We start from the raw sequence: 72,089 nt of genomic DNA, 5'->3' as shown, positions 1-72,089 counted from the left end.
TTTCATAAAATTACTCCTTGTCATAGAATATCAACAAAATCTCTACACTTCCTTTGAAGATGCTCCACACTATCACACCAAATACATCTTTGTATATATCTTGGCTTTAATACAAATTTGCTCTCTTATAATCCTTCTTTTTCTTCTAGCTTTGCCAGTTTGATTTGTAAGTCCTTCATTCTTTTTACCAACTCATGAATTGTATCTTTCTGTGGTGTAACTATAGACATAGGAATTGGAATAGTACTTATTGGTATAGTAGGTTCTGGCAGTTACCTACAAGATGTTGTAGTTGGTGGAGGTCTAGTCTCTTGCCTTACTACCACCTTATCTCTCCGATACTCTCTTTTAGCAAGTATGTCCACAACTTCAGAGACTTCCTTTCAATCAGTAGTAAGTCCATTGTCTTCTATATTATCCTTCAATAATAATTCCAACTCCCTTTGTAAATCATTGCCAACTGATTGAAGAAATAACTCCACCTTATCATTTTCAAGTGTAAGTTTTTCCACTCGAGACAATTGAAGAAAGTGTCTTTCAAATTCTCAAAATAACTCTGTTGCAAACAATCCCTTGTTGGATTTATTGACCCATTCTATAAACGATTTTCTTATCATCTTTCCTGCATCTTCCAAAGAATACTCTTCTTTTAGCTGAAGGATAAAATCCTCCCATTTCTCTCCATGAGTTTTAATAATTTCCTTTATATGCTCATGAAGCTCTGGTATAACTACAAGCTCAAATGTTAGGATCATATCTTTCTCCAGCTCTTTATTGAGTTCTATCTCTTGAGAATAATATTTAAGATACTTAGAAATATTTCTTCCATCAAATTGATCCAATAAACCAATAATAGATTGAAAGGCTTTAATAGCCATTGCTTCCTTACATTCCACTGCTTGTTGTTGTTATATAAAAAGTATAAATGCTTGAAACATTTGAATTGTAGCAGGATCGAGTTGCAACAGAGATTCTGCAGTGTAATTCCTACTACCACTTCTTTGCCCCCCTTCCATAATAGAAAGCCAAAAATATTTCTTCAAAACTCTATACTCCAAAAAATTTCATATCGGGTTCACTAGGTCTATCATATGGCGTGATTTGCTATCTTGAAATACTTTGGATATCTAGCTGTAGAGATTCTAACTTAAACCTTTATATGAATCTTATCTTATTCATATAAAGGTTTAAGATCTCAAATGAAGCTTCCAAAACTCCTTTATTTTGCATAAAACTCAAAATATAACAACATCCCTTTGAAACATATTTTTTCCAAAAAAGTTTTTCTTTTTTTGAACTTTAGAAATTCATAACTCTTGATCTAACCATTCAGTTTGTCTAAAATTTATAGAGTAGGTAGAATTCACCTTTAAATTTATCACAAAAAAACCAACCGCAAATTTACTTCCAAACTTCTGAAATCTAAGAAACCCTAACAAACGCTCTAAACCCTAATTTACAAGCACTCGAGCACTATTTTCTTAATATCTCAATAATCCAATACTCAAATATCATCAAACTTATGTACAAAGTTTACTAACATGAATTTACACATTTCTTGAAATTATTAGCTAAAACCTTGTCAAATTGCTTTAGATATAGTTCAAGTCACAACCACTAGTAAATCGGGTCACTTACTACCCTTAGATTGCATGCACTAACTTCAAAATCCAATAACTCCTTCATTCCAACTTAGAATTCAGCAAGCAGTATACAAAAAGTGTAGCTACAAAAGTGTTCTCTCCAATCGCAGTCGTTGATCCTCAATTGCAGTCCGTTTGCCTGCGTTATGCTAAAAAGAATGACAATAGCTCTCAAATCAACACCTTAATTTTGAGCGCTTATATCTCCTTCATATAAATTCCAAATCATACAAAATTTGCACCAAAACCATAGCTAAAAACCTAAAATTGTTGACCTTAGCCTTCGAAGCTTGAATGGCCTGAAAAACTAACCATAATCTCTAATATGGCCTCAAGTAGCCTCCTCAAAGCCCATTGGTCATGATTTTTGACCAATAGGAATGGAGAGTTTCATCATCTATCTCCATTCATCTATATTGGTGCCCTAATTACTCCCTTTGCTACCAAAATCCTTCTTCAATCCTTTTTCTTATAAGATTTACAAAATTTATACTCTAAATACCAAATAAAAGAACCAAAATAAGTTTTCAAAGGTCAACAATGTTTAACAAAGGTGTCTCTTAATATTTAGAAGTTACTATCAACCAAAACCAAAATTAAAAGCCACTATCAAAAGAAAATAAAGTTATACAAATTTTATAGTAATTTTTTTAAACAACCTCTTCTCAAGGTAATAATCAAATTATATTCTAAAATCAACTAAATCTACTAACATGGCTCTCACCATGTTACTTAAATAAATTATATATTAAGAATATGATTACATTATTTTCATATAGTAGCCAAACTACAATATGATATCCACCTCCTCCAAACTTGTGCATCCTCTGGTATACACCAAGAAGAACCAAAGTTGTGGTCCACATCATATTACTTCGTCAATAATATCTTCTTAAAAATATAATTCTTCTTCTTCATACTTAGATAGATCAAATTCTTCTTTAACATCTTCAACATATTCAACATCATTTCATATAAGAGAAGATTGAAGATGGAATAATATGTATGAAGTATTCTACTACAAATGAAGTGTTTGCTGATGTGCTTACAAAGGCATTAGTGAAGGATAGACATCATGACTTGATTCAGAGATTAGGATTAAAAGCCTTTTGAATATTAGCAAAGTAGAAGTATTGAAGTTCAACAAGTACTTGCTTAGTTACAACCACATAGAGTTTAAGCATAGTATGTTGCTAATAGTAAAAAGGCAGCAAAGAATTAAAGTAAGTTATTGTGGTGGCACCAAAGATTTGTAGGTGGAGGCTAGGCGAAGAGAGAACGTAGGATTTAGATGGATGAAGTAGAAATGGATGTAATATCAAAAGGATGGAAGTTACCTCGTTGATGAACAAACCATCACCTATAAGTAAAGAATGTTGGAAGTAAGAATTATTCTTTTTCACACTTCTCTTAGACTACAATCCTTGCTGATGGTAAGTTTTTGTAGTTTTTAGACTTCTTTTCTTCAATACCTAGAATTGACTATCCAAAATGCTATTGAATAAAAAAAAATTATCTATAAAAGTGTTTTAACAACTATTCAATATGAAAATGAGTGCTTTACTTCTAATCTAAAAGAATTAAAGTAGTTTTTGTTCTATAGATCTATACAAGGAAGAGAAAAAAAATTAAATCTAATCTAAGATTAAATGATTATATATATAAAAGATATCAAAGCTAAGAAATAAAAAAGTGATCTTTTCATATTCCTCTTTAATATGAGAGGATTTTACTATCAATCTTCTAAGGTCTATATATCCGTCGGGTGTCAAAGTTGGTCTTTTCCTGTACTAACATTAGTTCATTGGGATAGTCTATTTTTTCCAATTAGATTCGAATCCAAAACATACACTTGATGATCTTTCACTTGATCAATCTTTCTATGTTTTTTGAATATTTATTAAGATATATTCTTTCAATTTTTAATAATATATATATATATATATATATATATATATAATTTTTTTTTTCATGAAAGTCTCAATAAGTACTTGTCTCTTTAAGTTAGAATATCTCTAATTTTTTGGTGAAAGAACTAAATTGAAAAGAAGACAAAACAAATGAATATGACTATTCTTTATCTTAATCTCCAATGGTTTAGCATGTAAATTCCACCTATTTTTGATAATTTTCTACTTAAGGAATTGAATAAAGGTGAATTTGAAGATGAACCATTTGACTTTGTGTATGATAAAAATCACACTCTATATTCTTTACATCTATTTTCAGATGTTCTGGTAGGAAAATCTTCTCTATTAAGTGTTTATAGCCAAATTGAGTCATTTGAAAATACTTCTTCAACTAAGTAGGGGCCTAATCATATGAAATCAATTTTTCTTGGAAAATCTAATCTCCTAGCATCTTGTAAGAGAATTAACATGCTAGGCTTAAAGATTTTAACTTTATGTCCCTTATCAGAGGTAATTTTTTTACTTCTTTGAATGGCCTCGATATATTGAGCACTCCATCTTCTAGTCTCATCTAAACCTTTTAATCACTCTAATCTATCAATTAAATATTATTTAGCTGACAATCTTTCTTTCAAGGCGATTTGAAGGAAAGAAATTTCAAATTCAATTGATAAAATAGCTTCTACGCTATAAACCAAAGAAAATGAAGTTGCTTAGGTTATCACTTTAAACGTTCTTCTATAAGCCCACAAGGCTGCAAAGAGCTTTGTATCCCAATTTCTTTTAGATATTGTGACAGTTTTTCTAAGGATATTTATCAAGATTTGATTTATCCTTTTTGTATGTCCATTAGTTTGAGGGTGATAAGGAATAATTTTTCTATGCTCAATTTTAATCAAAAGGTCAAATCTTCTATCACTTTTTTTAAGAAATGCTTGCCTCTATTACTAATTAGGATTTTTGGACATCCAAACCTAGTGATGATTTGTACATAGAAAAATTTGGCATCATTGGTATTCACTACCTTTGTCTCAGCCCACTTAGTCAAGTATTCAGTTGCTATAACTATATATTTCATATTATTAGTGGAATTAAGGTGAATCTCTCCAATTTAATCAATTATCCATTTTTCAAAGGGAACTAAAAGTAGGGACACATAGATAGGCAAACTCATCTTTAAGTCATTCCTAGCATACCATTGACATGCATCGCATGTCATAGTATATTTATGCACATCTTGAAATAATGTCGGCAATAATAACCAGCTCTAAGTATTTTTTCTCCTGTTAAGGTTCATAAAAAGAAATCCCGACATACACTATTTTGACATGCTGATAGAATGGTAGGAATTTCTTCTTTCATTATATACTTCTTTAAGATCCTCTCAACTCCACGTCTATATAATTTGCCACCAACTATGGTAAAGTATCTACTATTAATTCTTACCTTCTTACATTCTATTTTAGAAAGATGAGGAGGCAAGGCTTGAGTTGTCAGAAACTTGTTAATTAATTTATACTAAGTTGGCGAGGTTGAAACAATAAACAAGGTTTCATCTATTAATGTATCATCAATTGGGACTTCACCAATTTGGTTTGACAATCTAGATAAATGATCTACTTGCTTATGCATCCTTCTTAGCTTATATTCTACTGTATAATCAAATTTTTTTAGTAGAAGTATCCACCTTACAAGTTTATCATTTAAATTAGACTTATTCACAAAGTACTTAATTTCCATGTGATTCACAAAAAATACTACTGGATTAAAGAGAAGGTAGTGTCTAAACTACTTGATGGAAAAAACTATGGCAAGGCATTCCTGTTTCATGGTAGTATAATTTTTCTCCGCATGATTCAATTGCCTACTAGCAAAGGCTATGGGATAATCCTTGCCTTGCTCTCTACTTGTTTGACACAACGTACTTTTTATGGCTATAGATGAAGTATTACAAAGTACATGGAAGGGCAATGATTAATTGAGAGGTCTTAAGATAAGAAAGGTACTAAGTTTTTCTTTAAGGATATTAAATGCCTCTTGGGATTTGTCACCTCATTCAAATATCATCCTTTTTTATATTACTCAAGTTATAGGCATGGAAAGTGTAGCATAATCTTGTATGACTTTTCGATACCACCTTATGTATCTCAATGTCCTTTGTACCTCTTTCATTGTAGAAGGGATTTTTAATTCTACAATAACTTTGACCTTTTCTGGATCGGATTCCCTACTCTTTTTTGATACCACATATCCTAATAGAACTCTCTTTTGAACTCCTAGGAATATTTTGTTAGGGTTTAGTGTAATCCTGGCCTTTTGACAATGTTGAAGACTAGTCTTGATACATTTCAAATATTTTATCTTAGAAGACTGGGTGCTAAAAGCATCAATGAACATTGTCATTGACTTATATAGAAGGTTAGAGAAGGCAAAAGATATGGCCCTTTGAAATGCTACTGGAGCATTACAAAGTCTAAAAGGCATCACTACATAAATAAAAGTACTCCATGGCATAGTCAAAAGAGTTTTATGATGATCTTCTTGGACTATGGATATTTGATTATATCTCAAATATCCATCCATAAATATATAAAGTTCATGATGTGCAACTTCTTCTAAAATGGTATTAATAAAAAAGAGAGAAAAGTAATCTTTCTGAGTGCACTTATTAAGTTTACTGTACTCTATGCACACTTGAAGTTTTTTATTCTTTTTTTTTTACTAAAACCATAGGTGAAACCCAATCCGTTGTCATGTTGTAACATGATTATATGATAAAAGATGATAATATGGATCTTATTATAGAAGAGCCAAGTTAAAAGAAAAGGTAGAAAAATATAGATAAAAGATAAGAAGGTAGTAAAACTTTTAGTAGTGATGCTGCCCTTTTTTAAAAAAAATAGCTTCTACTTATTTTGTAGGGCCAAAAATAAGAAAAAATAAAATATATTGGAAAAATAAATGATACAAACATCTTAACAAGGAAGTTAAGAGTAAATTCTAATATAAATTACTTAAAAAAAACTAGATGCTAATACCCGGAGAGGGCTGGTCATGAACTAGGGTCGAAATCAGACCCTAAGGCACAAAACCGAGTCTCGACGATGACTCTGGGACTCTTTGGCAAATCATAGAGTAGGATTTGATAGAAGATTAGATAGGATTTCTATAGGCGTTGATTTTGGGTGATTTGGAGTTGATATGACTTTGTAAGAGCTTTGCAAAGTCAAGGTTTGATTCGGATGACTTGGGTTTTATGAAATAAAATAGGGTTTACTTTTTGGATGATTCCAAGAGTTTTGTAATAGATCTATGGGTGAAATTTTGTGGATTTATGGTTATAGTTGTGATTAATACGTGTTGTGAACTTGAGCTCGATCTAACGGTTGAATTGAGGAATATTGAGGTTTAAGTGGGTCAAGGTTTCAGAAAGTAGAATTTTAGGTCTAGTAGGGATTTTTAAGATTTCTTGCAATCTACTAATTAGATTGGAGTGAAACTTACGTGAGAGGATATAAGACTTATTTTTCTATGTGCATAAGAATTTTTAGATCAATCGAACAGTGCAAAGGAGAGATATCGGCTTTGGAAGATTGGCATCAAGTTTAGAGAAGGAGGTCGGCTAATACCCAAGCACATTTTTGAAGTTATGATCAATTTAGTAACTCCGATCCTTTTTAATTTTTTTGTGCTTGTTTTTGACTTATTTTTTTAGAAGTGTGCAAAATCTGAGTAAAGATCAACGGTTTATTCATTAGTTATTGAGGTTTAAATCTGTTATAGGAATTACTAGGATTTGGTTTAGGATTTAGGATTTAGATTAGGGTTTGATTTAGGGTTTAGGGTTTGATTTAGGATTTGGTTAGGATTTGGTTTAGGATTTGATTAGGATTTGATTAGAGTTTGATTAGGGTTTGATTTAGGATTTAAGATTTGGTTAAGATTTGGTTTAAGATTTAGGGTTTGGATTAGGATTTGATTAGGGTTTGATTTAGGATTTAGGGTTTGGATTAGAATTTGGTTAGAGTTTAATTTAGGGTTTAAGATTTGGATTAGTATTTGATTAATATTTGATTAAGTTTTGATTAGGATTTGATTTAGGATTTAGGATTTGGTTTAGGGTTTGGTTAGGATTTGGTTTAAGATTTGGTTAGGGTTTGATTTAAGGTTTGTTTGGGGTTTGATTCAGGGTTTAGGATTTTATTAGGATTTAAGATTCAATTAATTTTGGCCTAAAGTTTGAATGAAGTTCAATAGGATTTTAACTAGGATTAAATTAAGATTGAATTGAGATTTATTTGAGTGATATTTATGATCCTTCTAATATTTCTTTAAGAACTAAGTCATACTCATGAGAGTATTTTTAGAAAAATGGTTTCACATTTGGAGAGGATGGTTTTTATACCATTCATAAGTTCCATCCTTTAGGGTATTTGAAAACCATACAAGATAATAATCTAAATTAGTTATTAAACACATTGTGAAAAGTTCCATGAATCTCTCCATGTATGTTGATAGATCATTGTCTTTAGTCCCTTTAAATATAAGAAGGTTGTGGAGCATAGGAACAACTTGTAAATCCTTAGGGATTACTATTGGTAAGCCTCTTGGTTGAACCAAGGGATTCATAGGTATAGGGATTGGTGTAGACTCTCCTTTACGTTTTATTGGAGGAGAAAGAGGTGTTGACCCTTCTCTCTCTTGATTTATCTCTACAACTAAGTTAGGAGAGTTAAGATCCAATCCTTTCTCTTTTACTTCCTTGTTCAGACTTGATTCAATTGGATTTAAAATAAAAACATATTCTAATGTTGGAAGTGATGATTGCATGTCCAACTGTTGAATCTCTACTTGTTTGAGCTTTGGTTTGTTTTTTTGGCCAATAGATCCAAGGTTTTCTATAGTTGAAGATAAGTTAAGTTGCTTAGATCTAGTAGAACAATGTACCTATATGACTATAGATATACCATTCAACTTAGCATAATTTTTAATCTACCTAATTTTTGAATAATTTAAATGTTTGACTCTTCCACTTGTAACCCATTTAAGTACCTTCCGATAGGAAAGGCAAACAAAACAGAAATAACTAAAGGAGGAATGCTTGCTTAAGTATCATCCCAAGCAAGACTATTCCTAACTTTAATTGCTATACAAAAATTGCTATTATATAGAAGTGATCCTAAACAATCTTAGTTGTGAAAAAGAATTCTATATCGGGACAGCAAGGAGCCCAAGCTCTCCTTTTTTCTTGCTTTTTTACAATAAGATAGTTAAAAAATTACCTACTATAACAATTAACAACAAAGATTATGTTACAAAAATAATTCTTTACAAATAAATCATACCACATTGAAGAAGAACTCACCTAATTGCATTTCCAACCAACCTATCACTCATTAACGAACTTCCAAAATATGTGACTCCTTTTCTAGCCGATCTCAAATTAAATGTTCTAACTAAGGATTTAAGGCTTAAAAATAATGGATTAAAGGTTCTATCTATCTTTTCCCATCCACACCTATAAGAGAGATTGAAGACTTATCTTTCTTGCATCTTTTTTCTAGATTCTACCCTCCAATTCTTAGCTCTCACTCCTTATATTCAAATAATTTTCTAAAATTTCAAAGAAAGAATAATTGACAAGATTCAAGGACTTACTTGGTTGCAAGCTATTAATGCTTTCCTTCTTTCTTCTTGTACTCCTTCGCCTCAACTACAATCTGTGTTGGTGAAATAAATTTAAATTCAATGAAGTTTGTTCAAAAGATACTCACTTTAGATTATGATTTGAATTTGTTAGTTTTCTCTTTTCTTCTTTTCTTCTTTTTTCCTTGTTTTTTCCAAATTCCTTCTAGCTAATTTTTCTATCTATCTCTTCTTCTTTTGTTGATGAAGAATTCTCTTGAGGTTCTTATTGAGTTCTTTTTACATTACTTTTTGTGAATAGAAGGGATATGAGGGGTGGAGGGAGTGATTAAATCTCCCTACCACTAGAGAAAAGTCCTCAATTAGAAGTTCACAAGGGTGAAAAGAAATGATACAAGGAATAGAGGGAGTGATTAAATTCCCCTACCACTAGAGAAAGGCCATCAACTAGAAAAATTACAAGGAGGAAGAGAGATGAAACCTTGAAGGCGAGCTCTATCTTTTATGCTTGCAAGTAACAACCACCTAAAGAGAAAAACCAAATAATGCTAATAATAATATTTTAACTATTCAAATTCTATTTAGGATTAAAAATAACACTATTGCAAAGAAATAAATTAATGAATAAATAAAAAATATATTAACTTACTTCAATACATAAAATTATCATACATGTAAAAAAATAAAAAATAAAAATAAAATAATTAAAAAATAAAAAAATAAAAAATAAAAAAATAATAATATTAGTAAATAAAAAAATAATAATATTAATAAATAAAAATAAAAGTAAGAATTAAATAAAGAAAGAAAATATAAAAAGATAAATAAAAGTCAAAATAAAATTCAAAGTAAAATAAAATAGAAGTAAAAATAAAAATAAAAATAAAAACTAAAATTAAATTAAAATTAAAAAATAAAATTAAAATTAAGAGTTAAAAACAAAATAGTATTAACTAAAAATAAATGTGAAATTAAAAATTAAAAGTAAAATTTATATTAATAGAGTTTTATTTTTTATTAAAATAATTAATTTATTTTAATATTAATATTTCATTTTTAATTTTAATTTATTTTAATATTTTTATTTTTATTTTTATTATTTATTTCGTTTGTATTTTCAATTTAAGTTTAAATTTATTTTTATAATTTAATATAATTAAGAAAAAAATTTAAATCACAAAGTTTACAAGTTTGAGATAAAATCAATAATGTAAATGAGTGAAAAGATAGAAATCACTTACCTCAATTGTATTCCGCTTAAGGCAGCAACCTCTCTCTTCTCCAAAAATCTCCACAACTTTAATTTTGATTTAATAGCACTAAATTTTGTACCACTAAAATCTCAATTCAAAATTTTTTATAGTTAGAATTTTCCAATATTAAATTGTCACTAGTTACTAAGAAATACCTTTCTAAACATGAGGTACATGAAACTACCAAGGCAGTGAACCCCTTTCTAGTCTAATACTCACTATAAATTTGTGTCAATTCCAATTTGAATATGCAATAGCTTTTTGAAAAGCTAACATCAATATACACAACCTTAAAAATTTTCTCTATCAAATATGCAATACATAAAAACTGATTGATGAAAACTTGAGAGCAACTTGGAGTACATAAAACTACCTAGGCAGTGAACTTCCTTCTAATAAAAAATCCACTAAACATTCAATTTTAATCCAATTCAAATGTGTAATAGCTTTTTAGAAAGCTCACATCAAGATACACAACCTCAAAAAGTTTGAAGTTCAAACACGCAACATGTAAAAACTGATTGACAAAAATCCGAGAGTAAATCAACAATCAACTCAACAATGAAATTTTTACTATCTTATAAAGTAAGAAATAGAAATGCTCTGATTCTACTAATAAGGAAGAGATGTAGAATACTTACCAATGATGAAGAGCTACTTGAATTGCTCACTCAACAAAACCAAGAACAATCAATTACAACAAGCAACTTCACATCCACACACACCCATTAGAAGTACCATCTCCTGGCAAATGTACCAAAATGTGAGTGTAAATTTTCACTCCTCAACCCAAGTTACAAGATGGCCTCAATTAAGAGTTGCTTGTAATTGAAATTGTGAAGTGAAGTAAGCAAATAATAAGAAAAAAAGAAGAACAACCACAAAGCAATTGAAATAAATGACATAAAGCAATTACAACACCCAAAACTAAGTCACAGTCTGTTCATTTTATTTTCACCTAGTAAAAAGTTAAAAAGAAAAATAAAAGTATATTTTTAGATATTTAATTTTATTATCTTTTTAATGACATAAGAAACATATAAATCCAAATTACTATGAATACGTTATGAAGTTTTAAAGATATGAAGTAAATAATTAAAAAGTGAAGTGTAAATATTTTACCTCAAAAGTAACTTGCTTGTAGATCAAGGATTCGAGCCTCACCAAGGCTCACATATAGTATATAAGGGTGTTTAAGAGAGGCCACAAAGCCTTAGTCTTATCCTCCTAACTACCTTCAAGGTGCTACAACCCATGTGGGACTTGTGCATTTTCCTTCCTACAAGGATTACACTAGCTGCTGGTCCTCCTATTTTCTACTAGAAAGACCAACATTTTTGCAAATTTGACCTCACCATGGTATTCAAAAACACCCAATTAGCCTGGGAACTTTCTGTGGCCTTCAAATCTTACTCCATTTCTTCATAATGGCTTCCAAAGTGGTAAAACTCATTTTTACCAAGATCTTAAAAATTACTCTAAAAATTCCTAAAAAATTCTAAATGAAGTCTAAATAAATTCTGAAAAATTCTATAATATTTCTATAATTCTAGTATCCATCAAAGGCTATATTTTCCTATCTTGGAGATTTTTTATAATAATAAAAATAAATTTAAATCTACTATAAATCTAATTTTTTGTTTTTAAATCAATAACTAAAATGACATGAGGTTCTTTCTCATGCTTCTTCTAACTATTAACATTTATAGTTTTTATAAGTAGTACATATAGATAGAAGACCAATATAAATATTGGTCTTAATAAATAATTCTTATTATTAAACAATGAATAAAAATACTAAATCAATGTAGATAATTGTCTCTAAGACTTACTAAGACTCCATTTCTACCACTAACATTCTAATTTTCTATTTCTCTAAGGATTTCTATAATACTTACTATATATTGTAATTTAAAGCATTCTAAATGCATATTTTTATCCTAAAATAATAAGTGAGGTAATTTGATGACTCACATCAATCAACTACAAATATATGTAAAGTCAAAACAATATCTAAAAAGCTTCTATGAAGCTTTTGTAAAAGGTATTATAAAATTAATTTAATTTTATCTACTTCTACCTATTCATATTATTTAGATAATAGTTATAATAGATATGTATTTATGACATTATTCCTTCTTCTAGGAATGAAAAAATGAGGAGCAATAATCACATAATGCAAAAGTCTATGATGCAACAAATTATATTTGTCATGCACTCTGATCTTTATTTCCTTTAAAAGATATTTGATAGGTCTTCTTGGCCATTAGTAATGTTCTATTTTAGAAAAGGAAGACCACCTTCTTATTTGAACATTGTTGAAACCTTTATAACTTTGTTCAAACAAAAAAATTATAATACCATCAGGAATCATTCCTATGTCCAATAAAATTACCAAACATCAAAAGTCTCTTCTCAAGTTGTGATACCAAACATGTTGTATCTTGCCATTTATTCAAAAAAAGAATATATCATTCTTGAAGATCTTCATTCATATTATATCATCCTGAAGGCTATAATAATAGTAATATTTCATCCGATAAGTTAGCAAACAATGGTTCTTAAGTTGAATCCATTAGCTATTGGTTCTCTATTTTCTTAACACTATAATTATATAAAAATTACAAATAAGGATAAAAAATAGAATAGAATCTTTTTTAAATTATGTTTCTTTTATAATAAAGATTTTTTATTCTTCATCTTGATTTTGATGGATGTGATTGATGAAAAGCTTTAATCTTCTCTATTGTATTTGTAAGATTTTTTGTTGGCTTCCATATGTATTTTCTAATATTGTATCCATGCTAATAAATAAGATATTCCAACCTATGTCAATGCTGCCATCGTTCTAAAACTTCTTCTACTATGAATTCTTGATTATTATTCACTTCTATAGGAGGTAGTGGTATTTGTCTTCTTTCTAGGATATTGACTATCTTATATGAATCTAAAAGAGATATATGAAATATAAGATAAATTTTTATAAACTTTGATAGATGTAATCGATAAGCGACTAGATTGACTTATTTACAATAGAAAATAGTCCAAGTCTATAATAATTCAACTTCTTACAAAAGTAAATAGTTTTAATATTTTGACAAAGTAACTATACCTTATCATAATGTGGAAATGATGTTATTGTTTGCCAGAAGCATCTGCATTACTCTTTTGTTGTTCTTGAGTCTCTTTTAGTTGTATCTTCATTATTGTATGTAATTTAGATAAATGATTTGTTAAATCTCCTACCACAAAATTATCAACTTTTGAAAAGTCAATAGCATTAAATTGTAGATGATAATCATAATTAAAAATAAAATAAAATATATTTATTACGTAGAAGAATGTATTGTATTATTATAAGCAAACTCTGCCAATGGCAAAAGAGTTGTCCAATCATCTTATTGACAGTTGATGGTACACGTTAAATATCACTTCAAAACTTGATTTACATACTTAAATTATCCATTAGTTTGAAAATGGAAAGCTGAAGATAGTATTATGTCTACTTTTAGAATCTTAAAAAATATTCTTCAAAAATCTTCACACATACCAAGTTCTCCTATCTAATATAATATCCTTAGGTAATCCATGATAGCAATAGACATTATCAAGGAAAAACTTAATTGTTTCTTCACTTGTGATAGCTTTTGTACATGGTACAAAATGTGCTATTTTAGTGAAATAATCTACTATCATGAATATAGAGTCATAAGAACCTAAGACTGTAAGATTTGTGATAAAATCTATAGAAATAAAAGACCATGGTTGTTTTAAAATGAGTAATGATTAGAGAAATCTATAGGATCAATAACAAGAGATTTTTAACTTGAACAAACATCATTTAACTAGACAAAGTCTTTCTCTACCTTTTATATTTAAGGCCACTAAAATTTCTATATATAAGTTCTAAAGTCTTATTGTATTAAAAATATCTAGCCATTGTAAAGTCATGACATGCTTAAAAAATATATAAATATATTTTTATTTCTAGAATATATAAACATCCTTCGAAATAGAGTTAGATGTTTTTAAACTCAAACGTAGAAGAAAGATTCTTAATATCATGAATAAAGAGATCAAAGGACATATTTGATTGAATTTATTTGATAAGGATTGAATCATCAATCAATTTTTATTTTATTATTCAAAGATAAAAATACTTGAGCATCAAGAAAATCATTTTTTGTTGATTAAAAGATGCATATTATTCTTTTGGTGTAAGATAAGAATGTCTAGAAAGGGCATTTGACAAATCTTGTTGTTTTTCAAGTCAATAAGTAATCTTAAAATCGAATCTTAACAAAGACATGCTCCAACAAGCTTAGTGACAATTCAAAATATATATAAATATAAAGTATTTAAGATTCTTATGGTTAATATAAACATTAAATTAGACTTGTCTTTTAAATAATGATCCGTTCTTGAAACAAATCTACATTTATAAGAAGTTCTTTGTTGTGAATCTTATAATTGATCTTGGCTATTGAAAATTTTCTTGAATGAAAAACTATTAAATGAAGTTTATCATGTATTCTCATTTGCAATAATAGGACATCTAAAGCAAAATCTAATGCATTTGTTTCCATAAAAAATAGCTTAGAAAAATCAATACAATACAAGATTAGTACAAAAATAAAATTTTTTATTGAAGCTTCAAATATTACTTTTATTTCTTGATTTTATTGAAGTTTGACCTTATAAATCAAACTTGTAAGAGGAGCTGCAACTTGAGAAAAAAATTTATTGAAGATTTGATAGTAGTTGGCAAATTTCAAAAAACATTAGATATCTCTTATCATTTTTAGAATATTTTAATCTATAATAATTTAAACCTTCTTAGAATCGATCATAAGTCCATCATTTGAAATGATGTATCCTAAAAAATCGACCTAAGTAGTGTGGAATATACACTTTTCTATCTTGGCATAGAGTCTTGCATCTTTTAATTTTTGTAATACATGACAAATATGAAGTTCATATTCTTTTATTTTATTAGAATAGATTAAAATGTTGTCTAAATAATAGAAAACTAAGTGATCTAAAAATTCTCAAAAAACATTATTTATTAGATATTGGAAAGTTGTTGGTATATTTATAAGTCCAAAAGATATGGCATTGTATTCAAAATATCCATACTTCATTCAAAATGCTATCTTTTATTCATCTCTTATTTTGATGTATATCAAATTATATACTCTTTATAAATCTATTTTTGTATGGATCTTAACTTGATTCAATTAATCAAAAAGTCTAGATATCAAAGATAGCAAGTACTTATTCTTGATGGTGATTTTATTGAATCCTCAATAATTGACACCATCCACAATGTTCTATTTTTTTTTCTTTTCAAATAAAATTGGAGCTCATATTGGAGATTTGGAATGGCATATGAAGTTTTTAGTTAAATTTTTTTAACATACTCCTTGAGTTCAACCAACTCATTTTGTGATAAACTATAAATTGGTCTACATGGAAATTGGGCTCTTTTTTGAAGGTCAATTGATTAGTCATAAGAACAATGCTCTAGTAGAGTATCTGAATTTTTTTTCTTAAATATAACTTAAAAATCTTCGTATTGGCTTGAAATGCCACTTGAAGTTTTTCTATCATTAGAAACAAGTGTAGCATAAATGACATAAAGTAATCTTTCTTTTGTAACATGCAAAAAAGCTCTTACACCTAAAAATATAGGTTTATTTGTACTATACTTATGACTTTTTAATTGATCAACTACACTCTTAATTATACTTTTAAAAAAATTAAGACTACACGAAATCTAATCTATTTTTGGATTATATTTTTTTAGCTATGATAAACCTAAAATGATTGAATTAGAAGGAGATTTAATGATATTAAATAATACAAAGCTACTATGACCATTAGTTGTTACTTCTATAAGAAAGATTTCATGGTTAATATTTTTTGAAGACAATAGATGACCATCTATGATTTTTATATGAACTGATTTAGTTTTCTTCACTAAAAATATGCTATATCTTTTAGGAAATTCTTCATCTAAGAAACATGTTGAGGTGCTTGAAATTTAACAAAGTAGAGGATTTATGATATTTAGGTCCTAAAATAACATTTATTATAAAACAAGAAGAGGGTTTTGAAGAAAGAATTGGACCTTCACTAAGTATTGTATAAGGTTTCAGCTACATGGTTCCTATTATAGCTAGATAATTTTATTTTTTGATATATTATCTTACTTAATAGCTATATTTTTTGTTTTGTGGTTATATCACTTCTTTAAACAATATTGAGTAATATACTTAGGTTCTCCATAAAAAAAATATATTTTTTCTTCATGATGATGAGTCTTTTTTTATTCAATAAGTGATTTAAAATTTACCACAGTAATTTTTATATCCTCTACTTTTGAATGTGTGTGTTGAAAAGATTTTGGTTTATTATTGAATTATAATAAGGTTGAAATGTATTTTTACAACTTTGAAATAAAAATTTAAAATTTTAATTGTCATACTTTATAACAAAGTCAATTTCTTGACTCAATGTTTGAGGATCAAATAAGTTGAGCATCAGTTTTTTTACTTCATATTATAGTCTATAGAAAAATTGGCTGATAAGTGTAGCATTATTTTACTTTATATTAGCTGCAAGTTATCAAAATTATGAAGCATATAATATTATCAATCGATTGCCTTATTGTAAAATATAGATCTTATTGGTTGTAATACAAATTACATTATGTTTTCCATACATGGATTGAAATTCTATCGAAAAAAACCTCCAGATTATTTAATATTGGATCTTATTATTCAAAAAAAGATGAAAACCATGATAGCACTGAACCTGAAAAGAATATATTAATGAATCTAACTTGGGATTGTGAAATTAGATAGCTCTGGGTTGAAGTTGAATCATAAGTTATACTTGATTCATAAATCCTCAAAACTCAGATCTTATACCATTTAACTTCTTGAATAGTGTAATTCTTAGTTTTTTAATATTGAAAGAATATTCTATTATAAAAAAAGATACGTGATTTGGTGTAGATGTTGAAGCAACTCTTATCATCTCTATATCTTCACTTCCTACCATTTTTATTACTTCTTGTGGTAGTAAATTGAGTTGATGCATCACAATCATTAAATCCTTTAATTGCTCTTGCATTTATGCGATTGTGCTCTCTATTTTAAGAAGCTCTACTATGATAAAACTTAAAGAAAAAAAGATTTCTAATATTAATTAAGATAAATAAAAAAGAAGACTTAAAAACAATGAAAAAAATATTAGGAAAAATATTAGTTTAGAAGAAGATAATTTGTAACTCTTAATATGCTTAAGTCTTATTAATAGAAAGAAAGAATCTATTTTTAATCAAGAAAAGACAAAGCTTTAATATTGTAAGTCTACTCTTGTTAATTTGTTAAAGACAAGAACTAGATGAAAGCAAATAAACAAGTGAGACTCTTTTAAAGAAATATGAAAAAATAGAAATAAAAAAATATATATATTAAAAAAGAAAATGGAATGACTATTTCCAAAAGACAAAAAAACTAGAGACTCTTGAAACTAGATTAAAAGCAAGAAAGAAATTGATAAGATTGAAGAAAGATTTATTATTTCTTCTATTTATACTATCTACCTAGGATCTATGTGGCAATATTCTATAGGACCTCCAAAAACGTGTTGATTTTGCATAATATGTATCTTAACTTGTAAGGCAAATTTTTCATAGAAGCACTATATAGTTAGTTTGTTCCACAAGCTACTAACATATATGGCATGTAGTTAGCTTGTTGATCAAGTTTCTAACCTATCAATTAATTACAAATATATATAAAGTCAAAATAACATCTATAAGGTATTATAAAATTAATCAAATTTTATCTACTTCTATCTATTCATATTATTTAGGTAAGAATTATAGTACATATATATCCGTGACAATATACTCTTAACTAAGAATTACATGGCAATATCCTATAAGACCTCCAAAATATGTTGACTTTGTAAGACACATATCTTAACTTACAAGGCAAGTTTTTTATATATATGCCACATAGTTAACTTGTTCCACAAGCTACCAACACATTATTAAGTTATTGACCAAGTTTCTATCCTATTAATTAACTACAAATACATGTAAAATCAAAGCAGCATCTATAAAGCTTCTAAGAAGCTTCTTTAGAAGGTAATATAAAATTAATCTATTTTTATCTATTTTTATCTACTTCTACCTAATCTTATAGGTATTTACTAAAGTACATATATATATATATAAATATATATCCTTGACAATTCTTTATATAACAACTTCACCACCTTATCATAAACTAAACCAAAATCTCCAATTAAGATATCTTATATAAAAATAAAGATCTAATATTAAATTTTGTGATAGCTACTTAATAAATGTATAAATATGAAAAGAAATAGAATCAAAATACTTTGAACAAGCTATAGAATATGATGGCTTGAAAGAAGTAATTAAATAATAAATAAAATCAATCAAAAAAATTAAATATAAAAACTTATCAATTTATCAAAAGGAAAAACATCCATCTTAGCAAAGTAGTTTTTTAAGACCAAAATATTATCAAGTGGCAATATAGAGAAACTAAAAGCAAAAAAATTTGCTTGAGATTTTGAATAGGAAGATGGCATCAACTTCCTTAAAACCTTTGCATCAATTATTAGGTAGACCACTATTTGTAATATTGGCACCTTTATAGCAAGAAACTAATGGAAATCACAACATTTCAATGTCAAAATTTTATTTATAAATAATAAAATCAATAAAGAGGTACATATGATCATATTTCTAGGCTTTGAAGAATAAATAGCCAAGAAAAAATTAAAAAAATAGAAAATACAATCTTTAGACTAAAATAAGCTGTTAGAGCTTGATAAAATTGTATAAATAGTTACATAAAATAATAGGAATTACAAAAGAGTAGAAAAGATTATAATTTTTATTTTTTTAATAAAAGACAAGAAATATAAAATTATTTTAATGTATATAGATGACATCCTAATATCAAGGGATGAAAACAAAAATATTATGCAATTCTAAAGAAATGATCAATATCTTTGAAATATCAAATTTAGAAGTTGTAAAGATTTATTTAGGAATTGAATTTTGCTATAAATGACATGGAATTTACTTCTAATAGAGACACTATATAATAAAACTATTAAAAGATTTGGCATGACTTACAACCAACAAGTGTATTGATGAATCCCAAATACAAGTTGAAGAAAGAAATATGGACCTTTACAATTAATAAACTCACTTATTAGAGTCTTATTATAAGTCTACTTTATACACCATCAATAAATATAATATTTACTATGATAAGGATTGTATTTTTAGATATTTCAATAATTGACAAGAAGCTCATTTTATAGCAGCTAAAAACATCATACAATATTTGAAAAAAAGTTTCAATTATGCAATATTGTATCTATCACAAGATGAAGAAAACTTACTTCTATTTGTTGATGTAGATTGGATGAGAGAAATTAATAGTTACAAATCAATCTTGGATATTTTTTACAAGCTTGGATTATTATCCATTGTTTGATCAAGTGAATTACAACCAACTCTATCATTGTCTTTTATATTAGCAAAGAATAGGATGCTCTTTAAGGTCCCTAGAAATATAACCTATTTTTATAGATTTCTAGAAAAATTACAAATTAGTGAGATGATATCAATTTTACTATTGAGTGATAGCATAAGTAATATTAAATTAGTAAAAATCTAATAATGCATAACAAAATCAAACATATAGAGCTAGAAGATTTCCATATTAGAGAAAAATTTGAAAATGAAAGTATCATACTAACTTACAATCCCACCAAGTATTAGTAAGCAGATGTATTTACTAAACATCTTTTTAGTTCTTAATTCATTCTTAATTAAATATTGATTGGATTAATAAAAATATCAATTTAGAATTTTATTTTGTAAAAACTATAAATTAAAAATAAATAAATAAATAAATAAATAAATAAATAAATAAAAATCAAAGATTCTATTTACTAAATTAACTTGTTTAAATCAAAGAATGCTTTATCTCTTGCAAAATCTCAAAATTCTTGTATTTTATCCTAATAGAATCAACTATCTAATTGCAACAATCCAACTAAGATGCATAAAGCCTATAGATCTATATCAAAGAATACCAACAAAATTAGATATTTAGTATACAATTGGAAACTCAACAAATTGAACTAAGAATTGTAATCTACAATTAAAAGCTCCTGAACTAAATCCCTAAGATGCTCTATAATTTCAATTTGTGCTAATTGATGATGAACCATCAATAGTAGGATAACATGTTACACTATAGAAGAATATTGCCAAAACTCCCAAACACCTCATAGAAGTGATGTCACTCTAAATGCTCTACATCACTTCAATCACAACACTTATCCCATATCATTTTAGCTACAATACATTACTTTACACCATTGCATCATTACACCAATTAAATAAATCAAATATATATAGTTGGATTAAAATTAAGCCAGTAATACATACAACATACTACACTAGGCATAGTATCAGTACAATCGTAGCTGAGCTCTGCTCACAAAAGTGTATTAAATTCTGTTTTTCAATTTACAACCATGGCGGTTTGACGAGCAGTCAAGCTTTGTATTACCGTTGGAACGGGGATGACGCCCATGGAAGCCGGAGAATGACGCATTTCACGTCGATAGTGAAACAAATTTTGAGATGTATGGCAGAATGCTAGATGACTTCTTTCACTTGGTGTGTCTTGAAGGTAACATGAAGGAATTGATGTTTGAGAGCGGCGAGGCTTGGCTTGTAACATGCGGGGAGGTTAATCGAACGGTCACAGTCAGGTCGAGAACTTGTTTCAAGAACGACCGCTGTTTCGTCACCGCAAACAATGAGTTCCACGCTTGTTTGATGCAAATGTCGAGAGTCGCTAACATGAGGGAGCCGATTGTGAAACTCCTGAAAAGTTGTGGTTTAGGAAATCGCGTGAAACACATGCGACGCTTGCTGGATATTCGCATGGACGCAAATATCCGGCAAGGAGGTTGTGGCCATTGCTTCAACTTCGTTTAATAAACTCAATTCGCTCTCATTAACGACAAACATAACCTCTCTCTCTCTCTCTCTCTCTCTCTCTCTCTCGTTCATGTCCTCTTGTAGAAACTATGCCTGTTGAAAGAAAGTACTCTTCAAGTAGTTGCTAATGGTCAAATAGAATATATGTATTATTAGGGATATCCCATAATGTTAGTTGCTGGTCCATAGTACCTTAGAGTACAAGGGTAGGGCTGGTCCTAGGTGATATCCCATATGGGTTGTAGCACTTGGTACCTTGATACAAGAATATAAGCAAGAGGTTGGAATGAGAAGAATTATCTCATACCACACTTGATTTGTGAAGTGCAACCTTGCTGGTCCTAACTTGCTTGTGTGGAGTTTAATTTCTATGTTTCAATATGTTATGGGCCCACATTCTCTTACCAAGTAAGTTGTTCTTGCATTTTATTTTCTTTGTTGCTTTTTTGGTGATTGAGATCTTATGGTATAGTATTACTAGTGTTTTGTTGAAGTCATTACTCCTGGATTTGTGAGTATATGAGGTTAGTGCAAGACCTTGATAGTATCTTTGCTGAAGTATTACTAGTATTTGAGAGTTTTATGAGAAATTGAGTCATTTTGAGTGAGGTGATGTGAGGGAGATGTTTGAAAGCCATAGAATTACATGACATAGCATTTCCCACCATTTAGACGTGATTTGGACTCAAAGTATGCAAAAAGTTGCAAAACAGCGAATTCTGAGTTTGTAGTTCAGCAATCTTTGAGTAGTCATATCTTTTGCATTACAACTCCAAATCAAGAGATTTTTGGACCTACTTGTAGCTTGAGATGGCATCTTTTGAGAATAATAGCTTAAGAATGGTAGAAAAGTTTAGAGGTGACAACTTTCACCACTGGAAGGCTAAAATGGAGCTACTTTTGGCGTCATTGGATCTTTGGGAGATAGTATGTGAGGAGGAAGAGGCACCTGGATTAGAGGCAAGCATGAAGGAGCAAAAGGACTTCAAAAGACGAGAAAAGAAGGCTTTTGGCATAATTGCCACCAACTTAGATGAAACCAACTTTGCTCATGTCATTTCTTGCAAAGGAGCAGCAGATGCATGGAAGACTCTTTGCAATGTCTATGAGAGTAGGAATCTTTCCAATGTGCTATGGTCAAGGCAAAAGTTCTTCACCGTGAAGATGGAAGAAGGTGAAGATCTCATGGCTCATATAAATAAGGTAAAGGCACTTGCAAACCAACTTGCTGTTATTGACAAGCCTTTACATGAAGAGGATGTTATGATGACATTGCTCTCAAGCCCTCCAGACTCCTATTCCTCCCTCATTGTGGCATTGGAGTCCATTTCAAGGAAAGACCTTACTTTGGACTATGTAACGACAAGACTAGCTCATGAAGTGACCAAAAGAAAGCAAAAGGAGTCTATTGGAGAGCAATCAGCACTATTAACAAGACCAAGTAATGCAAGTGTCCCTTCTCAACGTAATCCATCTAAAACTTGTTATGTTTGTGGAAAATCAGGCCACTTTGCTAGAAATTATTTCAAGGCTAAGAGAGGAGAAAGAGAGAATGCCAACAATGCTTTTGATGACCATGGAGGTGAAGACTTTGCATTTATGGCAAAAGAAACTCCCTCCATGCTTGATATGAGCAAATGGATTGTGGATTCTAGATGTACCAAACACATGACTCCATACAAGTGTTCATTTAACACTTATCAACCAATTCCAGCCACCAAGGTTTGGTTAGGTGATAATGGTATGGTACAAGCCATTGGAATGGGTACTATTATAGTAGAGGTGGTAGTGAAGGGCACAAGCCAGAGGATCACACTCAAGGAAGTATTGCATGTGCCAAAGATGAAGAAGAACCTCCTTTCTGTGAGTAAACTTGTAACTCATGGATGTAGAGTGCAATTTGATATGAATGGGTGTTTTGTGAGAACCATGGAGGGCAAAGAAGTAGCAAAAGGAACTAGGGATGGAAATCTCTATATTATCAATTGCAAGAAGATCAATAGAGTGGAGGTTGTTGCATTTGCTGAATTTCCATCAAACATAGACAAGGTGGGCATTTGGCATCAAAGACTTGGGCATTTGAATGCCAAAAGCATGAAGGAGCTTCAATCTATGGTAAGTGGCTTAGACCTTGGCCATTCTACCATGAATTTTGCTTGTGAGGGATGCATTCAAGGTAAACAACATAGGACACCATTTCCTAGCAGAGTTGCATCAAGAGCAAACCAATTACTGGAGCTTGTGCATTCGGATGTTTGTGGACCTATGAGGACACCATCTATGAGTGGAGCAAGGTACTTTGTCACATTTATTGATGACTTCTCAAGGAAGATATGGATTTACATCATCAAGGCCAAGAGTGAGTGTTTTGCCAAATTTAAGGAGTGGAAAGTACTTGTGGAGAAGCAATGTGAGCACAAGATTAAGGTGCTCAGATCGGACAATGGAGGTGAGTATTTGTCTCATCACTTTAATGAATTATTGAAACATGAAGGCATTGCAAGACAAACCTCCACTCCCTACACCCCACAACAAAATGGAGTTGCTGAAAGAGCAAATCGCACCATTGTGGAGATGGCTAGGAGTATGCTTCATGCTCAAAAACTTGGGTATGAGTATTGGGCGGAAGCTGTGGTAAATGCCGTGTATACAAGAAATAGGTGTCCCACAAGTGCACTTGAAGGAATGACTCCCCAAGAAGCTTGGACTGGTAAGAAACCTTGCATATCTCACATGAGGATTTTTGGATGCATTGCATATGCCAAGGTTCCAGATAGTATGAGAGGCAAACTTGATGCAAAAGGCACAAGATGTATATTCTTTGGTTATTGTGAAGGCACCAAGGCATATAGGCTCATGTGTTTAGATACCAAAAAGATCATCAAAAGTCGTGATGTAGAGTTCTTGGAGCATAAGAGTGGTAGTGAAAAGTGGGAGATGTGTCCAAGTGGGAGTAGTGGTGTGTTTGTGGACACATCTTCAACTCCAACAAACAAACAAGAAGATGAAGAAGAACATTCTCAAAGTGAAGATATAGATGAAGAAGAGCCCAACACTATGAAGAGTTGTATTCCAGCAAGATACAACAAAGACAATGAAGAGAATGAAGATGAAGAATACCAACCAAGGAGTGAGAGAAGGAACTCCATGAGCCATACAAGGCAGCAAGAGGTGCATGAAGGCTCATCTTCTTTGCATGAAAGAAGATATCTAACACGTGAAAGAAGACCACAAGGTGAATGGTGGAAGAATCACATCTTTCCACAAGTAAGTGAAGACCATGCCAATGTTGCTCTTCTTGATGATCCATTGACTTTGTGTGATGCAATGAGGTGTGGTGATGCAATGAAGTGGGAGAGTGCCATGCAAGAAGAGTACAAATCTCTTATGGACAATGCAACATGGGAGTTGACTACACTTCCACCAAATCGTTCAACAATTGGATGTAAGTGGGTATTTAGAACCAAAAGAGATGCTATGGACAATATTGTGAGGTACAAGGCAAGATTGGTTGCCAAAGGCTACTCACAAGTTGCTGGAGTGGACTTTAATGAAGCATTTGCACCCGTGGCCAAGTTCACCACCATTAGAACTATTGTAGCAATTGGAGCAGCAATAGACCTTGAGATGCACCAAATGGACGTCAAGACAACATTCTTGAATGGAAAATTGGAAGAAGACATCTACATGGAGCAACCCCAAGGATTCATTGAACAAGACAAACACAACCTTGTTTGCAAGTTGAAGAAGTCATTGTATGGACTCAAACAATCACCAAGAGCATGGTACCAACGTATTGACTCATTCTTTGTGAATGAAGGTTTTGTAAGGAGTGAAGCTGACCATTTTTTGTATGTGTTGCAAGCCAAAGACTTCTTGCTGGTTGTGATTCTCTATGTAGATGATTTAATCATCTTAAGCAACACAATGGTAAGATTGGATTGGTTGAAGAAGAAATTAGAGAGAGAATTTGAGATGAGTGATTTGGAAGAGCTCCACTATTGTTTGGGTGTGGAATTCACAAGAAGTAGAGAATCAAAGACCATCACATTGAGCCAAAGCAAGTACATTGAAGAAGTGTTGAAACGATTCAACATGGGAGATTGCAAGCCATTTGGAACCCTTTTGGAGGCCAACTTGAAGTTGTTGAAGCTCACGGATGAGGAATATGCTGAAGTGGAGCATCAAATGCAAGGCATACCATACAAGACAGCAGTAGGCTCACTCATGTATGCAATGGTGGGCACAAGGATGGATCTTGCATTTGCAGTAAGTGTGGTAAGCCAACACATGGCAAAACCAGGTCCTATGCATTGGGCAACCATCAAGAGAATCATGAGGTACTTAAAAGGCTCTTTGAACCTCAAATTATGTCTTGGAGGAGATAGTATTGCATTACATGGATATTGTGATGCGGATTGGGCAAGAGATGCAAATGATAGAAGGTCAACAACGGGCTATGTATTCTTTGTTGGAGTGGGAGCCATATCTTGGAATTGTAAGACACAACCAACCATTGCAAGGTCCACAATGGAGGCGGAGTACATGGCAGCAAGTCATGGAGCAATGGAGGCAATTTGGTTGAAGTTGTTATTTGAAGATATTGGACTTGTGCAATTGGAGGCCACTCCATTCAGGTGTGACAATCAAGGATGTCTTGCTTTTGCAAAGAATCCAAAGCATCATGCAAGAACCAAGCACATTGATATTCAGCATCATTTCATAAGAGAGAAGATAGAGATGGGGGTTATTGATATGATGTATTGTGAAACCAAAGACATGTTGGCTGATTTGTTGACAAAAGCCTTGGTCAGAGAAAGACACAACATGTTGAGTAAGGCATTACGATTGATAGGTAATTGACCAATAGCAAAGTGGGAGTGTTGAAAGAAAGTACTCTTCAAGTAGTTGCTAATGGTCAAATAGAATATATGTATTGTTAGGGATATCCCATAATGTTAGTTGCTGGTCCATAGTACCTTAGAGTACAAGGGTAGGGCTGGTCCTAGGTGATATCCCATATGGGTTGTAGCACTTGGTACCTTGATACAAGAATATAAGCAAGAGGTTGGAATGAGAAGAATTATCTCATACCACACTTGATTTGTGAAGTGCAACCTTGCTGGTCCTAACTTGCTTGTGTGGAGTTTAATTTCTATGTTTCAATAATGCCTTCCATTAACAAGGAGCTACGCCATGTGGTGGTCCCGTTGCACTAATCTCTCACTCTACAAGCCTGTATATAAGCGGTGCTGATTGTGTTGCACGTCTTGTTCCACACCTCAACCTCTTCAGTCGAAACTTTCAACAATAATTGTTTCAGTAAACAACTCTTGAGTACTGTTCCATTACTTTCAGCATGATGCTAATCAGAGAGCTGGTAAATAAAACAGGCGAACGATTAGCTTATGGTTGACAACTGCGGTGATCTGATCACGGAGGTTGTCACCATAGCGATCAGATGGCTGAAGCAGCAAGTTGTGCGGCGCAGTTCTCAGCACATGGTCATGAGAGATAACTGATGCAAGTGCCACAGTACCTGGTCACTCCGTGACTACGTCCTCAACGCAAAAAAGACGTCGTTCGATGTGCCACTGCAGCAACGAGCTTTCCCTAGTTGTGTGTTTGTAGATGGTGGAGGTTCTGGGATGAACCCACGTCTGCTACAACGTCTCCACGATGGAGCTGCCTGCTGCTGTTGCTCAACCCTTCACGTCACAGCTCTCCACGATATAGCTCCATGCTGGGGCCCCACTTGCAAGGCGCGCTTCACTTTTCTGTCCTCAACTAATTTGATTTGATCCCATTTGTAAAGCTTTCTACATGGATGCAGCAAAAAACATCGCTTGAGGTTGGTTGTTTAATTTATTAAAAAAGGATGTAAAAAAATAATCATAATTACTAATAATAAAACTATTTCTCCTAAAAGTAATTTTTATAGTTCCAATACATTGTGGATTCAGCACATTGCCAAGGTATTCCAAAGAAATTCCCCAAAATGATCTAATGCCCAATCTGGTGGATTCCATTGGAATGTGATAGATGTCGCTGATGTGGAACCTTAAAAGCAGGAATGAAATCTCTAGAAAACAAGAAAAAAGTCCCCTGGCAAGAATGATGGAGGTACAATCAGCACTTTTCCACAAGGAAACTGAATTCTGAACTCAGACGAATCTATGCCCTCTCCAGAGCTCAGAGCCCGTTCTCTCTCCCTCCAAAAGAGCAGGGGCTCCACATCTTCTCCCCTCCATAACCAGCACCTGGAGGTTTACCCCTTCTGGTTCAAAATTCTAACTCCAAAAACTCATGCATGAAAACAAAACGGAGCCCACTGTAATTGTCCCACTCCCAAGTCAGTCTCCGCCTCGTGCGTTGCCCAAGTCCACCGTTGGTCAAATGAGGTTGATGTGAACGCCGCGATGGCGATGAGAAGCTGAGAAGACGACAATGGTGGCGAGGGAGCGACGGGGATGAGTGCATGGAAATAGGGGGGGAAGTGCCGGAAGTAGGTGGCGGAGGAGAGGAGAGGGCGGCCCCACCTTCCCAATCAGCGGAGGTCCCCCTTGGCGCTCTGGTCGGAAAGGTGCCGCCACGCTCCCCTGGCCACACGCGGCACGTTCCATTTCCGAGCTCCCCTGAGAAATAGACGCCGTTATTTCAGAAACTCTGTGCCGCTCCAAGCCCCCGCTTCCCGACTTCAAACTTTCCCTCCCTGGCCTGCAACTTGCGGGTCTCGTGTACATATGCTCGTCAGTCACAGCAGAGGAATTAAGCATCGTACCGCATTGCATCGGCGGGCATCGACATCCTTGCAGGTACCGCGGAGGGTGAATGCTGGAGCTCGAGGTGGCTTAGGTCGAAGGACTCGACAAACCCGGAACTGGTAAGATTGCAGTCATTGTGATGTCTAGGCAGTGATCTAGAGGTTCGGAATTTGCCGGTTGTGTAATTGTTGACTGGTTGTGTCTGTGATGTCTGTTAAGTTGGTGCATTTGTGGTGATACGCGCGGAACTGTCTGGCTCACGAGCCCCTTTGCCTTTGTTCAGGTACTACACCGTCGGTGTGATGGCCAAGCTAGCGCCGCTCATCGTGGTGTTCCTTCTCGTCTGCGTCCAGTGGCAGGGGGCTGTGTCTGGGACTGAGCTCAAGCCACTGAATGGGGGGAAGTCCCAACCCTATGACGTGGACAGCATTACGGGTGAAACCATCTATGATGACGAATCATCCTTTGCAAGCAGTGATCCTTACAACTACGCGGACAATGGCGGGGATAATTATCAGTTTAGTACCTCTGAGTCGGATGGATATTCAGCAGACCCCGGAACAGACGAACCCGTTGCTTTGCCGAATGGAGATGGCTTTGCCGTGAGCCAGGATGCTCCACTCTCCGGAGTCAACAGTACTACTGCTGACGGAAGCAGCTCTGTTGTCAGTGACGATGGCTTCGACATGGTGGAGAACGACGATGATAATTCTTCGACTGCTTCGTCCGATGACCAGAACATGGGCGCCGCTTTGGCCTCGGGTGGATGCTCAACGGGGAATCCGGTTGACGACTGCTGGAAATGTAATCCTAACTGGGCCAATGAGCGTCAGAAGTTGGCAACGTGCGCGGTTGGGTTCGGGAGGGGCGCCACGGGTGGCAGGAACGGCAGGATATACGTCGTCACATCTGCGAGCGATGATAACCCCGCGAATCCTGCTCCCGGGACGTTGCGGTACGCTGTGACTCGGTTGGAGCCGCTGTGGATCATATTCGCGTACAGCATGACCATCAGGTTGAAGAACGAGCTGATGATCACGAGCTTCAAGACGATCGACGGTCGTGGCGTGACTATACGCATCTCCGGAGGAGCCGGGTTGACATTGCAGCGCGTCAACAGCGTCATCATTCACGGTATTGCCATCCACGACATCCAAGCTACAGGGCCCGGGAGGATCATGACCTCGACTGCCCACACAGGCAACCGGGGCAGATGTGACGGCGACGCAATTTCGATCTTCTCGTCAAAGAACATCTGGATTGACCATGTCTACCTCGCCAGGGCTGCAGATGGACTGATTGATGTGATCAGGGGCTCGACGGACGTGACCATCACGAACTGCTACTTCACCCAGCACGACAAGGTACGACGAGTGCCGGAGTTCATTTACATGCAGTGTTGCAGGGCCTTTCTCAGCCATTCTGGCAATGCCGGGGCCCATAGAACTAGTCTGTTGAACTAACAATTGCTTTGATGTGTTGCAGGTGATGCTTCTCGGAGCTAGCATGAATGACGACATGGACAGGAACATGCGCGTGACTGTTGCATACAATATTTTCGGTCCTTCACTTGTGCAAAGAATGCCAAGGTGAGTCACAACGTAGAGGATTTTGTTGTTTGTGTTTGATGTCAGCAACAGAATAGATGAATGCACTTGGAACGGTCGAAAAGATTAGGATTTCTGACGCGGGAACTTGTGTGGTGTTGCAGGGTTCGGTACGGTAACGTGCACGTCGTGAACAATGACTACACCTCAGGGTGGGGGATTTACGCCATTGCCGGCAGCGAGGCTCCTACCATATTGAGCCAAGGTAACCTGTTTCATGCAGGACAGGGTTCGAAGCAGGTGACGAAGCGGATTAACGATGGAGGGCCAAGCTTCGGGGATCCTAGGGGCTGGAATTGGAAGTCGGAGGGTGACGTGTTCTATTCCGGGGCTTATTTTTCTAGCGTCCAGATGGGGTGGTCAGCCCAGAGTTATTCAAAGACCGCAAGCTGCTCACCTCGTCCGGCGTCAATGGTGTCAAGGATGGTCAAGACTGCTGGTCCGTTGAATTGTCGCAAAGGGTCTATGTGTTAGAGGATTACTGGACATAGCCGATGGTACGTCCAGAGCATTCTGTATAACATACTGAAAAGCTGAGGCTGCGCTTGTAATGCAGCCCACTTATGAACCAACTCCGAAGGAAATCGTGTTCAGATGCGTGTAGTTGTCCTTTAGTCTAGTAGGTGTAAGTTACTCTGAGATACGGAGAGGTTGCGCTGTTTGCAGCCCTCAAATGCCTGTGAGACGTGCTGTGGTTGATGTAGCAACCCACCGCCTATATTCATCTGCCGATTTTGGGATGAATTCCATTCTTTTGGGATTCATAGACTTGATATCCGCGCTACACATCTCGTAGTCGATGGGATGTGGGTTTACATGCGCTCAGCCAGTACTTGGCTTGGAGGTGAAAACATTTACAGCATTCGCCTACCACTGTACTATTCGGATTTCGAAATGATTAACATCCCCTTTTTCTATCTGATTTGGTCAATGGGCATGCGTGCATGACCGAGTTCAATTTTTTCACCAGTGCCACTGTTCTGCTTCTTTGTACCTCGCCACTTTCTAATTCTTTTCTTCTATTGAGCATCCTCTCCTTTTATTGTTACAAATCGATTGTTTTCGAATTGAGTAATCTTTGCTACTGCCAATCTTCGCTGAGGGGGGACTATATACTGGCATAGAGACATATTCCAACTGACTTCTGCAGTGCACCTGTTCCATGCTTTCATACAATACTGGACGATGATTTCTACATACTGTGTTGGTTTCTACATACTATGTGTACAAATCATCGTCCAGTATGTAGAAATCATCGTCCAGTATGTAGAAATTAACAGTTGGAAATCAATCTTGGATATTTTTTACAAGCTTGGATTATTATCCATTGTTTGATCAATTGAATTACAACCAACTCTATCATTGTCTTTTATATTAGCAAAGAATAGGATGCCCTTTAAGGTCCCTAGAAATATAACCTATTTCTATAGATTTCTAGAAAAATTACAAATTAGTGAGATGATATCAATTTTACTATTGAGTGATAGCATAAGTAATATTAAATTAGTAAAAATCTAATAATGCATAACAAAATCAAACATATAGAGCTAGAAGATTTCCATATTAGAGAAAAATTTGAAATTGAAAGTATCATACTAACTTACAATCCCACCAAGTATTAGTAAGCAGATGTATTTACTAAACATCTTTTTAGTTCTTAATTTATTCTTAATTAAATATTGATTGGATTAATAAAAATACCAATTTAGAATTTTATTTTGTAAAAACTATAAATTAAAAATAAATAAATAAATAAAAATCAAAGATTCTATTTACTAAATTAACTTGTTCAAACCAAAGAATGCTTTATCTCTTGCAAAATCTCAAAATTCTTGTATTTTATCCTAATAGAATCAACTATCTAATTGCAACAATCCAACTAAGATGCATAAAGCCTATAGATCTATATCAAAGAATACAAACAAAATTAGATATTTAGTATACAATTGGAAACTCAACAAATTGAACTAAGAATTGTAATCTACAATTAAAAGCTCCTGAACTAAATCCCTAAGATGCTCTATAATTTCGATTTGTGCTAATTGATGATGAACCATCAATAGTAGGATAACATGTTACACTATGGAAGAATATTGCCAAAACTCCCAAACACCTCATAGAAGTGATGTCACTCTAAATGCTCTACATCACTTCAATCACAACACTTATCCCATATCATTTCAGCTACAATACATTACTTTACACCATTGCATCATTACACCAATTAAATAAATCAAATATATATAGTTGGATTAAAATTAAGCCAGTAATACATACAACATACTACACTAGGCATAGTATCAGTACAATCGTAGCTGAGCTCTGCTCACAAAAGTGTATTAAATTCTGTTTTTCAATTTACAACCATGGCGGTTTGACGAGCAGTCAAGCTTTGCATTACCGTTGGAACGGGGATGACGCCCATGGAAGCCGGAGAATGACGCATTTCACGTCGATAGTGAAACAAATTTTGAGATGTATGGCAGAATGCTAGATGACTTCTTTCACTTGCTGTGTCTTGAAGGTAACATGAAGGAATTGATGTTTGAGAGCGGCGAGGCTTGGCTTGTAACATGCGGCGAGGTTAATCGAACGGTCACAGTCAGGTCGAGAACTTGTTTCAAGAACGACCGCTGTTTCGTCACCGCGAACAATGAGTTCCACGCTTGATTGACGCAAATGTCGAGAGTCGCTAACATGAGGGAGCCGGTTGTGAAATCACAGTATGTAGAAAACACAGTATGTAGAAATCATCGTCCAGTATTGTATGAAAGCATGGAACAGGTGCACTGCAGAAGTCAGTTGGAATATGTCTCTATGCCAGTATATAGTCCCCCCTCAGCGAAGATTGGCAGTAGCAAAGATTACTCAATTCGAAAACAATCGATTTGTAACAATAAAAGGAGAGGATGCTCAATAGAAGAAAAGAATTAGAAAGTGGCGAGGTACAAAGAAGCAGAACAGTGGCACTGGTGAAAAAATTGAACTCGGTCATGCACGCATGCCCATTGACCAAATCAGATAGAAAAAGGGGATGTTAATCATTTCGAAATCCGAATAGTACAGTGGTAGGCGAATGCTGTAAATGTTTTCACCTCCAAGCCAAGTACTGGCTGAGCGCATGTAAACCCACATCCCATCGACTACGAGATGTGTAGCGCGGATATCAAGTCTATGAATCCCAAAAGAATGGAATTCATCCCAAAATCGGCAGATGAATATAGGCGGTGGGTTGCTACATCAACCACAGCACGTCTCACAGGCATTTGAGGGCTGCAAACAGCGCAACCTCTCCGTATCTCAGAGTAACTTACACCTACTAGACTAAAGGACAACTACACGCATCTGAACACGATTTCCTTCGGAGTTGGTTCATAAGTGGGCTGCATTACAAGCGCAGCCTCAGCTTTTCAGTATGTTATACAGAATGCTCTGGACGTACCATCGGCTATGTCCAGTAATCCTCTAACACATAGACCCTTTGCGACAATTCAACGGACCAGCAGTCTTGACCATCCTTGACACCATTGACGCCGGACGAGGTGAGCAGCTTGCGGTCTTTGAATAACTCTGGGCTGACCACCCCATCTGGACGCTAGAAAAATAAGCCCCGGAATAGAACACGTCACCCTCCGACTTCCAATTCCAGCCCCTAGGATCCCCGAAGCTTGGCCCTCCATCGTTAATCCGCTTCGTCACCTGCTTCGAACCCTGTCCTGCATGAAACAGGTTACCTTGGCTCAATATGGTAGGAGCCTCGCTGCCGGCAATGGCGTAAATCCCCCACCCTGAGGTGTAGTCATTGTTCACGACGTGCACGTTACCGTACCGAACCCTGCAACACCACACAAGTTCCCGCGTCAGAAATCCTAATCTTTTCGACCGTTCCAAGTGCATTCATCTATTCTGTTGCTGACATCAAACACAAACAACAAAATCCTCTACGTTGTGACTCACCTTGGCATTCTTTGCACAAGTGAAGGACCGAAAATATTGTATGCAACAGTCACGCGCATGTTCCTGTCCATGTCGTCATTCATGCTAGCTCCGAGAAGCATCACCTGCAACACATCAAAGCAATTGTTAGTTCAACAGACTAGTTCTATGGGCCCCGGCATTGCCAGAATGGCTGAGAAAGGCCCTGCAACACTGCATGTAAATGAACTCCGGCACTCGTCGTACCTTGTCGTGCTGGGTGAAGTAGCAGTTCGTGATGGTCACGTCCGTCGAGCCCCTGATCACATCAATCAGTCCATCTGCAGCCCTGGCGAGGTAGACATGGTCAATCCAGATGTTCTTTGACGAGAAGATCGAAATTGCGTCGCCGTCACATCTGCCCCGGTTGCCTGTGTGGGCAGTCGAGGTCATGATCCTCCCGGGCCCTGTAGCTTGGATGTCGTGGATGGCAATACCGTGAATGATGACGCTGTTGACGCGCTGCAATGTCAACCCGGCTCCTCCGGAGATGCGTATAGTCACGCCACGACCGTCGATCGTCTTGAAGCTCGTGATCATCAGCTCGTTCTTCAACCTGATGGTCATGCTGTACGCGAATATGATCCACAGCGGCTCCAACCGAGTCACAGCGTACCGCAACGTCCCGGGAGCAGGATTCGCGGGGTTATCATCGCTCGCAGATGTGACGACGTATATCCTGCCGTTCCTGCCACCCGTGGCGCCCCTCCCGAACCCAACCGCGCACGTTGCCAACTTCTGACGCTCATTGGCCCAGTTAGGATTACATTTCCAGCAGTCGTCAACCGGATTCCCCGTTGAGCATCCACCCGAGGCCAAAGCGGCGCCCATGTTCTGGTCATCGGACGAAGCAGTCGAAGAATTATCATCGTCGTTCTCCACCATGTCGAAGCCATCGTCACTGACAACAGAGCTGCTTCCGTCAGCAGTAGTACTGTTGACTCCGGAGAGTGGAGCATCCTGGCTCACGGCAAAGCCATCTCCATTCGGCAAAGCAACGGGTTCGTCTGTTCCGGGGTCTGCTGAATATCCATCCGACTCAGAGGTACTAAACTGATAATTATCCCCGCCATTGTCCGCGTAGTTGTAAGGATCACTGCTTGCAAAGGATGATTCGTCATCATAGATGGTTTCACCCGTAATGCTGTCCACGTCATAGGGTTGGGACTTCCCCCCATTCAGTGGCTTGAGCTCAGTCCCAGACACAGCCCCCTGCCACTGGACGCAGACGAGAAGGAACACCACGATGAGCGGCGCTAGCTTGGCCATCACACCGACGGTGTAGTACCTGAACAAAGGCAAAGGGGCTCGTGAGCCAGACAGTTCCGCGCGTATCACCACAAATGCACCAACTTAACAGACATCACAGACACAACCAGTCAACAATTACACAACCGGCAAATTCCGAACCTCTAGATCACTGCCTAGACATCACAATGACTGCAATCTTACCAGTTCCGGGTTTGTCGAGTCCTTCGACCTAAGCCACCTCGAGCTCCAGCATTCACCCTCCGCGGTACCTGCAAGGATGTCGATGCCCGCCGATGCAATGCGGTACGATGCTTAATTCCTCTGCTGTGACTGACGAGCATATGTACACGAGACCCGCAAGTTGCAGGCCAGGGAGGGAAAGTTTGAAGTCGGGAAGCGGGGGCTTGGAGCGGCACAGAGTTTCTGAAATAACGGCGTCTATTTCTCAGGGGAGCTCGGAAATGGAACGTGCCGCGTGTGGCCAGGGGAGCGTGGCGGCACCTTTCCGACCAGAGCGCCAAGGGGGACCTCCGCTGATTGGGAAGGTGGGGCCGCCCTCTCCTCTCCTCCGCCACCTACTTCCGGCACTTCCCCCCCTATTTCCATGCACTCATCCCCGTCGCTCCCTCGCCACCATTGTCGTCTTCTCAGCTTCTCATCGCCATCGCGGCGTTCACATCAACCTCATTTGACCAACGGTGGACTTGGGCAACGCACGAGGCGGAGACTGACTTGGGAGTGGGACAATTACAGTGGGCTCCGTTTTGTTTTCATGCATGAGTTTTTGGAGTTAGAATTTTGAACCAGAAGGGGTAAACCTCCAGGTGCTGGTTATGGAGGGGAGAAGATGTGGAGCCCCTGCTCTTTTGGAGGGAGAGAGAACGGGCTCTGAGCTCTGGAGAGGGCATAGATTCGTCTGAGTTCAGAATTCAGTTTCCTTGTGGAAAAGTGCTGATTGTACCTCCATCATTCTTGCCAGGGGACTTTTTTCTTGTTTTCTAGAGATTTCATTCCTGCTTTTAAGGTTCCACATCAGCGACATCTATCACATTCCAATGGAATCCACCAGATTGGGCATTAGATCATTTTGGGGAATTTCTTTGGAATACCTTGGCAATGTGCTGAATCCACAATGTATTGGAACTATAAAAATTACTTTTAGGAGAAATAGTTTTATTATTAGTAATTATGATTATTTTTTTACATCCTTTTTTAATAAATTAAACAACCAACCTCAAGCGATGTTTTTTGCTGCATCCATGTAGAAAGCTTTACAAATGGGATCAAATCAAATTAGTTGAGGACAGAAAAGTGAAGCGCGCCTTGCAAGTGGGGCCCCAGCATGGAGCTATATCGTGGAGAGCTGTGACGTGAAGGGTTGAGCAACAGCAGCAGGCAGCTCCATCGTGGAGACGTTGTAGCAGACGTGGGTTCATCCCAGAACCTCCACCATCTACAAACACACAACTAGGGAAAGCTCGTTGCTGCAGTGGCACATCGAACGACGTCTTTTTTGCGTTGAGGACGTAGTCACGGAGTGACCAGGTACTGTGGCACTTGCATCAGTTATCTCTCATGACCATGTGCTGAGAACTGCGCCGCACAACTTGCTGCTTCAGCCATCTGATCGCTATGGTGACAACCTCCGTGATCAGATCACCGCAGTTGTCAACCATAAGCTAATCGTTCGCCTGTTTTATTTACCAGCTCTCTGATTAGCATCATGCTGAAAGTAATGGAACAGTACTCAAGAGTTGTTTACTGAAACAATTATTGTTGAAAGTTTCGACTGAAGAGGTTGAGGTGTGGAACAAGACGTGCAACACAATCAGCACCGCTTATATACAGGCTTGTAGAGTGAGAGTTTAGTGCAACGGGACCACCACATGGCGTAGCTCCTTGTTAATGGAAGGCATAGTTTGTACAAGAGGACATGAACGAGAGAGAGAGAGAGAGAGAGAGAGAGAGGTTATGTTTGTCGTTAATGAGAGCGAATTGGGTTTATTAAACGAAGTTGAAGCAATGGCCACAACCTCCTTGCCGGACATTTGCGTCCATGCGAATATCCAGCAGGCGTCGCATGTGTTTCACGCGATTCGCTAAACCACAACTTTTCAGGAGTTTCACAATCGGCTCCCTCATGTTAGCGACTCTCGACATTTGCGTCAATCAAGCGTGGAACTCATTGTTCGCGGTGACGAAACAGCGGTCGTTCTTGAAACAAGTTCTCGACCTGACTGTGACCGTTCGATTAACCTCCCCGCATGTTACAAGCCAAGCCTCGCCGCTCTCAAACATCAATTCCTTCATGTTACCTTCAAGTCACAGCAAGTGAAAGAAGTCATCTAGCATTCTGCCATACATCTCAAAATTTGTTTCACTATCGACGTGAAATGCGTCATTCTCCGGCTTCCATGGGCGCCATCCCCGTTCCAACGGTAATGCAAAGCTTGACTGCTCGTCAAACCGCCATGGCTCAGGCGGTTTTGGTGGTTGTTCAGGTGGCCTGGCCACGAACAACCGCGCCTGTTCAAGCTTTGTGGCAACCCACTGGCCGAGTGGGCTATCCCCTGGAGCCTGACAAGCTCTCTCGTAAGCCTCGCGATCGAAAACGTAGTGCTTGTGCTTCTCGTCTTTGGAGACCAAGCACACATGCGGAACTGTCGAGAAATCCTGCTTGAACGAGCCGAAGGATACTGTCGATTGAGGGCACCCACATTCTTCCCACCCTCCATTTTTAATACGTCCCACGCCAGTCATCGCCGCTCTCCTCCCCATCCTCTTCCCCGCTAAATCTCCACAATACAGTCGATTTAGTTCAAATCAGATGCTACGTATCAGCCTGGGCATGCAGGCTTACCGCGACCACATCAAAAGCACTTCTGGCAGTGTCTGGCAACATCTTTCGTACGGCCCCCTCCTTGAGCATCTCCACCGTGTCGACGTTCTTGCAACACTGCAACATGAAATGCTGCAATCACAACGCAGGGAGCACTTCGCAAATCAGACGCCGTTGTTCGATGCATTGGTTGTCCTGCACATTGAAGTGAATTTGATGCAACGTTATGGTTGAAATTTCCACAGTACCTTCAGAGCCCAAGTAGGATTGCTTCTGTTTTGCCACATATATCACGCCATTTCAGTGCTGTAGTGTGATCCAGAGCTGCACCATATGATCCTTGTTAGCTGAGCATGATCTGCATACTCACAAACCACAACAGACTCGCAATTAAATGATTGAATTCTTACATTTAACACCCATTTCTAATATCACGCAACCAGGGCTGATCACCAAGAGGGTGAGCCTGGCCAGCTCTTCCTTTGTCCCAGATTTGTCTTTGAACATTGCAATGCTTCACTTTTTATCGTATAAATGGTTGTTCTAAACATTGTGTCAAGGTCCATCAGGAATATTTCAGATTTTGCAACTGGGATTTGAACCATCAACTGTTGTTTTGCATCCTTTAGGTGTAACTTGCCATGTTTTGGTATTTTTTGGTCGTTATGGACTACAGCGCTTCACCTTTTATGTTTTTGAATGCTAAGATTGACATAGTAAATTCTCTACAATAAATTTCTAGCTTGGCACATCAACATAGAACATCAACATAAAAATATTTGTGACAGCATATCATATTTTTTTTGTATTTTATTTGTTATAAACTTTTTTTCTTTTTTAACTCACGAATCAACTAATATTGTAACAAAACACAAAAATAAAAGTGTAGAAGTATGAAATAGAAGTCAATGTATAATGTGTTAAAAATAACAAGACAAATGAAGGTGTATACTAGAATACAAGAAGGATGTAATTTGCTAAATCAACCATGATTAAAAAAAACTAGTTGAAATGATCGAGGATATGCTTGACCCAAGTCTTCTTCAAACTAATTGCAATAATAAATCCTCATTGTTCAAGATTTTAACAAAAAGTTACACAGGATTTAGAAGAAAAATAGATTGTGTTTTTCAATGAATAGAATTTGAGAATTTTATAAAAGTTTCTACAAAGTTGTGTTGGGCAGAAACTTTGAGGAAAAAATCCTCATAGTTTACTGAAACAATTGAAAGATTCTCAAAAGCCACAGAGGATTTAGAGAGAATTAGAACTCATTGTTTCTGACATTACCTTCCCTATGCATATTTTGTATTCACAGAAATGCATACATAAATCAGTTCCAATTTAATGGAAGAGATTTTAAAGCCTACAAGAAGTCCCAACAACAGAACCTCACGATCTTCCACTTGTCAGATTACGTGGCAGCCATGCGGAGGCAAATAAGAAGCCTGACGTGGCGTCCTGGTCCACGTCGGATACGGGAGAAGAGAGGATGACGGCAGGGAAGCAAGGTCCACGGAGAAATGAGCTGGAGGCCATGCGGAGGACCGCCGCGCCAGCCGGCTGAGCTGGAGGCCACGTAGGCAGATCGGGCCCAACGGTCGTTTCATTGATGGAGTGGGGGTGTCCTCCAATCCGTGGCTCCAACGGTTCCAGAGCACACTAGAATCATGATCCGGCGTCGTCGCTCGCTGCCGTAGTGCCTGCCTCGCTTCCCTCGCCGTTACTCGGATCTTTTGCTGTCACTCCGTGCGTACGCGGAGATTTCTCGGATTGCCATGTCATGAGTAATGGGGTTGTTTAGTCTCGTGTAGAATTCAGTTCCTATGCGCTATAGGTTTTTCTGTGCGTGGGTGACATGATGAGGCTGCACATGAGCGGAGTTCTCCTGGTGGACATTTGGTTTGGTGTGTGAATTTTGAGACGGAAGAGATGGGTGGGAGATTTTAGGGTGCTGTGACATGTTTTGTTGACGTTTGTCGAAGACAACTTGCCAGCCCTCTCGTAGCTTCAGAATTTGGGTAGGGGAGTGCTCAGTTTGCTCTTGAAACTGCCGCATTGTTGGTAGCTGAGGCCAGGTTTTGGAGTGAAATTCAATCAATGCAGGAAGGTCGTCTGGAAGGTTTAGTATCAGTGACGGTTGACTAGAAGGCGTCCTCGTTATCTACGTTGCGTCTTGTTTCGGGTTGGATTGGTCGGTGTGGGTCTCATCCATTTCCCCCGCGTGTGGTCATACTTCATGGCTGCCAATCTTGACGCAACATATTCATCACACTTGCATTACTTCACCGCAGTGTGAATTCTTCCACCGCGATTTTCATCTTTCTTGGTCATTGCAGTTGACCTTCATCTATTTGGTCTCCTTGCTTGATGCCCAGATTTGAAAACTTCTTGTGGGTAGTCTTCGCAATGAGTAGAAGGCTTCGTGCGCATCACTTTCTCTGTTCTTTCTCTTCGGGCTGAGTGAACTGGGGCAGCCGGGAACAGTGAACTGTTTGCTGTAAAGCAATGTAGAACTTATGTAATCCTGTATCGTCAAATTCTACCAACAACATGCTCACATACGTAGTCATGGTTGTACGTCTCCCATCACTACACGATTGGTATGACATTCATTGTTAGCTGCTCTATGGTGCTGTCATTAATCTCTATGGCATGTATCGATAGACTTCTGTTTTTGGTGTTGGTATATCGAGGTGTTCTCTCAGCTTCCACAGAAGGGATAAATATCTATTAATCCTTGGACCGGGCTCGTGAGGCTGCTGTCAATAGCAATACACTTCGGCTATAGTAGCTTCATTGAGTTGGAGGGTTAGTTCCATGGATCGAATTCTTCACCGAAACCTCTCCAGCTGTGGTCAGACGGTCAAGTTCGTGACGAATCCATGCGATAAACGTACGCAGTCTCTGACTTCCTTACCATGTGTAAGGTGCGGTCTTCGTACTGAAGAGATTTTACCTTCGAAAAGAACTAGGTTTTCTTCCTCATCCTCTTGGTCATACTTTCAAGTTTTTGGAGATGTACACGGTTGTATGAACGCGTCAGACAGCAGAGCTTGTCAAACAGTGCTTGAACATACATTGCAACGAGCAGGCTCCAGTAGGGTTTTGGCAGCATGGGAAAAAATTCAGTCCTGGAATCCTATCAAGCACAACATTGGATCAAAGAGTCGAGGAGAAGCAATTTCGACTGAGAGTTCTCTGGTTGTGGACGATGAAACCTCTGGGCTGCCCGACTCAGCATCTCGAATTAAGGTGAGACTACTAATATCTACCCAACTCATCGATTACCTACTATTCTTGAGACCTCTACATCTCTTTTTCATACCCTATTTTATACGATACAAGTGCTAGTATGAAATTGACAAATTTGCACTGAAGGATTGACACTGGGATTAAGAGTCTATGTGCTTGCAGCGAATAAAGTGACACATTAAAAATTGTCAGGTTTTTCTCTCTTCGTGGAGACTGGTAATGTATAATCTTCTGGTTTTGATGTCAAGGTGTTTTCAGTACCTTATTCTTTTAGCAGAAACTTTTGCAGGATTAGTTAAAACTCGCTTGTTATGGCACGCATGACAGCTGCGGTCTCCAAACTAAGAAATATGTTCTATATTAGGCAGTAGCAGGTACCGGACAGTCAAGGGACTTCAATTTTGCAAGAGTAATCTCACCACCTTCGAGAGAGAAAACTCAGACCAGAAGACAACTCGCTGAAGCCGCAATTAGTCAAGCACTCACTCCATCTCTGCGACCCCGGAGACATGGCGAGGGAGAGCTTGGTCTCCGCATGGCCAATTTCCTTTCAGCATTCATGTCATCCGCAAGAACTAATGAGGCTCGGTTTTGCGAGGAGAGGGTTTCCAAGAGCCTTCAGTCAATGGTAATGAAATCCGATGCAGCCGAGCGTGAAGTGAAAGCAATTCAATCCTGGATTGATGATGCTGAGGATCAACTACACGCAATGCCGTCGGAGAGGGACATTGAGTGGTTAGAGGTAATGGATTCAAGCCCGACTTGCTCCCATTGTCTTTGAAAAGTGTCAAGGTACTTAATGAGTAACTCTGTAAGAATGTCGCCACTAAGAATGATGAGTGTATGCTCCCTCTACGCTGTGTGAATTAGAGGTTGGAATGAGTTTTGAGCTCTTGATTTGCCAGTGTAGAATGCTCATCGTACTTGTCGGTCTCCTTTTCATGAACGATTTAGTTTCCGCCGATTTTTCTGGCGTAAATCATTAACTCGTCTTGGGATATGCAGACCCTCCTCGAGAAGCTAGTTTGTCCCACCCAAGTAGAGAAGGCCTCAAGGTCATGGCGCCTTTCAAAAGACGAGTTTGTACAAGATCAACGTCAGCAATTCTTGCAGACATCAGCGGATTTCAAATATACCCTGGCCAATTTGCCCACGCTTGCAGAGATTCAGAAATTGCACGAGGAATTTGAACAGATAGATAGGAAACTGTGGCAGTGTAGCGATGCTGCGAAGGAAGCTGTTACTCTTTTGCGCAGCGCCATTGCTAGAGGAGAAGTCGCTTGGCTCCGAAACCTCGAACTGGACGCTGCATATCTGGATGCTTTGGCCCGGACAGTGATCCCGTTGGAGGAGTTATTCATAACCAACTCGTATGAATTCGGTTGTCACCTTGATGATCCTCTACAGAAAGACTCGTGATTGTCATGAGAATGTGCGTTTGTATTCTTTCCAGTCCAACGAGACTTGTAGGACTAGACCCTTCCAGTTCAAGGTTGCCGAGTGTGGCACAGGTCATTGAAGGTATGTAGATTGATACTACTGATAGAAGTCCAACCATAGAGTCCACGAAGTTTTTAGAATCTGTCACTTCATGGGAGTGGAAGTGACGGAAAATTATTCTTCTCATTGAGATGCTTCAATCTCGGCAATGTGAAAGTAGTCATACGTGAAGCATCTGATTTTTGTGTATTTTGCAAGGAGACTTCGTTGCCCACCAGACCTTGAAACCCAATTTAACTTAATTTCTAAACTGAGTTTGAAGTCCTGGGACAACCCCACTGAGGCTTTTGCCTCAAGTGCAGAAATGATGTATGTTATGTTTTCATGAATATTGTATTTCCATTTCAATCTACAATGGACTTAAAAATGTATAATCTAAAATAGTTAAAACTAATCTAAAATGTATACAAAGTGTGTATATATACATATATATATATATATACATAAATATAGGTGTGGTCATTGCCACCAGTCTTAGCTATTGCCACCATATGCCTTTTACATCCACACACTCTATATTAGATTAAAAAGTATATTTTTTGAAGTTATCCGTTTATATTTATGTATCAAATCTACTTTTAATAAATTTTGAAAAAAAATACATATTAAAAATATTTACAAAATAATTATTTCGAATAATAGAACTAAAGAAACATGACAAGTAGGTGGTAGGTTGTAGAAGTAGTAGTAGCAAAACTTGTAGAAACATATGGTTGATGGTAAATTGTGATTAAATAGCTGAAATTGTAGTGGCATTAATAATATTAGATCTACATATATGTATATATATATATATATATGTGTGTGTGTGTGTGTGTGTATGTGTATATATATATATATATATATATATTTATATGTGTATGTGCATATTTAGGTGGATACACATATAATATTAATAGAAGATATTAAAATTAAAATTAATTAATTACTTCAACACCAAAGATAAGATACACTTTGTATAAGATCTTGTACATCTTTGTAATTTGGATAGGCAAGACAACCACTACAATTCTTTTTGTAAGAGATGTCCTTTTTGCATAAATATCTCTTAATTTTCACAACCAGAGAAAATCATACAAGAGCTCTTGCAATCCAACTATTTTGGCAACTACTTCTTTCTCTAATCATTATCATCTACTCCTAAATTCCAAATCATAGCTAGGTAATACTTTGCATAATAAAATAAGAATTGTTTGTTCTCTCCATTTCTTCTCAACCATGAATATTCTATTCAAAGTTCTTGTAAAGTTCTTGTAGAATAGATGACTTGGAGATTTGTAATGATATTTGTTGCAAAAGAATCAAAGAAAATACCTTCTCAAATCATTGTAAAATATAGATATTGCTATAAATTAATTTTAATGTACCTATTTTTATATAATAATATATTAATTTAAAAATATGTTTTATTATAAAAAATTATAAAAAAATACTACAAAGAATTAAATTTATATTATAACTTTATAAAATAATCACTTTTTAAAATAATTTGGTCAAAGTTATACACTTTTACAATAATGGATTTAAGCCTATCTTGAGAAGAAATGTTGTTGAACTAAATATTTTTTTAAGGATTGTCTATCATTTTTTTTATTTATCACAATTTTAATAAATATAAATTATAAAATAAAAATATAAAATATAAAAAATATAAAAAATATTTAAGATAGAAATAACAAATTATATAATAAAGATTTTTTTATTTTAGAGGTTTGATATATTAGATTTTAAATTTAAATATTTTAAATTAAAGTAAAATATTTATTAATCTAAATATTAATAATCCTTATTAATATGCCAAATTTTCAAGTAGATAGAAATTAAAGTCCAATTTAAAAATTAATACTAATACTAAAAAAATAAGAAAAAATAAAAAAGAGTTTATCATTTATTTTTAATAAAAGTAAAAAATCATGCATATTCATCAAAAGATCTTGTTTAAAAAAATCCTACATTTTCACAATATAATGATAATGGAAGCTCCTCCTCTTGCCTCTTGTACAACCTTCAAAGATACTCATATGATAGTAGAAGACTTTACAAAAGTTGAAGGATACATGGTTTGGAAAGAACAACACATAAAGAAGGAAAATTATCCAAATAGAGAATTAAAAAATATTTACTATATTTATATCTACAATTGAAGCTTATAATAAGAGTCTAACAATTGAAAAGTACAACATGTACAAGAATAGGTTGTTTCTTTCAAGTTATCTTTTAGAGAAATTAAAAAATAGATCATAATTGGAATTTCAATAGTAAGAAGGGAAGAAAAGAGGAAGGAGGGAGGGACATGAATAAAAGATCTTTATAAGACTTTTAGAAAATTGCTTTGTAAAGTTGGCTTTCTTGTGTAGAGTCTCCATTATATAAATATATACTTTGGTTTTTTAATTAAAAAATAGAATAAAATGATTAGTAGGTCATAGTATCCATTTTATGTCAATTTAGATATAAGTATCAATAATTCTTTAGGTATCAATTTCTTTATTAAAAAAAAAAATTAAAAATCAATTAGTAATAAAAATAAAGTATATAGATATTTATGATACTTATTTTTATAAAAATTTAAGTTAAAAAAGAAAAAAATTATAAATATTAAAATTTGATTTTTCAAACTACTCTTTTGGAGTTTGAAGTTTTTTTTAAAAAATAAAGTCAAAATATTAAAATTAATAACTACTTAAAATTCTAAATTTTATTTTAATATCTACTTTATTATGAGAATATTTTTATATGTAGTTATAATAATATAATTTTATAAATTTTCAAAAATAAAATTTTAAACTAATTGAATAAATGTATATATGTATATATATATATATATATATATATATATATATATATATATATATATATATATATATATATATATATATATGTATAGATGTAAATAGCTTTAAAAAAATAATAGAATATATTTAAAACTTGTCATATATTCTAAATTTTATTATATTTTTATTTTTCATAGTTTTTTAATCTATGTCTCTAATCCTCAAAAATAAAGATTCTATATTTAAAATGGTTAAATTTTCTATAAAACTATATTAATTAAAATAAGCTTTCTATAAATAAAAAATTAAAATTATAATTGATTCTTTTTTTTTTAATAGTATTCATAGATGTCAACTTTATAATCTTAAATATAAATATTAAAAATTAATAGCTATTAATTTATTAATTAATTAATAGCTATTAATTCATGTACATAAAATAATCTAAATAAAATATTAAATTAATAGATCTTTTATTCTTTGATTAAAAATTAATACAAAATATGTATATATTTTTTTGTATTTTAATTAGATTAAAAAATTAATGAAGTATTTTCATGGACATACATATTTATTCCAATAATTACTTAGATAATATGAATAGATAGAAACAGATTAAAGTAGACTAATAAAATAATATCTTATAGAAAAGCTTTCTAAAAGCTTAACAAATGTAGTTTCATCTTTATACATATCTCTAGATAATTGGTAGGTTGAAATCTTAATTAATAAGTTAGCCATATATTACTCATGTTGGTAGCTTGTAATACAAACTAACCATTTAGAATATATATAAAAAGCTTGCCTTACATATTAAGACACATGTTAGAAGCCCTATAGAACGTTATTACATAGCATTTAGATAGATAATGTATTGTCACGGACATATGCATGTAAGCCAATAATTACATGTATAAATAGGTAGAAGTAAATAAAAGTAAGTAAAAGTAAGTTAATTCTATAGTATTTGATATGGAAGCTTCTTAGAAGCTTTATAGACGTTGCTTTGACTTTAAAGGTGTCTTTAATTGACTTTTTGGGATTAGAAACTTTGTCAATAAGTTGGCCATGTGCCACACATGTTGTTAGCTTGAAGACAAAGCTAACTCTGTGGCCCACATGTAGAAAAACTTGCCTTATAAGTCAAGGCATGTCTCTAATAAAGTCAACACATATTGGAGGTCCTATAGAACGTTGCCACATAGCCCTTAATTAGATAGTATATATAGAGACAAGAATGAAGCCTTCTTCATTCTTGTCAACTCCTTTCTTGCTTCTAGTCTAGTTTCAAGGGTCTCTAGTTTTCTTGGCTTTTGGAAATAACCATTCCAATTTCTTTCTTTATATATATATATATACATATATATATATCAAATTATTTCTATTTTATTATCTTTCTATGAGAGAAGTCTCACTTGTTTATTTGTCTTTATCATGTTCTTGTTCTTGACAAATTGACAAGAGTACACCTACAATATCAGAGCTTTATCTAATCTTGATTAAGAATAGATTATTCCTTTTTCTAAATAAGACACAAGCATATTAGAAGTTGTGGATTACCCTCTTCTAAACTGATATTGTCTTTAGTATTTTCTTTGTTCTAAAGTCCTCTCTTCTATTTTTTTTGAGTGATATTAGACATCTTTTCTTTTCTAAAAGTTATTATGGCAGAACTTGCTAAAATAAAGAGTGCAATGGCACAAATGCAAGAGCAATTGAGGGAGTTAATGCTTGCGTTGCATCAACTCAATTTACCATCACAAGGAACAACAAGATTAGCAGGAAGTGAAGATATAAAAATGATTGGAATTGCTTCAACATCTGCACCAAATCATGTTTCTTCTCCTATGGTGGAATGCCCTTCCAATGTTAGAGAACCAAGAATTGCCCTACCCGAGAAGTTTGATGGCACCAAATCAAAGTTTAGAGGATTTATCAATCAAGTGCAAATTGTGATTGAACTTCAACCCCAAAGCTATCAAACTCCAGGATCGCAAGTTAGATTCATTGATACACTTCTTTTAGGTTCAACTCTATCGTGGTTTTTATCTTTTCTTGAATAACAAGATCTAATATTGGATAATTTAGAGGCTTTTTTAATGGAGTTTTGATCCATGTATGGAGAATATGATGTAATTCGTATTGCAACTAATAAGATCTGTATTTTATGATAAGGCAATCGATTAGTAACATTGTATGCTTCACAATTTTGACAACTTGCAACTGATATCAAGTGGGATGATGCTGCTTTTATTAGCCAATTTTTCTATAGATTACAATATTAGGTAAAAAAATTAATTTTCAACTTATCTGATCCTCAAACATTGAGTCAAGCAATTGACTTTGCTGTGAAGTGCGACAATCACCTTTTTGAATTTTGATGTGAGAATCGTACAAGTGGACCTTAACATTATTATAATTCAATGGCAATACCAATACCTCTTTAATAGATACATTCGAAATGATATGCAAATTGATGCAGTACGTTTCAAACCTCTTACTGAGCAAGAAAAGTTTTGTCGTCATCAAGAAGGATTGTGCTTATATTGTGGAGAACCTAAATACAATGCTCAACATTGTCCACAGAAGTAACACAACCATAAAATGAGGAGTACGGCGATCAAAGAAGATATCATGTTGGAAAACGAACTTGTCCATCTACAATAGGGACCGTGTGGCTAGAATCTTATACAACGCCAAGTGAAGGTGCTATCCTGTCCTTAGAACCCTCTCTATGTTTTACGATAAATATTATTCTAGGACCTCAACATCTCAAAGCCTTTGCCTTGCTAGATTCAGGAGCTTGAGCATGTTTCTTAGATGAAGAATATATTGAAAGACATAGCATATTTTTAGTAAAGAAAACTAAATCTGTTCATATAGAGTCATAGATGGTCGTTCGTTGTCTTTAGAAGATATTACTCATGAAACCCTTCCTATAGAAATAGCAACTAATGGTCATAGTAGCTTTATAATATTTAATATCATTAGATCTCCTTTTAATCCAGTCATTTTAGGTTTATCATGGCTAAAAAAATCTAATCCTAAAATAGATTAGACTTCTCATAGTCTTGACTTTTCTAAAAGTATAACTAAGAGTATAGTTAATCAAGTAGAAATTCATAAGACTAATATAATTAAACCTTTATTTCTAGGTGCAAGTGCTTTCTTGCATGTTGCAAAAGAAGGATCACCTTGTGTCATTTATGCCACATCTGTTTCTATTGGTGGAAAGACTTCAAGTGGCATTCCAAGCCAATATCAAGATTTTTAAGATGTATTTGAAAAAAAGAATGTGGATACTCTTCCAAAACATCATTCCTATGACTGTTCAATTGACCTTCAAGAAGGAGCATAACCACCATTTGGACCAATCTACAATTTATCTCAAAATGAGTAAGCTGAACTCAAGGAGTATATTGAAGAGAATTTGGCCAAGAACTTCATATGCCATTCCAAATTTCTACCAGGAGCTCTAATTTTATTTGTGAAGAAAAAAGATAGATCATTGCGGATGTGAGTTGATTATCAAGGACTCAAAAAAAGCACTATCAAAAATAGGTACCCGCTACTTTTGATATCGAGACTCTTTGATCATTTGAATCAAGCTAAGATCTATATAAAAATAGATCTACAAGGAGCATATAATCTGGTACGCATCAAAGAAAGAGATGAATGGAAGATTGTATTTCGAACAAATTATGGATATTTTAAATACAACGTCATGCCTTTTGGACTTAAAAATACATTGAAAACATTCCAACATGTAATGAATGATGTCTTTCAGGAGTTTTTAGATGATTTTGTTGTCTGTTACCTAGACGACATCTTAATCTATTCTAAGAATTGAGAAGAACATGAACGTCATGTTCGCCAAATATTACAAAAACTAAGAGTTTCAGGACTCTATAACATGATAAAAAAGTGTATATTTCACACTACTCAAGTCGACTTTTTAGAATACATCATTTCAAATGATGGACTTATGATGGATCCTAAGAAAGTTCAAACTATTATAGATTGAAAGATCCCAAAAATGGTAAGAGATGTCCAATGCTTTTTGAGATTTGCCAACTACTATCGGATCTTCATCAAAGACTTCTCTCAAGTTATAACTCCACTTGTACGTTTGACTTGCAAAGACAAACTTTAATGGAATCAAGAAGTAGAAGTAGCATTTGAAGCTTTGAAGATAGCCTTTGTTTCTACACCAATCTTGTATCGTGTTGATTTTTCTAAGCTATTTTTTTATTGAAACAGATGCATCAGACTTTGTTTTGGGTGCCGTATTGTCACAAATGAGAACAGATGATAAACTTCACCTAATAGCTTTTCATTCCAGAAAAGTTTCAACAGCCAAGATCAACTACGACATCTGTAATAAAGAACTTCTAGTAATCATGGATTCATTTCAAAAATGGTGCCTTTATCTAGAAGGTGCTTCTAACCTAGTGATAGTATATACGGATTACAAGAACCTTGAACATTTTATGTCAGTATATGTTTTGAATTGTCGCCAAGCTCGTTGGAGTATGTCTTTGTCAAGATTCAAATTCAAGATCACTTATCAATTAAAAAAATAACAAGGTTTATTAGATGTACTCTCTAGACGATCTTATCTTGCACCAAAGGAAGGAGATGCTGCTTTTGATCAACAACGAACAATTCTCTTGAAGCTAGAGCATCTCCATCTTTGAGCAATGAAATCAACACTAACTGTTGATTCAACTTTTATTAAGAAAGTTCAATCAAGTATATCTTCTAATCCTCTTGTTTGTGATATGAAGAGAAATCCCTCAAAGTCTCATGATACTTCTAAGTTTGAATTCAAGAAGAATCTACTATATTTTAAGGGATGCCTATATGTTCCAGAAGGTGAAGCTCGATTACGTGTTCTTCAAGCTCGTCATGACTTTCCAGCAGTAGGACATTTTGGGTACAATAAAACTTTGGAATTAATATCCAAGGACTTTTGGTGGCCACAAATGTAGAAAGCAGTCAAAGATTTTATACAATCTTGTGATGTTTACTCAAGATCAAAATCTCCTCGTCATTGACCTTACAAACTTTTTCAGCCATTATCCATTCCAAAACAACCATGGTCTTCTATTTCTATGGATTTCGTCACGAATCTTCCAATCTTAGGTTCTTATGACTCTATATTCATGATAGTAGATTATTTTACCAAGATGGCATATTTTGTACCATATACAAAATCTATCACAAGTGAAGAAACAGCTAAGCTCTTTCTTGAAAATATCTATTGCTATCATGGATTACCCAAGGATATTATATCAGATAGAGGAACTCAATTTGTATCAAGATTTCGGCGGACTCCTTTCAAGTTTCTAAAAGTGGATATAAAACTATCTTTGGCATTCCATCCACAAATTGATGGACAAACAGAGTGTGTTAATCAAATTTTGGAGCATTATTTAAGATGTAGCATTAACTACCAATAAGATGATTAGACAACTCTTTTGCCATTGGTAGAGTTTGCTTACAATAATACGGTACATTTTTCTACAAAACAAACACCTTTCTTTGTTAGTTATGGTTATCATCCACGACTTGATACTTTTGACTTTTCAAAAGTTGATAATCTTACTGCAAAAGATTTGGCAATTCATTTGTCAGAGCTACATATAACAATGAAGGCACAGTTAAAAGAAGCTCAAGAACAACAAAAGGTCAATGCGGATGTCTATCGAAAAGAATAACTATTATTCCACATGGGTGATAAGGTATGGTTACTTCGTCTCAATATCAAGATGACTTGTCCTTGTGACAAGTTGGACTATTGAAGGTTTGGACCATTTTCTATTTTTGTACAAATCAATCCACTTGTATATCATTTATATCTACCGGAGTCAATGAAAATCCATCCAACATTCCACGTATCTCTTTTTGAACCATACAAGATAGTGGACATACCAAGAAGAAGACAAGCTCCACCTCCTCCTATAGAAGTAGACAATAATGGAGAATTTGAAGTGGAAGAAGTCTTAGATTCAAGGCGGCACTGAAATAAATTAGAATATCTTGTCCATTGGCATGGATATGATATTAGTGAACATAAATGGGAGCCAGTAAAGAATCTTGAAAATGCAGCAAAGGCGGTAGAGGCTTTTCATCAAAAACATCTATCAAAATCAAGATGAAAACCTTCCTTATAAAAGAAACAAGATCTAGGCGAGATAACATTCTATTTTTAATCCTTGTTTGTAGCTTCTTTATAGTTGTGGCAGTCAAGAAATGGAGAACCAACAACTAATAGATTCCACTCAAGAGCCTTCGTTTGCTAACATATCGGACGAGATATTACGATTGTCACAAACTTCAAGACGATGCAATCGAGATGAAGTTCTTCAAGAAAGACATGTTCTTCCTCGAATAGATGGCAAGATACAATGCTGTTGTATTGTAAATACTTACAGTATGTAAAAATTAGTTAAAATATATTATATGTTGATAAATCTAGATATGTGTTAGAGTGACTAGTAGATTAAATTAAAAGGAGTTGGTATAAGAAACTTTACTTTATTTTTTTACTTCTTTTGATTTTGACACATATATATATATATATATATATATATATAGGACCTAAATGTTTAATATGAAGCCTTGGAAGAAGGTGGAAACCTAAGGACGAAAATCTAAACTAGTAGGAGGCTAATTGAGAGGGATGAAAGTAAGGCATGGTCGGATGAAGGCAAGGAATGGAGAACTTCATCCCTATTGGTCGATTACCATGCCCAATGGGCTTTAAGGAGGCTTCTTGTGACTATAAGAAGGGTTTTGGCGACTTCAAAGAGAGAATTTGGAGATTAGAAGCTAGGGTTGTAAAGTTTAGGATTTGGGGTACAATTTGTATGTAAAAATTAGAAGATTTGGAGTTAGGGTGAAGAAATTATAGCCGTTTGAAGTTAAGGTGTTAATTTAACATATACTATTACTCTTTTGATAGTACAAGGAGTTTTACAGTAGCTTTTGAAGATCAAAAGGTGCGATTGGAACGGTGATTTCAAAGCCTACATCTTTCATGAAAGAATTATTACTTTTGAAGTTCATTTAAAGGATTTGTAAGGAATTGAAGGTGGCACTTCCAAATCAAAAGTAGTAAGTAAGCGGGTTTGTTTGTAGTAATGGTTGGAGCCATAATTTGAATTTTTGGACGAATTTTTGACTCAAATTTTTAGAGAATGTAAAATTTCGTGGCATATGAGCTTATATTTTGTGAGATATGAAGAAAATTGCACACAGATGTATAAAGACAAGAATTTGAAGTGATTGTTAGGATTTTTCAGATATCTCAAGATTTGCAATGAATTTGTAGTTAAAAATTATTGTAGAAGTTAATAAGAATACATCAGTACCTCATGTAAAATTTGGGTTTTTTTGGACGGTCGGATTATGAGATATGAAGTATTAAAGTTTGGAAAAATCTCCACATAAGAATAAACAATGTTCTAGAAGATTTTATCATATTTTAGAAGTTGTGGATTACTTGAGGATTGTGTATTTGGTGTAATTACTCAAAAAAGAAAAAATTATATATAAACTTAGAGCTTCCCTTATTTTCAAGCTTGATTGAATAATTAGTGACAGCCAAAAGCCCAGCATTTTCTTGAGGCAAACTCTCTCTACCCCGACAACGCATTTGGTATCATGACCTTGGAAGAAACTCCTGATGTTTGGTGATTTTACTAGAGGTAGAAACAACTCCTGATGGTGTTCCAAATATTTTATTTGAAGGAGGTTATGAAGGCCTCAACAATGATCAAATAACTGGGTGATTTTTTCATCCTAGTATGGGACACTACCGATGGTTGAGAAGCCCTATCAATCATCTTCGAAGAGAACAAAGATCAGAGTATGTAGCGAATACAATTTATCACATCATTAATTTCTTCATTATATGATTACCACTCCTCGTAGAACTGGTCCCTAAAAAGGGGGGTAATATCATGGACATATGCATGTAAGCCAATAATTACATGTATAAATAAGTAGAAGTAAGTAAAAATAAGTAAAAGTAAGTTAATTCTATAGTATTTGATATGAAAGCTTCCTAGAAGCTTCATAGACGTTGCTTTGACTTTAAAGGTATCTTTAATTGACTTTTTGGGATTAGAAATGTGGTCAACAAGTTGGCCATGTGCCACACATGTTATTAGCTTGAAGACAAAGCTAATTATGTGGCTCACACGTAGAAAAACTTGCCTTATAAGTCAAGGCATGTATCCTACAAAGTCAACATATATTGGAGGTCCTATAGAATGTCGCCACGTAGTTCCTAGTTAGATAGTATATATAGAGACAAGAGTGAAACCTTCTTCACTCTTGTCAATTTCTTTCTTGCTTTTAGTCTAATTTCAAGGATCTCTAGTTTTCTTGGCTTTTGGCAATAGCCATTCCAGTTTCTTTCTTAATATATATATATATATATATATATATATATATATATATATATATATATATATATATATATATCAAGTTATTTCTATTTTGTCATCTTTCTATGAAAGAAGTCCCACTTGTTTATTTATCTTTATCATGTTCTTATCCTTGACATGTATGTAAGAGCAAGAATAAAGTCTTCTTCATTTTTGTTAACTCTTTTGTTACTTCTAATCTAGTTTCAAAGGTCTCTAGAGTTCTTGTCTTTTTGTCAAGGACATAAATTGAAAAATTTGTGTTAAAAGAAAAGTGAAAAAATAACAATAAAATAGTATGTATATTAAAAAGAAACTAGAATGGCTATTGCCAAAAGACAAAGAAACTAGAGACTCTTAAATCTAGACTAGAAGCAAGAAAGGAATTGACAAGAGTGAAGAAGGCTTCATTCTTGTCTCTATATATACTATCTAACTATGAGCTATTTGACTATTTTCTATAGAACCTCTAATATGTGTTGACTTTGCAAGACACATGCCTTAGCTTACAATGCAAGTTTTTACATGAGGGCCATATTGTTAGCTTGTTCTTCAAGCTACCAACATGTGTGGCACATGGCCAACTTGTTGACCACATTTTTAACCTAAAAAATCAATTAAAGATACCTATAAAATCAAAGCAACATCTATGAAGCTTCTATAAAAGATATTATAGAATTAACCTATTTTTACCTATTATTATCTAAATCATATAGATAATTATCTGTTTATATGTGTATGTCTTTGACATTATTTCTCCCTCTAAGAACAAGTTTTATGAGGAGTGACCTTCATATAGTGAAGAAATCCAAGATACAGTGAATTGTATTTGCCACATATTCCAATCTTTGTTTTCTTCAAAGATAGTTGATAGGCCTCCTCAGCCATTGATAGTATCTGATACTAAGGTGAGAAGACCACCTTGGTATTAGTTGTTGTTGAGGCCTTCATAATTTCTTTCAAATGAAACATTTGATAAACCGTTAGGAGTTGTTTCTACCTCTAATATAATCACCAAACATTGGGAGTCTCTTCTAAGGTTGTGATACCAAATATATTATATCTTGCCATCTATTCGAGGAAGGATATATTGTTCTTAAAGAACTTCATCTCGATTTTGTCATCTTGAAAGTTGTGACAATCACAATGTCTCATCTTATAAGTCTACAAATAAAAGCTCTTGAATTAAATCTAGTAGTTTTTGATTATCCATCTCTTTAGCATCACAAATACACAAAAATTACAAAAAAAGATAAAAAGTAGAATGCAATCTTCCATTGTCATACTGTAAATGCTTATAGTATGTAAAAATTAGCTAAAACATATTATATGTTGATAAATCTAGATGTGTGTTAGAGTGGCTAGTAGATTAAATTAAAAGGAGTTGGTATAAGAAACTTTACTTTATTTCTTTATTTCTTTTGATTTTGACATTAATATATATATATATATATATAGGACCTAAATGTTTAGTATGAAACCTTGGGAAAAGGTGGAAACCTAAGGATGAAAATCTAAACTAGTAGGAAGCTAATTGGGAGGGATGAAAGCAAGGCATGGTCGGATGAGGGCAAGGAATGGAGAACTTCATCCCTATTGGTCGAATACCATGCCCAATGGACTTTGAGGAGGCTGCCCGCGATCTTAAGAAGGGTTCCGGCGACTTCAAAGGAAGCATTCGGAGATTAGAAGCTAGAGTTGTAAAGTTTAGGATTTGGAGAACAATTTGTATACAAAAATTAGAGGATTTGGAGTTAGGGTGAAAAAGTTATAACCGTTTGAAGTTAAGGTGTTTATTTAAGACATACTGTTACTCTTTTGAGAGTATGAGGAGTTTTACAGCAGCTTTTGAAGATCGGAAGGTGTGACTGGAACGGTGATTTCAAGGCCTACATCTTTCATGAAAGAATTATTGCTTTTGGAGTTTTTATGAAGGTATTGTAAGAAGTTGAAGGCGGCGCTTCCAAATCAAAAGCAGTAAGTAAGCGGGTTTGTTTGTAGTAATGGTTGGAGCCATAACTTGAGTTTTCGGACGAATTTTTGGCTCAAAATTTTTGAAGAATGTAAAATTTTGTGTTAAAAAGCTATACATACAAATTTCGTGGCATTTGAGCTTATATTTTGTGAGATATGAAGAAAATTGCACGCGGATGTATAAAGACAAGGGTTTGAAGCGACTGTTAGGGATTTCAAGATATCTCAAGATCTGCAATGAATTTGCAGTTGAAAATTGTTGTAGAAGTTGATAAGAATACATCAGTACCTCATGTAAAATTTGAGTTTGTTTGGACGGTCGGATTAAGAGATATGAGGTGTTGAAGTTGGAGAAAATCTCCACATAAGAATAAACAAGGATTTAGAAGATTTTATTATATTTTGGAAGTTGTGGATTACTTGAGGATTGTATATTTGGTGTAATTACTCAAAAAGAGAAAAATTATATATAAACTTAGGGCTTCCCTTATTTTCAAGCTTGATTGAATAATTAGTGACAGCTAGAAGCCCAACGTTTTCTTGAGGCAAACTCTCTCTATCCCGACACCGTGGACCTTGTTTCTTTTATAGCAAAGATTTATTATTCTTCATCTTGATTTAGATCGATGTTGTTGATGAAAAGCCTCTACTATCTTTGCTATATTTATAAGATTCTTTACTGGCTCTCATGTACATTCACTAATATTATATCCATGCTAATAGATAAGATACTTCAATTTATTTTGCGCTACCTTGAGTCTAAAACTTTTTCCACTTTGAACTCTTCATTATTGTCCACTTCTATAGGAGGAGGTGGAGCTTGTCTTCTTTTTAATATATTCATAGTCTTGTATGGTTTAAGAAGAGACACATGGAAGACAAAATGGATCTTCATTTCCTATGGTAGATATAATCGATAAGCAATTGAATTGATTTGTCCACAAATAGAAAAAGGTCCAAGCCTATAGTAGTCCAACTTATCACAAGGATGAGTAGTCTTGATATTATGACAAAACAACCATATCTTATCACCTACATTGAATTTTGGTTGTTCTTTTTGATAGGCATCCACGTTGATCTTTTGTTATTTTTGAGCTTCTTTTAATTGCACCTTCATTATTAGATATAGCTCTATCAAATGATTTGCTAAATCTTCTACCACAAGATTATCAACTTTTGAAAAGTTAAAAGTATCAAGTCATAGATGGTAACCATAATTGATAAAGAAACATATTTTTTGCGTAGAAGAATGTATTGTATTATTATAAGTAAACTCTGCCAATGGCAAGAGGATTCTCTAATTATCTTGTTGATAATTGATGGTACATGTTAAGTATAACTTCAAAATTTGATTTACATGCTCTGTCTATCCATTAGTTTGAGGATGAAAGGCCAAAGAAAGCTTTATGTCCATCTTTAAAATCTTAAAAAGAGTTTTCCAAAATCTTGATACAAATTGAGTCCCCCTATCCAATATAATATCTTTTGGCAATCCATGATATTGATAGATATTGTGAAGGAAAAGCTCGGCAATTTCTTCACTTATGATAGATTTTGTTCATGGTACAAAATATGTAATTTTGGTAAAATAATCTTCTATCAAAAATATACAACCATATGATCCTCAGACTAGAAGATCTATAATAAAATCTATAGAAATAGGAGCCTATGATTGTTTTGGAATAGGTAATGATTAAATAAGTCTATAAGATTGATGTTGAGGAATTTTTGACCTTAAACAAATGTTACACAATTGAACAAAGTCTTTTACAGCTTTCTACATTTAAGGCCATCAAAAATCTCTAGATATTAGCTCCAAAGTCTTATTGTATCCAAAATGTCATGCTGTTGAAAAGTTGTGACATGCTTGAAGAACAAGTAAATATGCTTCTCATTCTGGCACATACATGCATCTTTTAAAATAAAGCAAATTATTTTTGAATTCAAACTTAGAAGTATCTCGAGATTTAGAAAAAATATTCTTGATATCATGAATAAGACGATTAGAGGACATACTTGACTAAATTTGTTTGAAAAAATTTGAATCAATAATCAATGTTGATTTCATTACTTGAAGATGAAATTCTTCTAGTTTTAATAAAATTATCTTTTATTGATTAAAAGCTACATTTTTTTCTTTATGTAGAAGATAAGAACATTTGAAAAGCGCATTGGACAAACCCTTTTGTTTTCTTGGCCAATAAGTAATTTTGAATTCAAATCTTGATAAAAACATGCTCCAATGAGCCTAATAACAATTTAAAATACAAGCTAGGATGAAATACTTGAAGTTCTTGTGATTTGTATACATGGTGATTGGATTGGAAGTGCTTTCTAAATAATGATGCCATTCTTGGAAAGAATCTACAATTACAAAAAACTCTTTGTTGTGGATCTCATAGTTAATCTTGACTACTAAAAATTTCCTAAAATAAAAAGCTATTAGGTGAAGTTTATTATCTATTTCTATTTGTGATAATGTAGCACCTAAAGTAAAGTCTGATGCATCTATTTCTACAAAAAATGCTTTAAAGAAGTCAATGCAATATAAGATTGATACAAAAACAAAGATTATTTTTAAAGCTTCAAATGTTGCTTCTACTTCTTGATTCCATTGAAGTTATTCTTTACAAGTCAAATGAGTAAGTAAAGCTGTAGTTCAAGAGAAATCTTTGATAAAGATCTCATAGTAATTAAAAAATTTTAAAAAATATTCGACATCTTGGACCATTTTTGGAATCTTTCAATCCATAATAGTTTGAACTTTCTTAGGATCTATCATAAGTCCATCGTTTGATGTAATCTAAGAAGTCAACTTGAGTAATATAAAATATATACTTTTCTATCTTGGAATAGAATTTTATATCTCTTAATTTTTGTAATATATGACAAATATGAAGTTCATATTCTTGTGTGTTTTTAGAATAGATCAAGATGTCATCTAAATAATAGACAACAAAATTGTCCAAAAAATCTCAAAAAACATCATTCATAAGATATTAAAAAGCTGTTAGTTCATATTTAAGTCCAAAAGGCATGACATTATATTCAAAATGTCCATACTTAATTCAAAATGCAATCTTTTATTCACTTCTTCTTTAATGCACACCAGATTGTATGCTCTTTGTAGATCTATTTTTGTATAGATCTTAGCTTGATTCAACTGATTCAGAAGTCCACATATTAAAAGAAGTGAATACCTGTTATTGATGGTAATCATATTGAGTCTTCGATAATCAACACATATTTCCAATAATCCATCTTTTTTCTTGACAAATAGAATTGGAACTCTTGTTGGAGATTTAGAATGGCATATGAAGTTCTTGGCTAGATTCTCTCCCATATACTCCTTAAGCTTGGCCAATTTATTTTGTGATAAATTGTAGATTGGTCCAAATAGCAATTGTGATACTTCTTAAAGGTCAATTGAGCAATCATAGGGACGATGTCTTGAAGAGTATTTGTATTCTTTTTCTCAAATATATCTTGAAAATCTTAATATTGGCTTGGAATACCACCTGAAGTCTTTGCACTATTAGAAATGGGTGTGGCATAAATTATACAAGGTGATTCTTCTTTTACAACATACAAGAAAGTTCTTATACGTACAAATATAGGTTTCATTATACTAAACTTGTGATTTTTTATTTGATTAACTATACTCTTAGTTATACTTTTAGAAAATTCAAGAATATGAGAAATCTAATTTACTTAAGGATTGTATTTTTCTAATTAAAATAAACCTAAAATGATTGGAGTAGAAGAATATCTAATAATATTAAATATTACAAAGCTATTATGACCATTAGTTATTACTTCTATAGAAAGGATTTTGTAAGTAATATCTCAAAAAGACAATAGGCAAATATCTATGATTTCTACTTCAATAATTTTAGTTTTTCTTATTAAAGATATATTAAGTCTTTTAGCAAATTTTTTATCTAAGAAACACATTGAGGCTCTTGAATCTAATAAAGTAGAAGCTTTGTAATATATAGGTCCTAAAATAATGTTTAATGTAAAACAAGGAGAGGGTTTTGAGGAGAGAATATGGCCTTCATTAGGTATTGTATAAGGTTTTAGCTGCATAGTCCATTTTATATCTAGATAAATTCGTTTTTTCATATATTATCTTTTTTGACATCCATATTCCTTATTTTATAATTTCATCACTTCTTTGGATAATGTTGAGCAATATGTTTAGGTTCTCTACAATATAAGGACAATCCTTCTTGATGGATAAAGTAAAATCCTCAGTAAGAGGTTTGAAACATATCACATCAATTTACATATATTCTACTTTTGAATGTATGTATTGAAGAAGCATTGGTATTGCCATTGAATTATAGTAACGTTGAAGCCTACTTGTCCAACTCTTAGATCAAAATTCAAAAAGTCGATTGTTACACTTCATAGCAAAGTTAATTGCTTGATTCAATACTTGAGGATCAAGTAAGTTGAGAATTAATTTCTTTACTTCATATTGTAATCTATAGAAAAATTGGCTAATAAGTGCAGCATCATCCCACTTGATATCAGTTACATGTTATCAAAATTATAAAGTATATAATGTTATGGAACAATTGTCTTATCATAAAATATGGATCTTGTTGGTTGCAACATAAGTCGCATCATGTTCTCCATATATAGATCAAAATTCCACTAAAAAAGCGTCCAAATTATCTAATATTCGATCTTGTTGTTCAAAAAAAGAAAAAAATCATGATAATACTAAACTTGAAAGAAGTGTACTAATGAATCTAACTTGTGATCCTGGAATTGGATAGCTTTGGGATTGAAGTTCAATCATAAATTGTACTTGATTGATAAATCTTTGAAACTTACATCTTGTGCCATTAAACTTCTTAGGCAAGGCAACTCTTAGTTCTCTAGTATCAGAAGGATGTTCCACTATAAGAGAAAGGATATGATTGGGTACAGATGTTGAAGCAGCTCTAATCATATCTATATCATCACTTCTTATCATTTTTGTTGTTTCTTGTTGCTTCTTATTATAATAAACTGAGTTGATGCATTGCAAGTATAAACTCCCTCAATTGCTCTTGTTTTTTTGCCATTACTCTCTTCATTTCAATAAGCTTTGCCATGATAATATTTAAAAAATAAATATTTAATATTACTCAAGATAAATAGAAGAGAAAACTTGAGAATAAAGAAGATATTAAGAACAATATTAGTTTTGAAGAAGGAAATCCATAACTTCTAATATACTTATGTCTTATTAAGAAAAAAAGATAATCTATTCTTAATCAAAAAAAGACAAAGCTCTAATATTATAAGTATATTCTTATTAATTTTTTAAAGACATGAACTAGAAAAAGATGCATAAATTTATAAAATCTATGTTAAAAAAAAAGTGACAAAGTAATAATAAAGTAATATATATATTAAAAAGAAACCATAATGGCTATTGCAAAAAGACAAGAAAACTAGAGACTCTTAAATCTAGAGTAGAAGCAAGAAAAGAATTGAGAAGAGTGAAGAGAGCTTCACTCTTGCCTCTATATATACTATCTAACTAGGAGCTATGTGACGATGTTCTATAAGACTTCTAATATGTGTTGACTTTACAAGATACATGCTTTAGCTTATAATAGAAGTTTTTATGTATGTGCTACTGTGATTGCTTATTTTATTTATTTTGAAAGAAACTTCTCAGAATAAATCCATATAGGAGGATTCAAATACGGAGAATGACTAGTTGCTTAAGCGTTCACGTTAGGATCACACAATCAATTACCTCCTGAATGTATCGTCTCTATTTCCAATATCTGAACATACAAGGAAACTATAATCTCCTCCTTCACCTTATCAGTCTCTTCTTTATAGCAATTTAGTCATACCAATAGCTGCTATTTCTATTAATATATTTATCCTCATAATCTCCATTTGTAATACTACGCCCTCACAACTTTCAGCACACAGTTACCCTCGTTCTAATCACTGGAATTCTTCATACAAAACTGCCATTCACATTACAGTATTTCACACAAATACAAACTCATTCTCTCTACTGAACTACAATCAGATTTTAGCATTCAATCTTTCTTTTTCTCAAATAATACCAATCACATTTCCATTCCATAATTCACTTCACAATATTCAGAAATTCTCAATCCTCTTATTCAAAAAAAATAACAAACAAAAGAAAAGAGGTAGCACCAAGCTTACCCCGGCTCACACTATCTTAGCGATGGTCCTCGGCTTACGACTATTATAGTCTGGCCCTCGGCTTACGACTCTCATAGCCTGGCCCTTGGCTTATGACTCTCACAGTCTGGCATCTTAATTAACTTCTACAACTCATATATACTTTCCCTTGATTCTTTAGATTCTAATCGTAATTCTATAATTAATCACTTTTAATAACTAAATCACTCATCCTTCTTCTTCAATTTCGTAGTATATGGACTATTAATATATTTTACCAATATCTTTCAAAAATGAATTAATATCTATTCTACATAACTCCACTCCTATTTGTGTAGCATCCTCGTAAACACTGAATTGATATCTATCTAAAAATTATCTAATAAAACTCTATAAAAATTACAATTCCTCTGGCCTATCTAATTAATCAATTGCCACAATATCTGTTATTGGTTCCACTGATTCCGATTCCAACTACAAATCTTTGTCCTCCTCCAATCCTTCCATCGGCTCCTGCCTCAATTGAGCTGAAAGGTCTTCATTGTACTCGTCCAGTACATGGACTTGAGCTTCCAATTTTAAGAACTCGACATCCCAAAATTCTAATTGTTGCTACTAACTCATCCATTCTGGAACATCTTCAATCGACACTTGTGATCGGCTCCTCAGTGTTAACTCTTAACTGGAACTACTACTCTCAAAAATATAAGAAATACAAGAAAATGGCACTCCAGCCAACCCAAAAGAACACCACAGAATGAATTTAACTGGTGCCCCACTCCTATTCTTTTACTACTTGGTGATAATGACAATATGTTACCCATACTATCCGTGAAAGATAATGGGAAGTAATATTTCTTGGTGGCTGCATTTAACTTTCAAAAATCTTGACATATCCTAATTTTTTCATTCTTCTTCGGTACTATCATGATTGGCGACATCCATGTACTATGCGGAACAGGATAAATAAAATCCATGTCGAGAAGTTTATCCAATTCCTCTTTCACTAAAAGAAAATATTTTGGATTAAGCCGGTGTTTTCTTTGACAAACTGGCGTAACACCCTCCTCCAAAATAATCTGGTACTCACACACGTCGATTATCAATGTGCCTCGGCCCCAATCGTTCTTAGCTTTGGCTTGATAAAGCCAAGGTCTGTCCAATAAAATAAAATATGATAATGTAGAACTTTGTGATCGAAATACAATATAATCAATTTTGTATGTCAATCTCACGATTACAGTGGCAATATTGCATAAGATTTCTATTGGCTTACCTGACTATGATCTGCCATTCGCAAGCCCAATGTTGTAGGTAGCAATTGCTTTAGATCCAAGTCCTCTATTGTATCCGCGTTCATTAAATTCACACTAGAGCCACCATCGACTTGTACCCCTGGAATTAAAATGCCATCGATTGATACATCGATTGTTCGTGCTCCTGGATCTGGGTTTAAGCTAACTTCATGAATTTCTTTAGTACGGGATCTTCGTCGTATTAACGTTGAATTCAATGTAGATCGATATTTCGATCCTAGAGCCAAAAGTTGCTTCATTGTAATTGAAGGCTGAATAATATCCAAATCCTTTAGAATATCGTAGGGTTTCATATTGAGAGTAATTTCCAATGCTCTTTTGCATTTCATTGGTTTCGATTTTACTCCGTGAGGTAAGATATTCTTCCACCCTGGACTCGGAATTAGAATAGCAGCCGGAGCTTTCTTGGAATTCCCACCCCCGAGAGGATCTTTCAATAGATAGGATGTTTCTCGAAACTACGTAGAGATCAGAACTGCTTGGAATAGAACTAAAGCCTCCGTAATTGGGACCTCATTGGGTTGTGCCACCGAGTCAGGTCTCATATTGGGTACGAAGCTCATAACAGGACTTGGATTGGATGGTCTCGATAAATTGGCATGTAGAACCGAATTGGGTTCCTCAATCTGTTGAAGTCTCAATATTGGAATACATCCCAATACTGATATTGGTTCGTTTTGTCCCGTGGACGATGCTACTTGCTCTCCTGCGATTGGTTCATTCAAGTCCTGAATTAAATTCTTGTCTTTTTGTTGGCCTCTAGTAAGCACTACGTTCACCACCTCGACATGATGTACTGATGAGTCTCATTGAACAGGGCCTTTGTCCTCCGCCAGTTGGCTTATTTGTATTTACTAGTCTCGATTATTATAATTGAAGGGTGCATTATACTGTTGATAAGTGTGACCAAACTGCTTACAATTTCCACATATTAGAGCATAGTCATCACTGGCCCTTGGATTAAGACATTCATTCGCATAATGTTTGATTTGTCTACAATGATAGCAACGAAGTGGTTTCTTGCTAACTCCTTCAGGGATATTGGGTGTCTCTATTGGTATATAACGGCTAGGTATGTTCCATATCAGATGAGTAAAGGATCATGATTGACCCATTGTTACTATAGAGTCTGATATTGGCTTCGTCGTGGGTAGATATTGATGGTATCCTGATTGGTTCATCGCCAATCCGTGAGAATTGGATACACCTTCTTGGTGAAATTCAGAGTTTAAGAAATTGGAATAATTCATGTTTTGTTTATTCGCTGGATTTTCATTCTAGCCAAACCTATTATTCATTTGTACTTGATTGACATCCCACGAAGTTGCTTGAATCATGGTCTGATTACTAAATTGTTGTTGTTGTCTTTGCCAATTCCAACAATTTGCTGTTAGGTACTTTCCTCCGCAAAATGTACATTGACCCATTATTTGTGAGGATGAGGGGCATTTTGTTACAGAATGACCGTGGCCCTTACAATTACTGCACCATACATTGGTCCTAGTATTGGTAAGCTTTTGCTTCTTTTCCTTATCTTTGGCCATATTGATGGCCATTTCCTCCATTTTCTTTGTCAAATTCAATAACAAGGTGTCATTGGAATCTTTAAGGGCTGGTATTATTGATATCTCTGCCGTAGTTAACGCTTGTGTTGATATAAAAAATATGGAGCATACGTTGTTATCACATTCGGTGGTATAGCTTGCAATGGAGTGACATTAACTGGCCTCTGAATATTGGTATTGGAATTGGCCCCTGTTTCTAACATCCATGGATAACTAGCCACTGATTTATTCTAAGTCGGATTTTGATATCTACCTTGAACTGGAATCATCGTGGCTCTCATAGTTAAAAACTAATCATAATGGCATTCCTCCCAAACCTTGGCTCTATTAAGGGACGCAGCCACAGTAATGGGTTGAGCTTCCTTTACAAACATTTTTAGCTCTAGTGGGTGTAAACCATTGATTAATATGGATAAGATAAATGCCTCTGGTATTTGGTGATTCGGCCACTTACTGAGTATATCAGCCACTTGGCCAAAGTACGATTCCACCGCCTCTCCTAGGATCATTTTGCTGTTCATTAACCTCTCTCGAAGATGGTCCTCAAAACCAATTGGCCGAAAATGAGATAAAAATATATTCTTCAATGCTTTCTAATTCAAAAATTGACCCAGTGGTTGGCAGTTGTACCATTCAAACGTCATGTCTTTTAAGGTCACTGGCAGCCATCGCAACCAAATATCTTCAATTTTGCCATTATTAGCTACACATACTGTAAGAAACTGAGACAAATATTGATTAAGATCTGTACTCGAAATTCCCCGAAAAGTAGATAGTGGCATGACACTAGTCATACAATCGCCTACTGTACCCATTTGTACTGCAATCGAAATAGCTACTCCTCCTGACGCCATTAAATTTCTTGTTCTGCTAAACTCCGTTTTAAAATAATCTCTGTTTTCCCTTATTCTAATTTCCGAGCTCTCAGTGCTCCTCGATTTACTATTATTTTCCACAATTAGTTTTATTGATTGAATTACAGGTAAAAACATTGGATTTTGAAATACAATATAGTTATCTTTATTGGCGACCAATTTATGCCAATCTGAAGAGCCACTATTGCTCGTTTCAGCGGTACCCTCTACTGAAAAAATATCCAATGGAGTACCAAATTCTTCTATGCCTCCTTCTCTTTCAGTTAACGGCCTCAAGATTTCCACTGGAATTTTAACAAAATTTCTCATGAGTGTTCTTGGCAGTTTTTCTAATGGTACATACGATTGCAAAATTAACAGTCTGTCTGGTTTTTGATATGTTCGGATGTGCCAACAAGCTTACAACCATGGTTTAATCCAATTTTATCGATGCTTCTTTTTAAGATTATGTTCTTGCTCCTCTCTAAGCAAGTTCCTTCCTTGCGCTCTTCCCTGTCTTTCTGTCACGGACATACATATAATTACCTATATGAATAGATAAAAGTATGTAAAAGTAGGTTAATTGTGTAATATCTTCTAGAGAAGCTTCTTAGAAGCTTCATAGACGCTGCTTTGACTTTATAGGAGTCTATAGTTTACTTTTAGGTTAGAAACTTGGTCAACAAGTTAGCCATGTGCTACACATGTTGGAAGCTTAAAGAACAAGCTAACTACGTGGTCCATCCATAGAAAACTTGCCTTGCAAGCAAAGGCATGTGGCCTAGAAAGTCAACATATATTGGAGGTCTTATAGAACATCGCCACGTGGCTTCTAGTTAGATAGTATATATAGAGGCAAGAGTGAAGCCCTCTTCACTCTTGTCAACTCCTTTCTTGCTTCTAGTCTAGTTTCAAGGGTCTCTAGTTTTCTTGTATTTTGGCAATAGCCATTCCAGTTTCTTTCTTAATATACATATTTCTATTTTGTCCTATTTCTTTTTGAGAAAAGTCTCACTTACTCTTTAGCTTTCATCGAGTTCTTGTCCCTGACAGATTGACAAGAGTACACTTACAATATCAGAGCTTTGTCTTTTCTTGATTAAGAGTGGATTACCCCTTTTTCTTGATAAGACATAAGCGCATTAAAAGTTGCGGATTACCCTCTTTTAAACTGATATTGTTCTTAGTATTTTCTTTGTTATCAATTCCTCTCTTCTATTTGTTTTGAGCGTTGTTAGACATCTTCTCTTTTCTAAGTGCTACTATGGCAGAGCTTGTTGAAATGAAGAGTGCAATGGCACAGATGCAAGAACAATTGAGGGAGTTAATGCTTGCGATGCATCAACTCAATTTACCACCACAAGGAGCAACAAGAATGGTAGGAAGTGAAGATATAGAGATGATTGGGGCTGCTTCAACATCTGCACCAAACCATGTCCCTTCTCCCAGAATGGAACACCCTTCGAGTGTTAGAGAACCGAGAGTTGCCTTGCCCGAGAAGTTTGATGGTACCAGATCCAAGTTTCAAGGATTCATCAATCAGGTCCAACTAGTGATTGAACTTCAATCCCAGAGCTATCCAACTCCAGGGTCACAAGTAAGATTCATTGGTACACTTCTTTCAGGTTCAGCATTGTCATGGTTTTCATCTTTTCTTGAACGACGAGATCCAATATTGGATAATCTGGAGGCTTTTTTGGCGGAGTTTCGATCCATGTTTGGAGAACATGATGCAATTCGTGTTGCAACCAACAAGATCCGTATTTTGCGACAAGGCAATCGATCAGTAACATTATATGCTTCGCAATTTCGACAACTTGTAACTGATATCAAGTGGGATGATGCCGCACTTGTGAGTCAATTTCTCTACGGATTACAATATGAGGTAAAGAAATTGATGCTTAATTTACCTGATCCTCAAACATTGAGTCAAGCAATTGACTTTGCTGTGAAGTGCGACAATCGACTTTTTGAATTTCGATCCGAGAGTCGCACAAGTGGGCTTCAACGTTACTACAATTCAATGGCAACACCGACGTCTCCTCAACACATACCTTCGGAAGTAGAGGATATGCAAATTGATGCGGTACGTTTCAAACCTCTTACTGAGCAAGAAAAGTCTCGTCGTCGACAAGAAGGATTGTGCTTATATTGTGGAGAACCTAAGCACACTGCTCAACATTGTCCAAAGAAGCGACGCAACTACAAAATGAGGAGTACGGCTGTCAAAGAAGACAGTATGTCGGAAAACGAGTACGTCCAACTACAATAGGGACCGTGCGGCTGGAATCTTGTACAACTTCTAATAAAGGTCCTATCCTCTCCTCAAAACCATCTCCTTGTTTTATAATAGATGTGCGTTTAGGACCTAATAATTACAAAGCCTTTGCCTTGGTAGATTCGGGAGCCTCATCTTGTTTTTTAGATGAAGAATTTGCTAGATGTCATAGAATATCATTAATACAAAAAACTAAACCTGTACACGTAGAAGTCATAGATGGTCGTCCGTTGTCTTCTGGAGATGTAACTCACGAAACACTTCCTGTAGATGTAGTAATAAATGGTCATAGTAGTTGCGTAATTTTTAATATAATTAGATCTCCCTCTAATCCAGTAATTTTAGGCTTATCATGGTTAGAAAAGTATAATCCTCGAATAGATTGGATTTCTCGTAAACTTGATTTTCCTCAGAGCATTAGTAACAGTTCTATTAACCAAGTAAAAAACCATGAGTCTAGTATAGTAAAACTCACACCTATAGGTGCAAAAGCATTTATACACGCAGCAAAAGAAGGATCAACTTTTGCTATTTATGCTGCACCTATTTCTGAAAGCGTAAAGACTTCAAGTGGCATTCCAAGTCAATATCAGGATTATCAAGACGTTTTTGAGAAAAAGAATGCAGATATTCTTCCTGAGCATCGCCCATACGATTGTTCAATCGATCTCAAGGAAGAAACTCAGCCACCATTTGGACCAATTTACAGTTTATCGCAAGATGAGTTGGCTGAACTCAAGACATATATTGACGAGAATTTAGCGAAGAATTTCATACGCCATTCAAAATCTCCAGCAGGAGCTCCAATTTTATTCGTAAAGAAAAAAGATGGATCTTTACGAATGTGTGTTGACTATCGAGGACTCAACAAGATCACAATCAAGAACAGGTATCCATTACCTTTGATATCAGGACTCCTTGACCAGTTAAATTAAGCTAAGATCTATACAAAAATAGATCTAAGAGGAGCATATAATCTAGTACGGATCAAAGAAGGAGATGAATGGAAGACTGCGTTTCGAACCAGGTACGGGCATTTTGAATATAATGTCATGCCTTTTGGACTCACGAATGCACCAGCTGCTTTTCAACATCTCATGAATGATGTATTTCGTGAATTCTTAGACAATTTTGTCGTCTGCTACCTAGACGATATCCTGATTTATTCTAAGAATGTTGAAGAACATGAAATACATGTTCGTCAAGTATTACAAAAACTCAGAGATGCAGGATTGTACGCCAAGATGGAAAAGTGTGTATTTCACACTACTCAAGTTGACTTTTTAGGATACATCATTTCAAATGATGGTCTTATGATGGATTCTAAGAAAGTCCAAACAATCATGGATTGGAAGATTCCAAAGACTGTGAGAGATGTCCAATGTTTCTTGGGATTTGCCAATTACTATCGGATCTTCATCAAAGACTTCTCACGAGTTGCAGCTCCACTTACACGCTTGACTAGTAAAGATAAATTCCAATGGAATCAAGAAGCGGAAGCAGCATTTGAAGCCTTGAAGACATCGTTTGTCTCTGCACCAGTCTTATATCGTGTTGATTTTTCCAAGGCATTTTTTATGGAAATAGACGCATCGGATTTTGCCTTGGGTGCAGTTTTATCACAAATGGGAACAGATGACAAACTTCATCCGATAGCTTTTCATTCAAGAAAATTCTCAGCAGCCGAGATTAATTATGAGATCCACGATAAAGAACTTCTTGCAATCGTGGATTCCTTTCAAGAATGGCGTCATTATCTAGAAGGTGCTTCTAGTCCAGTCACTGTGTATACAGATCACAAGAACCTCGAGTATTTCATGTCAGCACGCGTGTTGAATCGTCGTCAAGCTCGTTGGAGTATGTCTTTGTCAAGATTCGACTTCATTATCACTTATCGGCCAGGAAAACAACAAGGTTTGTCCGATGCCCTGTCTAGACGTTCTTATTTTGCACCAAAAGAAGGAGATGCAGCTTTTCAGCAACAAAGAACGGTCCTCTTGAAACCGGAGCAATTTCATCTCCGAGCAGTGAAATCAACATTGACTGTTGATTCAACTTTTCTCAAGCAAATCCAGTCCAGTATGTCCTCAGACCCTCTTGTTCATGATATCGAGAATAATTCTTCCAAGTCTCATGATTCTTCTAAGTTCGAGTTCAAGAATAATCTATTATATTTTGAAGGACGCCTATATGTTCCAGAAGGAAAAGCACGTTTGCGTGTTCTTCAAGCACGTCATGACTTTCCAGCAGCAGGGCACTTTGGATATAATAAGACTCTGGAACTCATATCAAGAGATTTTTGGTGGCTACAAATGTGGAAGTCAGTCAAAGACTTTGTACAATCATGTGATATTTGTTCAAGATCAAAAATTCCTCGACATCGACCTTACGGACTTCTTCAGCCATTACCTATACCAGAACAACCATGGTCTTCTGTTTCTATGGATTTCATCACAGATCTTCCAAACTCAAGATCTTATGATTCTATATTTGTGATAGTAGATCGTTTCACCAAGATGGCACATTTTATGCCATGTACAAAATCTATCACAGGTGAAGAAACAGCTAAGCTTTTCATTGATAATATCTATCGCTATCATGGATTACCTAAAGATATCATATCGGATAGGGGAACTCAATTTGTGTCAAGATTCTGGAGGACTCTTTTCAAGATTTTAAAAGTGGACATAAAGCTATCTTCAGCTTTCCATCCTCAAACTGATGGACAAACAGAGCGCGTAAACCAAGTCTTGGAACAATATTTAAGGTGTACCATCAACTACCAACAAGATGATTGGACAAACCTTCTGCCATTGGCAGAGTTTGCTTATAATAATACGGTACATTCCTCCACGCAACAAACACCTTTTTTTGCCAATTATGGCTATCATCCACGACTTGATACTTTTGATTTTTCAAAAGTTGATAATCCTGCAGCAGAAGATATGACAAATCGGTTGTCAGAGTTACATGCAATAATGAAGGCGCAGTTGAAGAAAGCTCAAGAACGACAAAAGATAAATGCAGATGTATATCGTAAAGAGCAACCACAACTCAACGTGGGTGATAAGGTATGGCTACTTCGTCGCAATATCAAGACCACTCGACCTTGTGACAAATTGGACTATCGTAGGCTTGGCCCCTTTTCTGTTTCTGAACAGATCAACCCAGTTGCATATCGGTTACATCTATCGGAGTCAATGAAGATCCATTCTGTATTCCACGTGTCTCTTCTTGAACCATATAAGACAGTGGATATACAAGGAAGAAGACAAATGCCACCGCCTCCTATAGAAGTAGATAATAATGAAGAATTTGAGGTGGAAGAGATATTAGACTCAAGGCGGCGCCGAAATAAGCTGGAATATCTTGTTCATTGGTGCGGATATGATATTAGTGAGCGCACATGGGAGCCATCCAGGAATCTAGCAAATGCATCAGCTAAAGTCAAAATTTTTCATCAACGACATCCATCAAAACCAAGATGAAAACCTCTCTTATAAAAGAGACAAGATTGAGGCAAGATAACATTCAATTTCCTATCCTTGTTTGTAACTTCTTTGCATTTTGTGACGCTAATTAGATGGAGAGCCAACAACCAGCGGATTCAACTCAAGAACCTTCGTTTGCTGACTTACCGGATGAGACATTGCGATTGTCACAACCTTCAAGACGACGCAACCGAAATGAAGACCCTCAAGAACGACATGTTCTTCCTCGAATAGATGGTGAGATACAACGCGTTTGGTATCACGACCTTGGAAGAGATTCTCGATGTTTGGTGATATTATTGGAGATAGGAATGACTCTTGATGGTGTTTCAAATGTATTATTTGAAGGAAGTTATGAAGGCCTCAACAGTGATCAAATAACAGGGTGGTCTTCTCGCCCTGGAATGGGACACTATCGATGGCTAAGAGGACCCATCAACTATCTTCGAAGAGAACAAAGATCAGAGTATGTAGCAAATACAATTCGCCGCATATTAGATTTTCTCAATAT

The 72,089-nt window shown here is 34.9% G+C and overlaps 4 protein-coding genes across 5 annotated transcripts; 2 read left to right on the top strand and 2 right to left on the bottom strand.

Moving 5' to 3' along the window:
* Nucleotides 1-26,937: 26,937 nt before the first annotated feature.
* On the top strand, nt 26,938-30,817 carry LOC112274649 (pectate lyase). Its single transcript, XM_024504302.3, has 5 exons — nt 26,938-27,033; nt 28,039-28,412; nt 28,577-29,657; nt 29,779-29,882; nt 30,005-30,817. Exons 1-5 carry the CDS (start codon nt 26,938-26,940, stop codon nt 30,372-30,374), a joined length of 2,025 nt encoding a protein of 674 aa, XP_024360070.2. The 3' UTR covers nt 30,375-30,817.
* Nucleotides 30,818-32,922: 2,105 nt separating this feature from the next.
* LOC112275390 (pectate lyase) lies at nt 32,923-35,904 on the bottom strand. The gene is made up of 5 exons (XM_024505752.3): nt 35,824-35,904; nt 35,328-35,701; nt 34,083-35,163; nt 33,858-33,961; nt 32,923-33,735 (listed from the first exon to the last, which is right to left on the bottom strand). The coding sequence occupies exons 1-5, from the start codon at nt 35,902-35,904 to the stop codon at nt 33,366-33,368; spliced, it is 2,010 nt and encodes a 669-aa protein (XP_024361520.2). The 3' UTR covers nt 32,923-33,365.
* A 1,191-nt stretch (nt 35,905-37,095) lies between these two features.
* Nucleotides 37,096-38,517, bottom strand: LOC112275391 (uncharacterized). 2 transcript variants are annotated; one of them, XM_024505753.3, is made up of 3 exons: nt 38,376-38,517; nt 38,214-38,289; nt 37,812-38,097 (listed from the first exon to the last, which is right to left on the bottom strand). In XM_024505753.3, exons 2-3 carry the CDS (start codon nt 38,250-38,252, stop codon nt 37,957-37,959), a joined length of 180 nt encoding a protein of 59 aa, XP_024361521.2. In that variant the 5' UTR covers nt 38,253-38,289; nt 38,376-38,517; the 3' UTR covers nt 37,812-37,956. The 2 variants fall into 2 exon arrangements, with proteins under 2 accessions (XP_090102213.1, XP_024361521.2); XM_090246087.1 differs by lacking the exon at nt 38,376-38,517 and having other exon boundaries at nt 37,096-38,097; nt 38,214-38,352.
* A 1,118-nt stretch (nt 38,518-39,635) lies between these two features.
* On the top strand, nt 39,636-42,983 carry LOC112274668 (uncharacterized). The gene is made up of 3 exons (XM_024504330.3): nt 39,636-41,220; nt 41,585-41,962; nt 42,226-42,983. The coding sequence occupies exons 1-3, from the start codon at nt 40,786-40,788 to the stop codon at nt 42,637-42,639; spliced, it is 1,227 nt and encodes a 408-aa protein (XP_024360098.1). The 5' UTR covers nt 39,636-40,785; the 3' UTR covers nt 42,640-42,983.
* Nucleotides 42,984-72,089: the final 29,106 nt, after the last annotated feature.

The sequence above is a fragment of the Physcomitrium patens genome, chromosome 22, assembly GCF_059467195.1.
Source record: "Physcomitrium patens ecotype Gransden chromosome 22, ASM5946719v1, whole genome shotgun sequence".
Taxonomy (NCBI): domain Eukaryota; kingdom Viridiplantae; phylum Streptophyta; class Bryopsida; order Funariales; family Funariaceae; genus Physcomitrium; species Physcomitrium patens.
Note: the sequence above shows the minus strand (reverse complement) of the source record. Positions and strands in the feature narration are given on the sequence as shown.

Excerpts from the sequence above, each read along its gene's own strand:
- LOC112274649 (XM_024504302.3), top strand. The coding sequence starts at position 26,938 with ATGGTTGACAACTGCGGTGATCTGATCACGGAGGTTGTCACCATAGCG. Across the intron at positions 27,034-28,038 it reads GGCGCAGTTCTCAGCACATG|GTGGCGGAGGAGAGGAGAGG; the intron begins GTCATGAGAGAT and ends TGCCGGAAGTAG. Across the intron at positions 29,883-30,004 it reads CTTGTGCAAAGAATGCCAAG|GGTTCGGTACGGTAACGTGC; the intron begins GTGAGTCACAAC and ends GTGGTGTTGCAG.
- LOC112275391 (XM_090246087.1), bottom strand. The coding sequence starts at position 37,904 with ATGGGGAGGAGAGCGGCGATGACTGGCGTGGGACGTATTAAAAATGGA.
- LOC112274668 (XM_024504330.3), top strand. The coding sequence starts at position 40,786 with ATGGATCGAATTCTTCACCGAAACCTCTCCAGCTGTGGTCAGACGGTC. Across the intron at positions 41,221-41,584 it reads ACTCAGCATCTCGAATTAAG|GCAGTAGCAGGTACCGGACA; the intron begins GTGAGACTACTA and ends GTTCTATATTAG. Across the intron at positions 41,963-42,225 it reads GGGACATTGAGTGGTTAGAG|ACCCTCCTCGAGAAGCTAGT; the intron begins GTAATGGATTCA and ends TGGGATATGCAG.
- LOC112275390 (XM_024505752.3), bottom strand. The coding sequence starts at position 35,904 with ATGCATGAAAACAAAACGGAGCCCACTGTAATTGTCCCACTCCCAAGT. Across the intron at positions 35,164-35,327 it reads ACTCGACAAACCCGGAACTG|GTACTACACCGTCGGTGTGA; the intron begins GTAAGATTGCAG and ends GCCTTTGTTCAG. Across the intron at positions 33,736-33,857 it reads CTTGTGCAAAGAATGCCAAG|GGTTCGGTACGGTAACGTGC; the intron begins GTGAGTCACAAC and ends GTGGTGTTGCAG.